Genomic DNA, 66967 nt, shown 5'->3' on the forward strand with positions numbered 1-66967 from the left:
GTGGAGCACCTGAAAAAGAGCGTTAATAAACCTCGGTTTCATGTCTTCACTGTGAAATTTACCCAGGAGGATTTGCAGGACCTCTGCAGCAAACACCAGGGAGTCTTTGTCCTTGAGCCGTGAAAGTTTCAGATCATTGTAAGCACTGAGACTTTGTCTTGTAATGATGAATCCACGACCGAGCTGAGGGTTTCCTGTTTCCATCACCTCCACACCGTGTTGAAAGTAATCAGACACAAAGTCATCCATGGTACCGTACACGATGTCTGCTTCATAGACGTCCCTGTAAGATGCACCAGGTGTCTTCATGTTTGTGTTGACAGAAATTCCAAGGTGCTTGTAGAAGTCAGTCCACTCCTCAGAGTGAACGTCAGAGCTCAGCACGATGTCCAGTTTGTTTCCCATGCAGACTTGTGTTGCAGCAAACATGGCTGTGACACACGGGTCCTCTTCCACACCGACCAGCTGAGGTGCTTCACTCTTCTGAGTCAGCACCAACGCACACCACCTCAGCATCTGCTTCACTGTGGGCCTCCAGCCTTTTGTGTCAAAAACTGCTTTGCAGAGCTGCGACAGAGAGCTCTGTAAGTCGTCTGCATTCAAGGTTTCACATTTAAAAGACTCGTTCATTGATGGTGCACCTTTTGGTGCATTTCCTGAGTATTGCAGGACACCAGTGGTGATGTTGCTGATCATATCAATCACAGAATCATTGAAGTTACAAGACACTTTTAATTCTGCCAGATCTGCAGCCAGACTGCTCTCATCTTTCCTCCTGAGAGTCTTTTGGAGATCCTCATGGAGTCTCTCAGGGTCAGCAGAGTCCACAGCCTGGACGAGAGAGAGTCCGGACTCGTCCGTCCACTCTGGTGATAAGTCATACACTTGTACCAACGTCAGGATTTCAGTTATTGAAACATCCTCTGCATGTTTCTGTGACAGAGCTTTGAGCAGAGTCACTGCCTCCGTTGGGGTCCACTGGTTGGTTTGCACCAGTCTGAGGATCATTTCAGTGGATCCTGAGTGGGTTTCATTGAGATGTTTCAGTGTGGATAAGTGAAGCGTCAAGCACTGGATCTCCATCTTTAAAATGAACACAGTGGCTCTTCCAACTGTACTCTGCAGCGATGATGTGAGGGTGCCCAGGAAGTCCACAAGAAAGAGTTGTTCAACTGAAAACTTGTCTTCTGCCCATTGTTTCGCGGTGAGGACTGCGTCAGTATCACTGCAGCTACAGTCAGTGAAGGAGTGCATCAGGTTCAGGTACAGGGCTTGAGTCAGCAGGAAAGTCTCAAAAACATTACCTGCTGATTGGCTGATGGACTCCACCAGGAACTGCACATGATCAGAGATGTTTTGTAGGGAAACTCCCTGAGATATCTCCACAGACAGAAGACACAGCTCTGTGATGAACACCTGAGTGTGCTGCAGAGTGCTGAGAGATGGACGAGCACTCATCCATTCATCAAACAGAAGTTTGTCCAGGACTGACAGGATGTTCACCAGCTGATCAGCCGTCAGCCGATTCAGACTGAGATCTGCAACAGGGATGCTGCATTTCACAGAGAGGATTTGTAGAAGCTCATCAGGGTCGCTGTCTGGTTCATAGTTCACCTCAAACTGATCCAGATGTGTTACCAGAACATCTCGTCTGGACTCAAGTTCTTCTGAAATGTTGCTGCGCTGTCGTTCCTCCCGCTGCTCTTCAGCTCGCTGCTGCGATTCTGTCAGTCTTTGATTCAGTTGTACTTTTCTTTTCTCCTCCTCATTTCTCCTCCTTCGCTCCTCCACCCCTCTCTTCTCCTCTTCCCTCCTCTGTCTCTCCTCCTCCTCTCTTCTCCGTCTCTCATCTTGTCTTCTCTTCTCCTCCTCCATCCTCCGTGTCTCCTCCAGTTTTCTCTCCTCCTCACCTCTCCTCCGTCTCTCCTCTTGGCTTCTCGTTTCCTCCTCCCCTCTCTTCTGTCTCTCCTCCTCACCTCTCCTCCGTCTCTCCTCTTGGCTTCTCATTTCCTCCTCCCCCCTCCGTCTCTCCTCCTCCCCTCTCCACCATCTCTCCTCTTGGCTTCTCTTCTCCTCCTTCCCTCTCCTCCGTCTCTCCTCTTGGCTTCTCTTCTCCTCCTCCTCCCTCCTCCGTCTCTCCTCCTCCCCTCTCCTCCGTCTCTCCTCTTGGCTTCTCTTCTCCTCCTCCTCCCTCCTCCGTCTCTCCTCTTGGCTTCTCTTCTCCTCCTCCCCTCTCCTCCGTCTCTCCTCTTGGCTTCTCTTCTCCTCCTCCTCCCTCCTCCGTCTCTCCTCTTGGCTTCTCGTTTCCTCCTCCCCTCTCCTCCGTCTCTCCTCTTGGCTTCTCTTCTCCTCTTCCCTCCTCCGTCTCTCCTCCTCCCCTCTCTTCTGTCTCTCCTCCTCACCTCTCCTCCGTCTCTCCTCTTGGCTTCTCTTCTCTTCCTCCCCTCTCTTCTGTCTCTCCTCCTCCCCTCTCCTCCGTCTCTCCTCTTGGCTTCTCGTTTCCTCCTCCCCTCTCCTCCGTCTCTCCTCTTGGCTTCTCTTCTCCTCTTCCCTCCTCCGTCTCTCCTCCTCCCCTCTCTTCTGTCTCTCCTCCTCCCCTCTCCTCCGTCTCTCCTCTTGGCTTCTCTTCTCCTCTTCCCTCCTCCGTCTCTCCTCCTCCCCTCTCTTCTGTCTCTCCTCCTCCCCTCTCCTCCGTCTCTCCTCTTGGCTTCTCTTCTCCTCTTCCCTCCTCCGTCTCTCCTCTTGGCTTCTCTTCTCCTCTTCCCTCCTCCGTCTCTCCTCCTCCCCTCTCTTCTGTCTCTCCTCCTCCCCTCTCCTCCGTCTCTCCTCTTGGCTTCTCTTCTCCTCTTCCCTCCTCCGTCTCTCCTCTTGGCTTCTCTTCTCCTCTTCCCTCCTCCGTCTCTCCTCCTCCCCTCTCTTCTGTCTCTCCTCCTCCCCTCTCCTCCGTCTCTCCTCTTGGCTTCTCTTCTCCTCTTCCCTCCTCCGTCTCTCCTCTTGGCTTCTCTTCTCTTCCTCACCTCTCCTCCGTCTCTCCTCTTGGCTTCTCTTCTCTTCCTCCCCTCTCTTCTGTCTCTCCTCCTCCCCTCTCTTCTGTCTCTCCTCCTCCCCTCTCCTCCGTCTCTCCTCTTGGCTTCTCTTCTCCTCTTCCCTCCTCCGTCTCTCCTCTTGGCTTCTCTTCTCTTCCTCACCTCTCCTCCGTCTCTCCTCTTGGCTTCTCTTCTCCTCCTCCCCTCTCTTCTGTCTCTCCTCCTCACCTCTCCTCCGTCTCTCCTCTTGGCTTCTCTTCTCCTCCTCCATCCTCCATCTCTCCTCCTCCTCCCTCCTTTGGCTCTCCTCCTCTCTTCTCATCTCCTCCATCCTCTGTCTCTCCTCCTCTCTTCTCCATCTCTCCTCCTCCTCCCTCCTCTGTCTCTCCTCCTGTCTTCTCATCTCCTCCCTCCTCTGTCTCTCCTCCTGTCTTCTCATCTCCCCTCTCCTCCGTCTCTCCTCTTGGCTTCTCTTCTCCTCCTCCATCCTCTGTCTCTTCTCCTCTCTTCTCTTCTCCTCCTCCATCCTCCATCTCTCCTCCTCCTCCCTCCTTTGGCTCTCCTCCTCTCTTCTCATCTCCTCCATCCTCTGTCTCTCCTCCTCTCTTCTCCATCTCTCCTCCTCCTCCCTCCTCTGTCTCTCCTCCTGTCTTCTCATCTCCTCCTTCCTCTGTCTCTCCTCCTGTCTTCTCATCTCCCCTCTCCTCCGTCTCTCCTCTTGGCTTCTCTTCTCCTCCTCCATCCTCTGTCTCTTCTCCTCTCTTCTCTTCTCCTCCTCCATCCTCCATCTCTCCTCCTCCTCCCTCCTTTGGCTCTCCTCCTGTCTTCTCATCTCCTCCATCATCTGTCTCTCCTCCTGTCTTCTCATCTCCTCCATCCACTGTCTCTCCTCCTGTCTTCTCATCTCCTCCCTCCTCTGTCTCTCCTCCTGTCTTCTCATCTCCTCCATCATCTGTCTTTCCTCCTGTCTTCTCATCTCCTCCATCATCTGTCTCTCCTCCTGTCTTCTCATCTCCTGTCTTCTCATCTCCTCCATCATCTGTCTTTCCTCCTGTCTTCTCATCTCCATCATCTGTCTCTCCTCCTGTTTTCTCATCTCCTCCATCTTCTGTCTCTCCTCCTGTCTTGTCTTTTTCTCCTCCATCTTCTGTCGCTCCTCTTGTCTTCTTTTTTCTCCTCCATCTTCTGTCGCTCCTCTTGTCTTCTCCTGTTGTCCTCCATCTTCTGTCGCTCCTCTTGTCTTCTCATGTTGTCCTCCATCTTCTGTCGCTCCTCTTGTCTTCTCATCTCCTCCTCCATCTTCTGTCTCTCTGCTCCTCTCCTTTGACGCTCCTCATTTTGTCTCCATTGCTCCTGTCTCCTCATTTGCTCCTGCTCCCTGATTGGTTGATGAAAGCAGTCTTCACACTCGTACATATTATCTTCAACATTACAGTTCACTGGTCTGTAGTATTCACCTCCGTGGAACACATACAAATGCCGCCCATAAATATGAGTTTGGTATAAATGGTCGAAGGAATGACACGGAGGCAGGACTTTATCACACTTGCAGCATCTCAGGCGGTCGCCCATGTTACTCTCTGATGGTACGTTTCCCATTGTTGTTGCTTTATTCAACAGTTAGGTGATGTTTTCATGTGCAACCCGTGTTTCCTGGAAAATAAAAAAAAAGATTCATGATATTACAACCAACTCATAAGAGGTACTCCTCCTGCTTGATTTTTGGTAAAAAAGCAAAGTATTCTGTTAAAAATACCTCTGTAGCTCAGCAGGCCCAGTGTGACCATGTATCAAGGCTGAGTTCCAACATGGGGCTGATGCTGCACATCATCCTCTCTCTGTGTTCTGGACCGGCCCACTATCAATTAAGACAATTGTTAAAACTGTCATTAAAAAATAAATGTATAAACATACTTAAAATTTCAATCAATTCAATACACATGTGTGTGTCTGTGTGTGTGTGTGTGTGTGTCCTGATCCTGCTGTCTTTGCCTGATCCTGCCGTGTTTCCCTGATCCTGTTGTGTTTCCCTGATCCTGCTGTCTTTGCCTGATCCTGTTGTGTTTCCCTGATCCTGCCGTGTTTCCCTGATCCTGCTGTCTTTGCCTGATCCTGTTGTGTTTCCCTGATCCTGCCGTGTTTCCCTGATCCTGCTGTCTTTGCCTGATCCTGTTGTGTTTCCCTGATCCTGCTGTGTTAACAATGCAACATATTTCATTTGACTTCATTGCATATCCATGTACATGCATATATGTACCCATATCCCAATATCCTCAACTCATTCTGAGTAGTATATGTATGTGTGTATATATGTATATGTATACACACATATATATGTATATGTATACATGTATGTATATGTATGTTTGTATATATACTGTATGTACCTGTGTTTATGTATGTGTGTATATGTGTGTATATATGTATATGTTAGTTTGTATATGTATATATTTGTGTATACATGTATATGTGTGTATGTACATGTGTTTATGTTGGTGTATATATGTACTGTATGTAAGTGTATTTATGTGTATGTGTGTATATAGTTTGTATATGTATATATTTGTATATGTATACATGTATGTGTGTGTATCTGTATATGTGTGTGTATGTGTGTATATAGTTTGTATATATATATTTGTATATATGTATATATATTAGAGCCCGACCGATATATCGGCTGGCCGATATTATCGGCCGATATTAGGCATTTTCCAAACTATCGGTATCGGCATTTATAATGGCCGATAAATGAATATTTAAAAAATAAAATAAAAACGGACGAAACACCCTTCAACTATGTTATGAGTGTTGGCGTTCCATGCTTGAATAACAATTAAAAGAACATCCCCATCAGTTCTCTTAACTCAAATAAGCATGACAATATTTGTGACTACCATGTCCAGTTTTGCTGCTGTTAGCCGAGAGTGAAACTGACTTAGCTAGTAATTTTGATGTTCCTCTGTTCTGTTGTGACAATAAAACAAACAAGTTTATTTTTAAACTGCATTATCATATTATTTCAGTGAGGACTCATAAATAACTACAAATAACTAATGTTACGGAAATCTGTTTATGTTTTGTTACGCGTTTCTGGATTTATTTTTTTCTATATATATATATATATATCGGCCGATATATCGGAATATCGGATTTTTAAATCACCAAATATTTGTATCGTATCGGCCCTAAAAATCCTTTATCGGTCGGGCTCTAATATATATACATGTATGTGTGTATGTTAGTGTGTATATGTATATGTGTGTGTATATATACTGTATGTACGTGTGTTTATGTATGTGTGTATATAGTTTGTATATGTATATATTTGTATATATGTATGTCAGTGTATACATGTATGTGTGTGTATGTTAGTGTGTATATGTGTGTGTGTGTATATATACTGTATGTTGGCGTACGTGCTCTCAATTTTTTGCGTGACACCGGAAGTGCTCGTCATATAAGGGGTGTGTACAATAAAACCCAGGTGTCTGTTGATTAACAAGACATGTGTGTGCGGTCACCTTTTGTTCTCTCCAACACAATATGTTTTTCTCTCTGGTATCCTCATCAAAACTGCGGGTGAAGGACAACTCTGCCAACAGGTTATGGGCCCAGTATTTTGAGGTGACCTTCCCCAGAGAGAAATAGAACTTTGTCTATGTTTGTAGCGTGGCAATGTGAGTGTTGGCGTGCTAGGCTAACATGACCACGCGAGCTGAGCCGAGCCGCCGTTGGTCTCGGCTGGTCTTCGATGGGGACGAGAAGAATTATGAACTGTGGGAGGCGAAGTTTTTGGGCCACCTTTTGTTGCAAAACCTAAAAGATACCATCCTCCACGAGCGCGAGTCACCTGCCACCGACGACGCGGAGGAGGAAGATGATGAAAGGAAAAATGCGATGGCTTATGCAGAGCTGATCCAGTTCCTGGATGACAAGAGTTTGTCACTTGTCATGCGGGAAGCAGCTGACGATGGCCGCCGGGCGTTGCAGATTTTGCGGGACTATTATGCAGGCAGCGGTAAGCCTCGTATCATTGGCCTGTACACTGAACTGACTTCATTACAAAAGGCCAGTGGAGAAAGTGTGACTGAATATGTCATTCGTGCAGAAACGACAATCACAGCTTTGAGAAATGCTGGAGAGACACTGAGTGATGGTCTGTTGGTGGCGATGGTTTTAAAAGGACTACCAGAAACATTCAAACCATTCGCAGTTCATATCTCACAGAGAAGGATCCTGTGACTTTTGCGGACTTTAAAACCAAGCTCAGGAGTTTTGAGGACACCGAGAGGATGCGTGGGGCAGCGGCCTCGGAAGACAACGTCATGAGGGCACAGGTGCGGCCGACAGTGAAGCGTGCTCCAGCAGGTGCAGTTGACCGGCGGGGAAATGGGAGCACGGATGTTGTGTGTTACAGATGCAGTGTGAGGGGGCACATAGCCAAAATGTGCCAACGCAAGCAGTGGTGCAACCACTGCAAAAGTTCTTCACACTGTTTTACAACCTGCAGAAGGAGAGCGCAGTGGCGAGACGACGTGCGGAGTGTGTCGGAGGAGCACTGCAGCAATGAGTACACGTTCAGGGTGAGCGACCGCAATGTAGAGGTTAAGCAAAGACCCCATGTCAAACAGACGGGCCTGATGGTCGACACAGGGGCGACTTCTCACATCATCACGGACATTTCAATATTCAAGAGGTTCGACGACGGGTTCCAGCAGTGGCGTCATTAGGCTTATTTTAGGGGGGCTTCAGCCCCCCTAAAATATTCTTAAGCCCCCCTAAATAATTTTATGTTCATTTATTAAATTTTTTTATTTTTTTTATTTATTTTTTTTACAAAAAAGTGCAGACAAATTCAATATAATGTGGCCAGACTATGAGTTTAAATAAATAAACCAGTTATTATTAACTTAAATGTGATCATAAATCTTAGTTTCCCTTCACTTCATAGTGGAAGTGGTAGAGAGTCAGAGTCAGTGCGTCGTTATCCAGTCCATTCCACTTCATATAGAGCACGCCCACATCACTGAAATCCAGTCCACGTTTTCCCTGCAACCTAGGTTGCACTCGGTACCTGGGTACCTGCAGTGTGTGTACCGGGAGCGGAGCACACAGAACCGACTAGAGCAGCATTAGGAGAAGAACGTGAACAAGAATGGATACACGAAATTTTTTCAAGAGAGTAAGTATTCATCACTGCTGATAGTAACAATAAGTTAGCTGCAGCCCCCCAGCTAACAGCACAAAGTCCCACGTAATTGCCAAATGCTCCCTGTTTGACAAATAAAAACCTGGCTTGCACACTCTGTAGCTGAGAGCCCCCTGTACAGGAGGCAGCGTGAGACGCGTGCTGTATATCTCTGTGCACGTCTTACCTTTGTTGTTTTGCGTCCAAAAGTTACATTTCAGCTCAAAAAGAACTCTGCTACAGTAGCTAGCTAGCTAGTCCGAAATGCAATGTGAAGGTCCTGGTTGTTTATAGAGTTAGGTGTGCACTCTTCATATTATCTTTGGGGTGACTTCCTTCTGGAGCATCAGCTTCAGCATCAGATGCACACCGTGAAACAGCTCATTCACGTATGATTATGTGGATAATAATAATAATAATAATAATAATAATGACAATAATAATGATGATGAATGATAATACGGTAATAATAATAATAATAATAATACACTAATAATAATCACTCCACCACCCCTATTGACCTGTAGGAGTCAGGGCAGAGGAGCAGAGAGAGTGAGAGGGGAGAAACCTCTACTGGAAAGGTGAGTCTAGAACACAGTGCTCTTTTTTTTGCATACAGTTTTGGCTAATACATGTAGGCTCTTAATGAATAAGAAGCATTGGTTAAATATGGCACTGTAACTATGTGGATTTTTTTCTTTTTTTGTTGTTGTTAATGCTGTAAACAGACAGTACTTCCTGTGTTTGTTGTTGTACTGTGTTAAAAATGTAATGGTGGCCTAAAACATTTACACAGTAAAGTATCTCTGTTAAATCTGTCCAAAACGTGCAATTTCTCAGTTTTTGTTAGCTGTTTGTGAAATTAAACGTTCGCTGACATTCTGTGCATCTCCTGGGGGCTAAGCCCCCCCTGTCCTTAAAACCTAGTGACGCCCCTGGGTTCCAGCCAGAGACTCACTTCATGGAGCTGGCTGATGGAACGAGATGCAGCGGGGTTGCAGAGCGCAGGGGAGACGCGGAGGTGGTGCTGATTGACAGCAGGGGACAACGCCACAAAACTACCTTGACACAGGCGTTGTACATCCCCACCTATCCACAGGACATCTTTTCAGTGCAAGCTGCGACCACCGGAGGAGCCACCGTCATCTTTAAGAGAGGTAAAAACCTTCTCAAGTGCAGAGACGGTACCAACTTTAACATATATGTGTATAACAGACTTTATTACTTGAACACCGAAAGTGATTATTGTGAGGATATGGACCAGTGTAATGGGTCATATGATATAAAAACATGGCATGAAATCCTCGGCCACTGTAATTATGACGATATTCAAAGGTTACAAAGTGTTGTTGAAGGAATGAAAATCAAAGGGAAAACTAACAAATCTGTCTTGCACTGTGACGTATGCACTGAGGGGAAGTTTGTTCGAACCAGGAACAGGGAGCCAGATGCTAGAGCCAAATCAGTCTTAGAATTGGTTCATACAGATCTAGCAGGGCCAATAGACCCAGAGTCTATAGATGGCCATAAATATGCAGTATCATTCACTGATGATTATAGCAGTGCAGTTTTTGTGTATTTTCTAAAGTACAAAAGTGATGTAGTGCAAGCCACTGAGAAATTCCTTGCGGATACAGCCCATTATGGGAGGGTTAAACGAATCAGGTCTGACAATGCTTTAGAGTTTATGGGTAAAAGCTATCAGACATTGCTCAGCAAAAATGGCATCAAGCATGAAAGATCTGCTCCATATTCCCCACATCAAAATGGTACCGCAGAGCGAAACTGGCGCACTTTATTTGACATGGCAAGGTGTATGGTAATAGAAAGTCAGTTACCAAAAGAGCTATGGACCTATGCAGTGCAGACTGCATTCATAGTGAGAAACCGGTGTTTTAACAACCGCACAAAGCAGACACCTTATTTCATGCTGACAGGAAGACAACCAAACCTGGCGGGGATGCAAAAGTTTGGGTCAGTGTGTTACGCCTACAAACAAGATAAACGAAAACTAGATCCAAGGTGTGACAAAGGGATTTTTGTTGGGTATGACAAAAATAGCCCAGCCTATTTAGTTTACTATCCCAGCAGCGGTAAAGTGCAGAAACACAGGCTAGTTAAGTGTGTGACCCCAACCATTGCAGAGCAAGAGACTCAGACAGAAATGCCTGCTGATGATGATTTTGAGGTACTGAGGCAGGTTGACAGGACCAGACGAAATCACCCCCTCTTACCGACAAGACAGACACAAGAGCAGAAGCCAGTCCCTACAGTTGGGCCTCAGGAGAGCCAGGTACAACCAATTAAACAGGAGACCAGACGTTACCCCTCTAGAGTGAGGGAGAGACCAGCCTACTTTGGTGATTATGTAACTGAGGCAAGTGATGACCAAGTGCAGATGAACATAGATTACTGTTACAGGTTGGTTTCTAATGTACCCCTCACATTTAGTGAAGCTGTGACCTCACCTCACTCAAGAGAATGGTCGAGTGCAATGGATGAGGAAATGGAATCACTTAATGACAACAACACATTTACCTTGACCACACTCCCAGAGGGTAAGAAAGCAGTGGGGGGTAGATGGGTATATGCCCTAAAAACCAATGCAGAAGGATCCAACAAATTCAAGGCACGTTATGTAGCGAAAGGATACAGTCAGAAGCAGGGTGTAGATTATGATAAGACTTTTTCGCCCACTGCTAACCTGACGAGCATACGAGTGTTAATGCAGAAAGCGGCACAAGAGAACCTGATTTTACATCAGATGGATGTCAAAACTGCTTATCTACATGCTCCAATAGATTTTGAGCTCTATATGACACAACCAGAAGGTTATGAAGTCACATCTGACAAAGGTGAAATGTTGGTGTGTAAATTGAAAAAGTCACTGTATGGTTTAAAACAATCGGGTAGAAACTGGAACAGAATGTTGCACGATTACTTGAGTGACAATCTATTTACTCAGAACCCTGCTGACCACTGTGTGTACACCAGAGAAACAGAAGGTCAAAAAGTGATCATTGTGATATGGGTTGATGACCTGGTTATTGCAGCCAGTGATGACAATGCAATGATGAATGTCAAAGAAATGCTCACTACCAAGTTTAAAATGAAAGACTTGGGTAAACTGAATAATTTTCTGGGTATTGATTTTCAGCAAAGTGATCACTGTGTAAAAATGTCACAGGAGAGGTATGTTGAGAAAATACTTAACAGGTTTGACATGCAAGATTGCAAGCCACGAGCAACACCTTGTGAGCCAAAGCTTATCTATACTGACAATGCAGAGGTAATGAGAGATGTCAGGAAGTACAGGGAGGCTGTGGGTAGCTTGATCTACTTATCAACATGTACCAGACCAGATTTGAGTTATGTAGTGAGTAAACTTTCACAGTACCTTTCTGAGCCAACAATAGAGAAATGGGCGACTGTAAAACATGTACTTAGATACTTAAAGGGCACAAAGGAAAAGCTGTTGTGTTACAGAAAGAGTGACAGTGGGCTACTTGGATTGGAAGCATTCAGTGATGCAAATTGGGCTGAACATGAGACTGACAGACGTAGTACAACGGGTTATTGTATCAGCTTAAGCCAAAATGGTCCCTTGATCTCATGGAAAACCAAAAAGCAACCCATGGTAGCTCTTTCAACATGTGAAGCTGAGTACATGGCGTTAGCTGCAACTATACAAGAATGTATGTATTTGGTTCAACTGTTACAAGGTGTTGATGGATCTCATTACATGCAGCCAAAGGTTCATGAAGATAACCAAGGCGCCATAGCCTTAGCTAAAAATCCTGTACAGAGACAACGATGTAAACATGTTGACATAAAATATCATTTTGTAAGGTCAGCTGTTAATGATGGCAAGGTAATGCTGGACTATTGTCCAACAGAACAAATGGTGGCAGATGTTATGACAAAGCCACCAACAAAGTCTAAGTTGAAAAAATTTGTGACATTTATGTTTGGAGAATAATATGCAAAAATGTTTGTGTGAAGATATTTTGGTTCAGTAATATGCAAAGAAATGTTTATGTTTGGGGTACTGTAATATGTAAAGTGACCTTTGAGGGGATCATTGTATTTTTGTTTATTTTATGTTGAACATGCCAATGTGAGAGCAAGTGGGGGTGTTGGCGTACGTGCTCTCAATTTTTTGCGTGACACCGGAAGTGCTCGTCATATAAGGGGTGTGTACAATAAAACCCAGGTGTCTGTTGATTAACAAGACGTGTGTGTGCGGTCGCCTTTTGTTCTCTCCAACACAATATGTTTTTCTCTCTGGTATCCTCATCAAAACTGCGGGTGAAGGACAACTCTGCCAACACTGTATGTACGTGTGTTTATGTGTGGGATCCTTTATGAGGAGAGGTTATTAAAGGGGATGTCAGTGTTTTCACGGTCCTTTAATGTCCTGTGAACTTTCCTCTCTAACAGTAAATCCTGCTGACGTGTTTTTATTTCCCACTTCCCTTTTCTGCAGCTGGATCACTTCCCAATGACGGGTCACACTAAGTACTGTGTCAAACGTTAACTGGACTTGTTTTGGTTTCTTGCAGATGTTTTATCTCTCATCCAAGAGGCTTCTTCAGCTCATGAACTGGACCAGAGGTGAAACTGACGTTACCTCAGAGGGTCTTAGAGGACAAGAGTCTGTCTGTTTTCACTCTGATGGAAACATGCAGGAACATTAGTCTTGTAGTAAATGTCAGTGAGCACTTCTCCTTTGTCACGATAACGCTTCCACCTGACAGGTGTGTCCAGTCAACATGCTGATTAAACAACAGGATGGAAAGGAAGGGAAACACTAACATGTTGTTTGGTTCTGAGGAGTCTGCAGTCGCATGGTGTCCACCGAGCTCATATTACTTTAACAGTCTTTATTTACACATCCATGACTTTGTTCTAACTGTTTGGTTTCAGTAGCTGTGCTGTGAGATGAAACTCTGTTCACTATTCTGTGGATAGTGTTTTAACTGAAAATACGATATTTATAAATAATACTGTCATTTACCAATGTACATTTGCCAGTGATGTAAATTGTAAATTACCCTAGTTATTGTATGATGTGTATGCTGTATTTAGAGGAAATGCTGTACATCCTGTATATTTAGCTGATTTTTCAGGGAACAGTTAATTATGGGCATTAGAAAACAATTTTTACACTACATGTAAAATTACGGAGCCCCTAAAGGGACAAAACCTTAAATGTTTCTTGTGCGCACGGGAAAGTTTCTGGTGTGTACGATCAGTCTGCCCAAGACGAGACGATCAGTGGTGTCCCTCAGCCTGGGAAATCTTCTGAAAATGGGAGTTTGATAGGTGAACACTATTTATTTTTTATTTATTCCAGTGTAGTTACAGTGAACTCCATTTACAGCCAGGCCGAGTTCACCGTAACTACAGACGCCGTTTGAGCTGAAAGATCTGCAGGACAGAGATCCATATGTGGACTTTCATGAGGTCATGTGACCTGATGCTGTGACGTATGAAGGATAAGGTTAGACACTGGATGGACCGATCGGCTTCCTGTTGATTATTTACATTATTTATTTGAGTCGATTAACAGTTTAATTCAGTCTCCTCTGTCCTGACTCATGAGTCCTGGATGAAGACAGAGAACATGTCGACCTCACAGATGCCACTCAACATTCGTAGTTCCTCTTTCATAAATAAAAACAAATGGAAAGTGTCTGTGACGTCCCCACAGTTCATCCGTCGATCAACCTAAAGCAATAATGATGCTGTTAAATCAGCTCATCTGTCAGCTCACCAACACGTCTGTGCTCAACGTGTGAGGAACTGGAGCCAAAACTGAAGTGTTTATGTTGGTTTAGTGTGTCAAGTCTTTGTTTGGAGGGACGGACGGATGGACGGACGGTGGTGGAGGAAGTTCTCAGATTGTTTACACTGTAAACGTGGTGCAGTGAAGATGTTCCTTCAGTAAAGTTTGTGGTTTCTGTTGAATGAAACTCAAAGTGTTCTGGTCTCTTAGTTCTGCTGCTGCAGACTGACTGGGTCACATGACGAGCTGAGCCAATGAGCACAACACTGACGACTGTGAGGTCAGGGACAGGAACTGCTACTGAAACAGCACAGCAGGACAAAACGGAGTATTTCAGATAAAACGTGTTTATAGAGAACCAGGACGTGTTTCCTCACATTGTGCTGAAGCTGCAGCCACACAGGAAACAGATCGAGATCAAAAAGGAACCAGAACTGATGATCAGAACCAGAGTTATCAGAATGTGAGCGCTGCTCAGCAACTTGTTAACAAACTGCTCAGTAAGTCGGTTCACATCATCTCATCTGTTCCATCATCTCCCAGTCTGCTCTCCAGGAACTCACCATAATCCACTACAGGTCCTGAACACTGGAGTCTGTCTGTCTGCGTGTCTCTCTGTGGACATATACGTGTCTGCTGCATTACGGCTCCAGGACGGTTTTGCTCCGTCGCCCCACCAGCTGACCAGCTGTGTTGAGTCGCCGAACAGCTGGAGTTAAAAGACGTGATAATTACAGAATCACGCACGACCGCAGTTATAGGTGTGTGTTATAAACACGAAGTGTTCCCGACCGAAGGATCAGAAGCTTGTATTTGTCTCTTTTTTGAGGTTTTTTGTGCTGGCATCATCACAGAGTGTTTTATTATGTAATTATCGCGGGAACTCCTGGTCTCGTGACTCCAGCTGTTTGGCGACGGAGCCGAAACACAGCGCAGCATCCAGTCGCTCTGGATCAGAACTCTGATGAAGGCTTCCTGATTTGGAATTAAACTAAGTACATTTACTCAAGTTTTGATGTACGTGTACTTGAGTATTTCCATTTTCTGCTACCTTATACTTCAGCTCCACTACAGTATTGTACTTTAAAACTTTCGCTTGTATCAAAGTAATATTTTACCATCATATCTTACTCGAGTATGACTGTCGGTTCTGTGGTTTACAGATGTGTTTACCTGAGGTCACAAGGTGAAAATGAAAATGACATTTAATGTTTTTAATGATTTCCACACAGAAATTCATCTCTTGGAATACCATCAGACAGGAAATCAGATATAATACATGTAACAATGTATATTATATATATAATATATGTAATAATATATATGTTGAGATTATAAACCTACCTCATTAGATGTCTGTCTATAGTTACAGTCTGTTCTCCCTTTTCTCCAGTTCTCCCTGTTCGCCCAGTCCCTCTGCTTTCCTGTCAACTTTCACTTTCAGTCTCTGGTTCCTCGTTCTGGTCACTGGGTCGGGTTAGTTCGACCTTGCCTGTGAATCTTTGTTCTCTTCACTCTGTGTGTCGCCCTGCAACTTCTATAAAGTATAAGGGTCACTCACTGGAAGAGCAACGCCTCCTGTGATTGTTTAAGGTGGTCTCAATGGGGACAGTCTGTTTTATTTAAGGTGGTTTCTTTACTGAGACCTTTTATTTAAGGTGGTCTCAGCAGATGTTTGTGTGCCTTCAGGGAAGGATTGTGGAATAGTTTCAGATCTATTTGAAGTTTGTCTCTCTGCAGCAGTACTCCTGAGAGTATTTACTGATGAGACCATAAATGGACCTGCTGCAGTGTGTCGGGTATTTAAACCGTCTCACTGAGGAATCTCCTCACTTTTCTCTGCTCTTCTTGTCTTTACTCTGTCCTCCTTTATTCACCTTCTGCTGTCTTTATCTTCTGTCCTGCTGTCCATCATGGCCCCAAAGAAACCAGAACAGAAGAAAGAGGCTGTCAAAGTTTCTGCAGAACCAGAAACTGTTAAAGAACTGAGCTTCGACCCACACAGCATCAAGCTCTGCCTGTCTGTCTGCCTGTCTGCCTGCCTGCCTATCTGTCTGTCTGCCTGCCTGCCTGCCTGTCTGCCTGCCTGCCTGTATGCCTGCCTGCCTGTATGCCTGCCTGTCTGCCTGTCTCGTAGAAAAAGTGAATGATTATTGATTGATCAATTGAAGTTTGTCCGATCAAAGTTCAGACAGGATGTAAACATGTTGTTGCCTTTTGTTTTGGCGGTGTGACGTTAATTATGAATTATTGATGATGACTGAATGTGTCTGTATGTTTGATACGTCAGAACCATCTGATCAGTTATTGATTTTATAAAGAGCTCATTGATCAGATTGATCTGATCCCAGTTCAGCATCTCACTGTTCTGTTGTTTTCAGACTGACTTCAGTGCTGATCAGATTGAAGGTAACACACACACACACACACACACACACACACACAGTCTGTTCACAGCTGGTGTGTGCGAAGTTTAAAGAAGTCTTCCAGCTGTTCGACAGAACTCCACAGAACCAGATGAAGATCTTGTTGTCTCAGTGTGGAGACGTGATGAGAGCTCTGGGACAATATCCAACCAACGCTGACGTCCACCAAGTGCTGGGCCGGCCCCAACCTGCAGGTACACACACACACACACACACACGTTGTTCCTGTGTTTGGACATGTTGGGTTCACAGTCTGGTTTATTTCAACAGACAGTCGGTTACACTTTGATCCAGCAGAGGGCGCCTGGTGAACATTCACTCTGACATCCGTCTTAATTCTGATGAAACACAAACATTACTGTGATGTCGTGTCTGTGGCGCTGATCAGAGAAACATCTGTGTTTCCTCTCACATACGACTGTGGAACAACGCCGACCACCGTCCTCGTCTGATCCACCGCTCGCTCTCTGAAACTGTCCCACACAGCGAATTAACGAAAGTGGGCAGGTCTCATCTGAACCGGCTGCAGTGTAGGGTCCATCACTGGAGTCCCTAAAGTTGGTACTTTGGGTGGATGGGCCTGGTTCTGCAGCACGTAGCAGTGCACACTTCAGTGAGCTCTGTGTGCTCCTTGTTGTAGAATTTATTATTATTATTATTATTATTATTATTATTATTATTAACAATATTGACACTTGTCGCTGGAAGTTTGTTTAGAATTAGGCAAAACAAAAGCTTGGTGAGGTTCTGGTCTGGTAGTTCTGGTCTGGAGGTTTGGTCTGGTGGTCTGGATTAGATTCATACGTCAGTGTTCACTTTGTTTCCAGCTGACAGAAGCGTCGGAGGCCGAGCGAAGTGAAAGTCGTGTCTGTTTGTAGTCGACGACACGCCAGCCGGCGAGGTGATGCATCGGGCAGACGACACTGCAGCAGGACGTCAGGCGTCAGTCACAATGTGTTCTTCTGCTTTGATATTCGGTGCAGTTACACTCTCATTTCCTCTGACTGGTCGCTCAGCACCAAGACATCTGTACTGATGGTTCAGTCCAGCTTCTATAACTCTGTGATGTGACACTGAGCTTCTCTCTCTGAGCAGACATGGACAGTCAACTGTTGGACTTTGAGACATTCCTGCCAATGCTGCAACATTTGGCTCAGTCCAAAGACAGAGTAAGTTTTCCTCCCAAAGGTCAGAGGTCAGTTAATGGTGTGTGTGTGTGTGTGTGTGTGTGTGTGTGTGTGTGTGTGTGTGTGTGAGTGTGTGTGTGTGTTGACCTCCAGTGTTTAATAAATCATATTACATGTTGACCCTCCAGTGTTTAATAAATCATATTTCATGTTAACCCTCTGGTGTTCAATAAATCATATTACATGTTGACCCTCAGGTGTTTAATAAATGATATTACATGTTGACCCTCAGGTGTTTAATAAATCATATTACATGTTGACCCTTCAGTGTTTAATAAATCATATTACATGTTGTCCCTACAGTGTTTAATAAATCATATTACATGTTGACCCTTCAGTGTTTCATAAATCATACTACATGTTGTTTAATAAATCATATTACATATTGTTTAATAAATCATATTACATGTTGTCCCTACAGTGTTTAATAAATCATATTACATGTTGACCCTTCAGTGTTTCATAAATCATATTACATGTTGTTTAATAAATCATATTACATATTGTTTAATAAATCATATTACATGTTGTCCCTACAGTGTTTAATAAATCATATTACATGTTGACCCTTCAGTGTTTCACAAATCATATTACATGTTGTTTAATAAATCATATTACATATTGTTTAATAAATCATATTACATGTTGACCCTCCAGTGTTCAATAAATCATATTACATGTTGACCCCCAGTGTTTAATAAATTGTATTACATGTTGACCCTCCAGTGTTCAATAAATCATATTACATGTTGACCCTTCAGTGTTTAATAAATCATATTACATGTTGACCCTCCAGTGTTTAATAAATCATATTTCATGTTAACCCTCTGGTGTTCAATAAATCATATTACATGTTGACCCTCAGGTGTTTAATAAATGATATTACATGTTGACCCTCAGGTGTTTAATAAATCATATTACATGTTGACCCTTCAGTGTTTAATAAATCATATTACATGTTGTCCCTACAGTGTTTAATAAATCATATTACATGTTGACCCTTCAGTGTTTCATAAATCATACTACATGTTTAATAAATCATATTACATATTGTTTAATAAATCATATTACATGTTGTCCCTACAGTGTTTAATAAATCATATTACATGTTGACCCTTCAGTGTTTCATAAATCATATTACATGTTGTTTAATAAATCATATTACATATTGTTTAATAAATCATATTACATGTTGTCCCTCCAGTGTTTAATAAATCATATTACATGTTGACCCTTCAGTGTTTCACAAATCATATTACATGTTGTTTAATAAATCATATTACATATTGTTTAATAAATCATATTACATGTTGACCCTCCAGTGTTCAATAAATCATATTACATGTTGACCCCCAGTGTTTAATAAATTGTATTACATGTTGACCCTCCAGTGTTCAATAAATCATACTACATGTTGACCCTTCAGTGTTTCACAAATCATATTACATGTTGACCCTCCAGTGTTCAATAAATCATATTACATGTTGACCCTCAGGTTTTTAATAAATCATATTACATGTTGACCCTTCAGTGTTTCATAAATCATATTACATGTTGTTGAATAAATCATATTACATATTGTTTAATAAATCATATTACATGTTCTCCCTACAGTGTTTAATAAATCATATTACATGTTGACCCTTCAGTGTTTAATAAATCATATTACATGTTGTTTAATAAATCATATTACATATTGTTTAATAAATCATATTACATGTTCTCCCTACAGTGTTTAATAAATCATATTACATGTTGTCCCTACAGTGTTTAATAAATCATATTACATGTTGACCCTCCAGTGTTCAATAAATCATATTACATGTTGACCCTTCAGTGTTTAATAAATCATATTACATGTTGACCCTCCAGTGTTCAATAAATCATATTACATGTTAACCCTCAGGTGTTTAATAAATCATATTACATCTTGACCCTTCAGTGTTTCATAAATCACATTACATGTTGTTTAATAAATCATATTACATGTTGTTTAATAAATCATATTACATGTTGTCCTTACAGTGTTTAATAAATCATATTACATGTTGACCCTTCAGTGTTTCATAAATCATATTACATGTTGTTTAATAAATCATATTACATATTGTTTAATAAATCATATTACATGTTGTCCCTACAGTGTTTAATAAATCATATTACATGTTGACCCTCCAGTGTTCAATAAATCATATTACATGTTGACCCCCAGTGTTTAATAAATTATATTACATGTTGACCCTCCAGTGTTCAATAAATCATATTACATGTTGACCCTTCAGTGTTTCATAAATCATATTACATGTTGTTTAATAAATCATATTACATATTGTTTAATAAATCATATTGCATGTTGTCCCTACAGTGTTTAATAAATCATATTACATGTTGACCCTTCAGTGTTTAATAAATCATATTACATGTTGTTTAATAAATCATATTACATATTGTTTAATAAATCATATTACATGTTCTCCCTACAGTGTTTAATAAATCATATTACATGTTGTCCCTACAGTGTTTAATAAATCATATTACATGTTGACCCTCCAGTGTTCAATAAATCATATTACATGTTGACCCTTCAGTGTTTAATAAATCATATTACATGTTGACCCTCCAGTGTTCAATAAATCATATTACATGTTAACCCTCAGGTGTTTAATAAATCATATTACATCTTGACCCTTCAGTGTTTCATAAATCATATTACATGTTGTTTAATAAATCATATTACATGTTGTTTAATAAATCATATTACATGTTGTCCTTACAGTGTTTAATAAATCATATTACATGTTGACCCTTCAGTGTTTCATAAATCATATTACATGTTGTTTAATAAATCATATTACATATTGTTTAATAAATCATATTACATGTTGTCCCTACAGTGTTTAATAAATCATATTACATGTTGACCCTCCAGTGTTCAATAAATCATATTACATGTTGACCCCCAGTGTTTAATAAATTATATTACATGTTGACCCTCCAGTGTTCAATAAATCATATTACATGTTGACCCTTCAGTGTTTAATAAATCATATTACATGTTGACCCTCCAGTGTTCAATAAATCATATTACATGTTAACCCTCAGGTGTTTAATAAATCATATTACATGTTGACCCTTCAGTGTTTAATAAATCATATTACATGTTGTTTAATAAATCATATAACATATTGTTTAATAAATCATATTACATGTTGTCCCTACAGTGTTTAATAAATCATATTACATGTTGACCCTTCAGTGTTTAATAAATCATATTACATGTTGTTTAATAAATCATATTACATGTTGTCCCTACAGTGTTTAATAAATCATATTACATGTTGTCCCTACAGTGTTTAATAAATCATATTACATGTTGACCCTCCAGTGTTCAATAAATCATATTACATGTTGACCCCCAGTGTTTAATAAATTATATTACATGTTGACCCTCCAGTGTTCAATAAATCATATTACATGTTGACCCTTCAGTGTTTAATAAATCATATTACATGTTGACCCTCCAGTGTTCAATAAATCATATTACATGTTAACCCTCAGGTGTTTAATAAATCATATTAAATGTTGACCCTTCAGTGTTTAATAAATCATATTACATGTTGTTTAATAAATCATATTACATATTGTTTAATAAATCATATTACATGTTATCCCTACAGTGTTTAATAAATCATATTACATGTTGACCCTTCAGTGTTTCATAAATCATATTACATGTTGACCCTCCAGTGTTCAATAAATCATATTACATGTTGACCCCCAGTGTTTAATAAATTATATTACATGTTGACCCCCAGTGTTTAATAAATCATATTACATGTTGACCCTTCAGTGTTTAATAAATCATATTACATGTTGACCTCCAGTGTTTAATAATCATATTACATGTTGTTTAATAAATCATATTACATGTTGTTAAATAAATCATATTACATGTTGTTTAATAAATCATATTACATGTTGACCTCCAGTGTTTAATAAATCATATTACATGTTGTTTAATAAATCATGTTACATGTTGACCCTCCAGTGTTTAATAAATCATATCACATGTTGACCCTCCATTATTTAATAAATCATATTACATGTTGACCCTTCAGTGTTTCAGCTGTGATTCTTCCTCACAGTTGTTTACTTACCACTTGTAGGCCTGTTAGCATGTTAGCATGTATACGTTGTTGTAAAAGTATAACATTTTAGAGCTAAATGAATTATGCTGCTCACCCTGATTAACGTATTTCCCTGTAATGTACCATTATTTACTTTTCATGGACTTTAGAAGCGCTTAAATTCTAATTTACAGCAGCTCACTGTGATATTCCAAATAATTACCCATCATGCATTTCAGGAGCACAATGACTATTCTGCTGTCTGCAGAGTGTGAGCTGAGACGTAGTTTGTATGTTTACATCGACGTGTCACTTAACAAGTTCACTTTTCTGGACTCACTTCTGTCATTGCAGCTCAGACGGGTCCACAGTGTCACCTCATCGTCTTTAATACACGAGGCTCTAGATGTTCAATCATCTGCTCATCCGTCGGTTTTTCTGGTTTCTCTTCACTGACTTCCTCCCTCAGAATCCAGAGTGCTGCTGTAGGCCCACCTTGACAAGAAGAGGTCAGTCAGTCACACCTGTGAGCTGAGAGACAGACGCAGCCTGGAGGAGGACGACAGAGAGAGAAGATGACAGCTGGACATGTTCGCTCGTTCAGATAAGTTTAAGTTGATCGGATCATATTACATGTTGTCCCTACAGTGTTTAATAAATCATATTACATGTTGACCCTCCAGTGTTCAATAAATCATATTACATGTTGACCCCCAGTGTTTAATAAATTATATTACATGTTGACCCTCCAGTGTTCAATAAATCATATTACATGTTGACCCTTCAGTGTTTCATAAATCATATTACATGTTGTTTAATAAATCATATTACATATTGTTTAATAAATCATATTGCATGTTGTCCCTACAGTGTTTAATAAATCATATTACATGTTGACCCTTCAGTGTTTAATAAATCATATTACATGTTGTTTAATAAATCATATTACATATTGTTTAATAAATCATATTACATGTTCTCCCTACAGTGTTTAATAAATCATATTACATGTTGTCCCTACAGTGTTTAATAAATCATATTACATGTTGACCCTCCAGTGTTCAATAAATCATATTACATGTTGACCCTTCAGTGTTTAATAAATCATATTACATGTTGACCCTCCAGTGTTCAATAAATCATATTACATGTTAACCCTCAGGTGTTTAATAAATCATATTACATCTTGACCCTTCAGTGTTTCATAAATCATATTACATGTTGTTTAATAAATCATATTACATGTTGTTTAATAAATCATATTACATGTTGTCCTTACAGTGTTTAATAAATCATATTACATGTTGACCCTTCAGTGTTTCATAAATCATATTACATGTTGTTTAATAAATCATATTACATATTGTTTAATAAATCATATTACATGTTGTCCCTACAGTGTTTAATAAATCATATTACATGTTGACCCTCCAGTGTTCAATAAATCATATTACATGTTGACCCCCAGTGTTTAATAAATTATATTACATGTTGACCCTCCAGTGTTCAATAAATCATATTACATGTTGACCCTTCAGTGTTTAATAAATCATATTACATGTTGACCCTCCAGTGTTCAATAAATCATATTACATGTTAACCCTCAGGTGTTTAATAAATCATATTACATGTTGACCCTTCAGTGTTTAATAAATCATATTACATGTTGTTTAATAAATCATATAACATATTGTTTAATAAATCATATTACATGTTGTCCCTACAGTGTTTAATAAATCATATTACATGTTGACCCTTCAGTGTTTAATAAATCATATTACATGTTGTTTAATAAATCATATTACATGTTGTCCCTACAGTGTTTAATAAATCATATTACATGTTGTCCCTACAGTGTTTAATAAATCATATTACATGTTGACCCTCCAGTGTTCAATAAATCATATTACATGTTGACCCCCAGTGTTTAATAAATTATATTACATGTTGACCCTCCAGTGTTCAATAAATCATATTACATGTTGACCCTTCAGTGTTTAATAAATCATATTACATGTTGACCCTCCAGTGTTCAATAAATCATATTACATGTTAACCCTCAGGTGTTTAATAAATCATATTAAATGTTGACCCTTCAGTGTTTAATAAATCATATTACATGTTGTTTAATAAATCATATTACATATTGTTTAATAAATCATATTACATGTTATCCCTACAGTGTTTAATAAATCATATTACATGTTGACCCTTCAGTGTTTCATAAATCATATTACATGTTGACCCTCCAGTGTTCAATAAATCATATTACATGTTGACCCCCAGTGTTTAATAAATTATATTACATGTTGACCCCCAGTGTTTAATAAATCATATTACATGTTGACCCTTCAGTGTTTAATAAATCATATTACATGTTGACCTCCAGTGTTTAATAATCATATTACATGTTGTTTAATAAATCATATTACATGTTGTTAAATAAATCATATTACATGTTGTTTAATAAATCATATTACATGTTGACCTCCAGTGTTTAATAAATCATATTACATGTTGTTTAATAAATCATGTTACATGTTGACCCTCCAGTGTTTAATAAATCATATCACATGTTGACCCTCCATTATTTAATAAATCATATTACATGTTGACCCTTCAGTGTTTCAGCTGTGATTCTTCCTCACAGTTGTTTACTTACCACTTGTAGGCCTGTTAGCATGTTAGCATGTATACGTTGTTGTAAAAGTATAACATTTTAGAGCTAAATGAATTATGCTGCTCACCCTGATTAACGTATTTCCCTGTAATGTACCATTATTTACTTTTCATGGACTTTAGAAGCGCTTAAATTCTAATTTACAGCAGCTCACTGTGATATTCCAAATAATTACCCATCATGCATTTCAGGAGCACAATGACTATTCTGCTGTCTGCAGAGTGTGAGCTGAGACGTAGTTTGTATGTTTACATCGACGTGTCACTTAACAAGTTCACTTTTCTGGACTCACTTCTGTCATTGCAGCTCAGACGGGTCCACAGTGTCACCTCATCGTCTTTAATACACGAGGCTCTAGATGTTCAATCATCTGCTCATCCGTCGGTTTTTCTGGTTTCTCTTCACTGACTTCCTCCCTCAGAATCCAGAGTGCTGCTGTAGGCCCACCTTGACAAGAAGAGGTCAGTCAGTCACACCTGTGAGCTGAGAGACAGACGCAGCCTGGAGGAGGACGACAGAGAGAGAAGATGACAGCTGGACATGTTCGCTCGTTCAGATAAGTTTAAGTTGATCGGATCATTTAGATCGATCGATCTTTACACCCTGCTATCTGTTACCATGGATACTGACGGGGATAAAGTGCGTAACAATTACGCTTCAACTTTTTGATTTAATAAAAGTAAATAAAAGTGTTTTCATGAATTGAATAATTAATTTCATTTAGAGTTTGAATTCATTTCTAAAATTAACAAATGATTTGAAAAAGTTCAGATGGGAAGTAATGAACATGTGACTTGTGAAAAGTATGTGTGTGTGTGTGTGTGTGTGTGTGATGACACACTACCTGACCTCTCAGGTTTCACTCAGAGAAGTGAAGTGAGAGAGTCACACAGAGAGACACACAGACAGACAGACAGACAGGCTGTGGAGACGCTGATGTTTACTGGAATAATTTTGGAATAAACGACAGAAGCAGGTAAGACTCAACCATCATCATCTGTTTACTGACGGAGAGGACAGTAAGTGTGTGTGTGTGTGTGTGGGTGTGTGTGTGTGGGTGTGTGTGTGTGTGTGTGTGATCTGTAGTACACCTGCTGTGTTGCTGTTAAAGTGATCCTCTCTCTCTATCGTGATATCAGCTGTTCACAGTCCTGAACTAATTCAAACTCTCTGAAACTGTTCTGATCCAAGCTGAAAACTGTCAGACGGACAGACAGACGGACGGACAGACAGATGGATGAGTGTTCACTCATTCACCAGTCAGAGTCACTGCAGGTTAACTGGAAACTGTGGGCAGAAACTGGTCTGGGGTCAGGGGGTTAGGTAATCATCTTTTTTCACAATATGAAACAGCTGTCATGGCGTCTTTGGGCTTTTACTTTGAAAGGAGCTGCCGTGGCAGCGGAGCAACATGCGTGGATATTTGACGAGGTGGTAATGAGAGCAGGCAGGCGAAGGTGACTGCAGGTTAACTGGTCTGATGCAATATTTAATAAACAATATTTAGGGTTCAATGTGCAACTGAATGGCGCGCTGAGGGAGCTAATGAGGCTACATGTCCTCTTTGATTCAGAATGATAATATCATGTATCACATATGGGTGGGACAATATCCTGATGTAAGCCAAGAAGAACCTGCACGCACAGCCAGTGATGATTGCAACACACATAACATCTGCAAACAGAGACCAGTCTGTGTAACTGCCAGCTGCTCAGGGGAAGTGAAGAGGACACACTGGAGCAGTCAGGACACACTGGAGCAGTGAGGACACTGGAGCAGTGAAGACACACTGGAGCAGTGAGGACACACTGGAGCAGTGAAGAGGACACACTGGTGTAGTGAAGAAGAGACACTGGAGCAGTGAGGACACACTGGAGCAGTGAAGAGGACACACTGGAGCAGTGAGGACACACTGGTGCAGTGAAGAGGACACACTGGAGCAGTGAGGACACACTGGTGTCTTCAGCCTGCAGCAGCAGCAGGTTCGCCTCACTGTGCCTCAGACTGTTAATAGTTCTTCGTAGCGTCTCGTTGGCTCACCGCGAAGCTTCAGGTTCAGTTTTATGCGACAGAACGCTGACACGAGGTGACATGTCGGGGTTAGAGTTTAAGATAAGCCAACAGTCTCAGTATTTATAGGTCAGCTGACTGATCAGGGATCAGATATTAACTGCTGCCACCAACAACTGCTGCGGTCTAATTTAGCTCAGTGTGGCTGTGGCCAGGCTAACGCTAACTGAGCAGGGTCAAACTGAAAGGTTAAAAGCGTGCCTCAGGAAATAGCATTTAGCTAGTCAGATTAGCACTGCTAGCTTATGTTCAGGATTGCACATGTGCTATAAGAGGAGGCTGAACTCAGGAAAGCTTCAATATATTCAGGGATTATCACATACACACACACATGCATGCGCACGCACACACACACACACACACACACATGCGCGCGCACACACACACACACACACACACACACACACACACCTGTTAAAGATATCTGAGTTCACACAGCACCTAATGGCTAGCTAGCTTAAATATCTGTGCTACTAGCTGCTAACAGCAGATTCATCAAACTGCTCTGATGTGACTGAGCTGTGAGTCGACCTCCGAACCAGATCTTCATTAAAACTGTTGACGTACAAACATGAAACATAAGACGTGTGTGTGTGTGTGTGTGTGTGTGTGTGTGTGTGTGCGTGTGTGTGTGTATTCATATGTTAAACCGAACATTAAAACGTCAACATGATTTATTAGAAACATAATGTTATTAAGTCTGTTTGTTTCCAGATGAGACGATGCAGACGAACATGTTTCATGTTTGTTGTTGTTTTTCAGGAGAAAAAAGACACACACACACACACACACACACTGCAGCACATTTAGGGGTTTTAGTGTTACAAAATACTTGGCATCTGAATCGCAATGTGATCCTCACAAAACACACACTCAGCAAACGTGTGTGTGTGTGTGTGTGTGTGTGTCTACTGTAGCTGGTTTGTGTCCTCAGAGATTTCCTCTAATGATACCATCAGGAAATGACACACAGCAGAAACACCAACATTTAACACCGACAGGTCATCTGACATACACACACACGCACGCACGCACGCACGCACGCGCGCACACACACACACACACACACACATCATCACTTCAGCTGGAGACAAACATCAGTCACCAGATCACAAATGAAACCAGTTTAAAGTTTGTTTGTTGATCGTCATCTGGAGTTATTTTATTCGTGACACGTTTCCATGGTAACTGTCATTCAACATGGTTCCTGCCGGTAGATTTAATCAATCATCATTTATCAATGATCAGTTATTAGATATAATAACTAAACAAATAAAGAGGTGAAGCGATGACGTACAGAAAATAATCAAGTTTCTGATCCGTCCAGGTTCTGTTCAGCAGATAATCTCCACAGATGAACTCCACTCTGATGTTTGAAGCGTAAATTAAATGTGTAGCAGTAAAAAGCTAATGCTAGGCTACAAACAGACGACATCACGGTCACATGACTCAAACGTCTCCACCACTGAGCGTCTTACTGCACAATTACTATCCAGGTTTCTATAAACTGATCAATGTACAAGTTGTAAAGTCAGAGTGAGAACAGTGTGTAACTAAAGTGGGCCTGTAAAGACGGACTAGTGAGGAGACGAGTCTCCGTGTTCGCTGTGAGGACGTTTAATGTCCCCGACAACCTCTGTAGTCTCATTCAGACACTTGTTAGCACATTATTTTGACTATTCCCACGTTTGTGCTGTTCTGACCGGACGAACGAACAGAAGCTGTCCTGGCTGTTTGTTCAGCTCCAGGATAATGTCCACCGCCTGAAGACCGTCGCCCCGTGCTCTTCACTCAGAGCAGAGTTTGGCTCTGAGTCGTCCGTCTCCACTGTCCCAGCAGACCGATCGTCTGCTTCAATGCACGCCGGTCCACCGGCAGCTGAGGCCGACAGTTACCGTCAGTTTGTCACAACAAAGGCGGCTCCACTGCTAGTCTGGACCTGGACTCCACAACACCACAGAAGGTCATCCTGATGCCTCCTCATGATCTGAGGGTTCATAGGAACCAAATCCACGGGCCGGTCCACAGCTCCACTCAGACCTCACACTCAGCTCCAGTCCGCCCACAGGTCTCACAACATGGCTTCACTTGTTCTGGCTCTCTCTGCAGAAGAGGCAGGATCCATCCCAACAGACAGAGTCAGATGATGTTCTACTAACAGACCCACATGTGACCGACCGTGTCCGTCTCCTACGTACATTGATATATTTTCAAGCGAGATATCATTTCAGATACGACAGTTTATATTGATTTAGGGTGAAGTTGGGACGGGACGTCTTTGTTCTATATGGCGCCTGGAAACTCAGAGCTCATACTGAGACAGACAGGAAGTCAGACAGCAGACTACATTGTGCATCCCGTCAATTTTCAAAATAAAACGCCTGGTGCAGACTCAGCTGATTTAACTACGTGACTCCTCAAACACGATGTGAGCAGGTCGACATCAGACGTGACACAAAACACTTTGACTGGTTATTAGAGTGATTCTTGAAGGTGACATCGATAATCAATGATTAATATTCTATTCATTATTATTGATAGAACATTAATTAAGTTTCAGATATGAACTTAATGGACAGACACAGTGAGCTGCCTCAATATTTACTGAAATCATCTGAACTGGAGTCGGTCAGCTGTAGTCTGTCATTCACTTCCTGCAACACACACACACACACACACACACACACACACACACACACACACCTCACACACACACATATACACACACACACCTCACACACACACATTTTATTTTAGCGTGGAGAGCTGACAGAGAGAGAGGAAATGCCGGGCGTCTCTGACTGCGTCCAACAACATTCTGCGGTCTACAGTTGCACACACACACACACACACACACACACACACACACACACACACACACACACAGCTGTTATCAGTGTTGTTGTTCCAGTAGAGTGTGATGTTGTGTCACACTGATAGAGAAAAGTCCTTCTGCTTTTAACAGTGTGTGTGTGTGTGTGTGTGTGTCTGTGTGTGTGTGTGTGTCACCTGTCTGTCTCTCTGAGAGAAAGACGACCTCACTCACATGATCAGTTTCCAGAAGAAATGACAGGTTTAGCTTAGCTTAGCATTGATGCTGGAAGCAGGGGGAAACTGTTAGCTTAGCTTAGGACAGGTGCTGGGAGCAGAGGGAACCGAGCAGCAGCTCTAAATGTGTACTCATGTACTTTCACAGTACTTGTGTATATCTTCACAGTACCTTGTGTACTTTTACAGTACTGAGTGTACTTTTACAGTATGTGTGTATACCTTTACAGTACTTTGTGTACTTTTACAGTATTTGAGTGTACCGTTACAGTACTTTGTGTACTTTTACAGTACTTGAATGTACTTTTACAGCGCTGGTGTACAGTGGTGTACAGTACTTGTTTATACTGTCATAATCATTATGTGACTTGTTAGATCAGAGTTGCTCCATCTTGTGGTGAAGAATGAGACTATGACTAACGTCAGTTTGTCTGTGTGAGTCTGTGTGGCGCCTGTTATCACAAAGACAAGAGGCTGAACGACATGTTAGTGATGGACACACACACACACACACACACACACACACACACACACACACTTACATACACTCACCTTCAGTTTAAAGCGGTGAACAAACCAACAGCAGCTGAACACAGTAAGACTGTTTCTAATGTTTCTGTCACATGTTGGATCTGTCACACATGTTGTGTGTGACTGTGTGTGACTGTGTGTGTGACTGTGTGTGACTGTGTGTGTGACTGTGTGTGACTGTATATGTGTGATTATATTGTATCAGTTGTTGTGTTCACATGTTTATGCTGGTATGTGTTGGGCTGATTCATTTAAACTGCTGACTGTGTTTGGCTAACGAGTGTTAACGAGTGTTATTGAGCGTTTACCTCCAGCTAACATGCAACATGAAGGGAACGTTCAGTTCATGTCTGTAAAGCGTCCATCAGTCCAGACCCGGTCCAGACTCAGTTTTGCAGGTCTGGCTGAGACTCTCTGTGGACGTCTGTGTCGGGTCAGGATCGGGCTCCTGGCTGGACGTCGGTGGAGGTTTTCAGACATCTGACAGAAGTTCAAGATCTCAACCAACCTAAATGTCATCACTGTAAAATACAACATGTTTGTTTCTACAAATAGTCGTGTGAAATATAATCAGACTACAATGAAACTGCAGATTAAAATAAAATCTGAAAGTTAGTAATGATTTAAAATGATTCAGATTCTGACAGTTGACTATTTGATGGACAGACAGGAAGTACGGCGGTCAGGTGACAGCAGGAGGACCAGTCAGACGTGTGGAGGACTTTTCTGCAGCATCACTGATGTTCCTGATGGTCCACGTCTGCTGGTGACAGCTGTCTCAGACACCAGCTACGTGCTATTTGAGGCTCATGTCACAGCTGGTGAGATTCCAGGCTGAATGTCAGTGATCGAGCTGGAGCTGCGGCAGCTGGTGGGAGACCCGTCACGGCGTCACGTTCAGAGCAGCCGCCTCTTCATCCTCCTCTGATACCAACACATACTGAGATGGCTCAAAAACTACGGCTGCTGTTAAGATTCACTGTAACGTCCTGCAACAGCTGGCAGGAGACAACAGTGACGGCTGTGAGACGCCGTGTGTGGACCATTTTGTAAACCTTAATGAATCATGCCGGTCAAACTGTTCTCAGATCAGCTCTGGAAGCAGAAACACAAACATGTCTGAACGATCTGTGTTCATGTTTCAGACCCAGAGCAGTGACAGCAGCTCTCAGGTCCTTCTGATGATCTTTGATGAAGGACAGCTGGTCTGAAGGGTTCTGCAGTGAGACATGAGAGGACAGCAGCTCTGTGAGGCTCAGTACTGTTCCTCTGTCAGAACCTTCAGCTGGCACCAGGTCAGTTCATGGTCCAGTTATCAGACCGTGTACTGACCCAGCAGACTGAAGAGTGATTGACAGTTACTGTTTCTGCTCTGTGTGTGTGTGTGTGTGTGTGTGTGTGTGTGTGTGTGTGTGTGTGTGTGTGTTGCTGTATTTAGCTGCCTGTAGCCTAATATTTGTGGGAACCAACAGAGTCACTGAGCTGATAGATGATCTGAGAGAGACAGACAGACAGAGAGACAGACAGACAGACGGACAGAGAGACAGACAGACAGAGAGACAGAGAGACAGACAGACTGTTTCAATGTGCAAATACAAACACGTAAAACTGACTGACAGCTGATCTGGCTGTGGTCTGGTTCTGATATGGTTCTGATCTGTTTCTGGTCTGGCTGTGATCTGGTTCTGATATGGTTCTGATCTGGCTGTGATCTGGTTCTGATCTGTTTCTGGTCTGGCTGTGATCTGGTTCTGATATGGTTCTGATCTGGCTGTGACCTGGTCCTGTGGCCACAGAACTGTTCAGAATCATCAGGGGTGCTGCTGGGTTTCACCCCTGCAAGTCTGAGTGGGGCAGCACAGACTGGGTCGGTCCTCCGCAGATAGGATGTAAAGTCTAATGTGTAGCTTCTCACAGCTGATTGGGGCAAACAGAACTCTGAGTTCATGTGCTGAACATGATCCTGCTGTTCGGACCGCTCATGAGATCTGACGGGTATTTTGCTTCTGGATCAGAAACTCTTCATATATTTCAAAGGACACATTGAGTGTGTTCACCGCCCGTCTCCAGTGTCCAGAGGGTGAACAGAGTGAGGGACAGACAGCAGGACATGTGGACGTCTTCTCCTTCGTCTCTCTGCTCATCAGAGGACGAGGAGCGGCGGAGGTCAGTGGACCATAAGAGGAGGTGAAGAGGAGCTGAAAGGAAACATGTCGGAGCAGCGGGAGGAATGATGTGTGTGTGTGTGTGTGTGTGTGTGTGTGTGTGTGTGTGTGTGAGTGTGTGTGAGTGTGTGTGAGTGTGTGTGTGAGTGTGTGTGTGTGTGTGTGTGTGTGTGGAATGAGCTGGGTCATCGTAGTGACTGTAACTTTACACCAGAACCAGAGAGTCAAACTGATGAGTCCAAACAGCTGCTGCTGCCATGACAACGCAAGGGTGGGGTCAACCCTGGCAACGCTGGAGACACCAGAGACCAGTGTGTGTGTGTGTTTGTGTGTGTGTGTGTGTGTGTGTTGGACTTTTCATTGAACAGAAATCAGATAAAAGGCTCTAAAACTTGAACACATGAGCTGTGATCAATCAGTGTGATCAATCAGTGTGATCAATCATTTGTTCCAGTAAACAAGAAATAAAAAATCTAATATTTTCCTCCGTCGACGTTGAAGTAGATCATCAGGAGCTTTAAAATAAATTCATACTGTCACCTGGGCTCACCTGGGCTCACCTGGGCTCACCTGGGCTCACCTGGGCTCAGCTGAACTAAGCATCTATATTTGAACTGAAGCCTGTTCAGTGTTAAAGTAAGGTGATGTCACAGGTGATGTCACAGGTGATGTCACAGGTGATGTCAGCAGCAGGATGGGTGGATTCTAGATGCAGCTGTTTGAACATGTTTGACCCCCCCCCCCGCCGACAGGAGGTGGTTGCTTAGCGACAGTGGGAGGAGTCTGCAGGATGCGAGCATGGCGCCTCCGCTGCCCCCTGTTGGTACAGAGGTGTTCAGACGCTTCACGCCGGCCTCACTGGAGGAGATCCAACGACGTCACAACGCTGAGGAGAAGGAGCAGCAGAGGAGGAAGGAGAAGAACATTGAGGTATTGATCGCTCATCAACATATTGATCACCTATCAGCTGTCAATAACGGGAAGTCATAGATTGGCTGTCTCTCTGATAAGTTGTCTCTGATTGGCAGATAGCGGAGGAGAATCTTCCTAAACCAGCCAGTGACCTGGAGGCTGGGAAGCCCCTCCCATTCATCTATGGAGACCCGCCCCCTGAGCTTCTCAACACCCCATTGGAGGAGCTGGATCCCTTCTACCAATCACATAAGGTTTGTCTGTTTGATAAAAGGTCTTCCCTGTGTGGCACGACGACTGATAGACGATCAATAATATGATCACTAATATCACCCATAATGTATTGTGATGGCTCTCTGAGTGAGGACAGACCTGTCTGACCTGTCTCTCTCTGACCTGTCTCTCTGACCTGTCTCTCTGACCTGTCTCGCTCTGACCTGTCTCTCTGACCTGTCTCTCTCTGACCTGTCTGTCTGATCTGTCTCTCTGACCTGTCTCTCTGATCTGTCTCTCTCTGACCTGTCTGTCTGACCTGTCTCTCTGACCTGTCTCTCTCTGACCTGTCTCTCTGACCTGTCTCTCTCTGACCTGTCTGTCTGACCTGTCTCGCTCTGACCTGTCTCTCTGACCTGTCTCTCTCTGACCTGTCTGTCTGATCTGTCTCTCTGACCTGTCTCTCTGATCTGTCTCTCTCTGACCTGTCTGTCTGACCTGTCTCTCTCTGACCTGTCTCCCTGATCTGTCACTCTCTGACCTGTCTGTCTGATCTGTCTCTCTGACCTGTCTCTCTGATCTGTCTCTCTCTGACCTGTCTCTCTGACCTGTCTCTCTCTGACCTGTCTGTCTGACCTGTCTCTCTCTGACCTGTCTCCCTGATCTGTCTCTCTCTGACCTGTCTGTCTGACCTGTCTCTCTGATCTGTCTCTCTCTGACCTGTCTCTCTGACCTGTCTCTCTCTGACCTGTCTGTCTGACCTGTCTCTCTCTGACCTGTCTCTCTCTGATCTGTCTCTCTCTGACCTGTCTCTCTGACCTGTCTCTCTCTGACCTGTCTGTCTGACCTGTCTCTCTCTGACCTGTCTCCCTGATCTGTCTCTCTCTGACCTGTCTGTCTGACCTGTCTCTCTGACCTGTCTCTCTCTGACCTGTCTGTCTGACCTGTCTCTCTCTGACCTGTCTCCCTGATCTGTCTCTCTCTGACCTGTCTCCCTGATCTGTCTCTCTCTGACCTGTCTGTCTGACCTGTCTCTCTGACCTGTCTCTCTCTGACCTGTCTCTCTGACCTGTCTCTCTGATCTGTCTCTCTCTGACCTGTCTGTCTGATCTGTCTCTCTGACCTGTCTCTCTGATCTGTCTCTCTCTGACCTGTCTGTCTGACCTGTCTCTCTGACCGGTCTCTCTCTGACCTGTCTCCCTGATCTGTCTGTCTCTGACCTGTCTCTCTGATCTGTCTCTCTCTGACCTGTCTCTCTGACCTGTCTCACTCTGACCTGTCTCTCTGATCTGTCTCTCTCTGACCTGTCTATCTGATCTGTCTCTCTGACCTGTCTCTCTGACCTGTCTCACTCTGACCTGTCTCTCTGATCTGTCTGTCTCTGACCTGTCTCTCTGATCTGTCTCTCTGACCTGTCTCTCTGATCTGTCTGTCTCTGACCTGTCTCTCTGACCTGTCTCTCTGATCTGTCTCTCTGACCTGTCTGTCTCTGACCTGTCTCTCTGACCTGTCTTTCTGATCTGTTTCTCTCTGACCTGTCTCTCTGACCTGTCTCTCTGATCTGTTTCTCTCTGACCTGTCTCTCTGATCTGTCTCTCCGATCTGTCTGTCTCTGACCTGTCTCTCTGATCTGTTTCTCTCTGACCTGTCTCTCTGATCTGTCTATCTGATCTGTCTCTCTGACCTGTCTCTCTGATCTGTCTCTCTGACCTGTCTCTCTGACCTGTCTCTCTCTGACCTGTCTGTCTGATCTGTCTCTCTGACCTGTCTCTCTGATCTGTCTCTCTCTGACCTGTCTGTCTGACCTGTCTCTCTCTGACCTGTCTGTCTGACCTGTCTCTCTGACCTGTCTGTCTGATCTGTCTCTCTGACCTGTCTCTCTGATCTGTCTCTCTCTGACCTGTCTGTCTGACCTGTCTCTCTGACCTGTCTCTCTGTGACCTGTCTCTCTGACCTGTCTCTCTGATCTGTCTCTCTCTGACCTGTCTGTCTGATCTGTCTCTCTGACCTGTCTCTCTGATCTGTCTCTTTCTGACCTGTCTGTCTGACCTGTCTCTCTGACCTGTCTCTCTCTGACCTGTCTCTCTCTGACCTGTCTCTCTGACCTGTCTCTCTGATCCGTCTCTCTCTGACCTGTCTGTCTGACCTGTCTCTCTCTGACCTGTCTCCCTGATCTGTCTCTCTCTGAACTGTCTGTCTGATCTGTCTCTCTGACCTGTCTCTCTGATCTGTCTCTCTCTGACCTGTCTGTCTGACCTGTCTCTCTGACCTGTCTCTCTCTGACCTGTCTCTCTGACCTGTCTCTCTGATCTGTCTCTCTCTGACCTGTCTGTCTGATCTGTCTCTCTGACCTGTCTCTCTGATCTGTCTCTCTCTGACCTGTCTGTCTGACCTGTCTCTCTGACCGGTCTCTCTCTGACCTGTCTCCCTGATCTGTCTGTCTCTGACCTGTCTCTCTGATCTGTCTCTCTCTGACCTGTCTCTCTGACCTGTCTCACTCTGACCTGTCTCTCTGATCTGTCTCTCTCTGACCTGTCTATCTGATCTGTCTCTCTGACCTGTCTCTCTGACCTGTCTCACTCTGACCTGTCTCTCTGATCTGTCTCTCTCTGACCTGTCTCTCTGATCTGTCTGTCTCTGACCTGTCTCTCTGATCTGTCTCTCTGACCTGTCTCTCTGATCTGTCTCTCTCTGACCTGTCTCTCTGATCTGTCTGTCTCTGACCTGTCTCTCTGACCTGTCTCTCTGATCTGTCTCTCTGACCTGTCTGTCTCTGACCTGTCTCTCTGACCTGTCTCTCTGATCTGTCTCTCTGACCTGTCTCTCTGACCTGTCTCTCTCTGACCTGTCTGTCTGATCTGTCTCTCTGACCTGTCTCTCTGATCTGTCTCTCTCTGACCTGTCTGTCTGACCTGTCTCTCTCTGACCTGTCTGTCTGACCTGTCTCTCTGACCTGTCTGTCTGATCTGTCTCTCTGACCTGTCTCTCTGATCTGTCTCTCTCTGACCTGTCTGTCTGACCTGTCTCTCTGACCTGTCTCTCTGTGACCTGTCTCTCTGACCTGTCTCTCTGATCTGTCTCTCTCTGACCTGTCTGTCTGATCTGTCTCTCTGACCTGTCTCTCTGATCTGTCTCTTTCTGACCTGTCTGTCTGACCTGTCTCTCTGACCTGTCTCTCTCTGACCTGTCTCTCTCTGACCTGTCTCTCTGACCTGTCTCTCTGATCCGTCTCTCTCTGACCTGTCTGTCTGACCTGTCTCTCTCTGACCTGTCTCCCTGATCTGTCTCTCTCTGAACTGTCTGTCTGATCTGTCTCTCTGACCTGTCTCTCTGATCTGTCTCTCTCTGACCTGTCTGTCTGACCTGTCTCTCTGACCTGTCTCTCTCTGACCTGTCTCTCTGACCTGTCTCTCTGATCTGTCTCTCTCTGACCTGTCTGTCTGATCTGTCTCTCTGACCTGTCTCTCTGATCTGTCTCTCTCTGACCTGTCTGTCTGACCTGTCTCTCTGACCGGTCTCTCTCTGACCTGTCTCCCTGATCTGTCTGTCTCTGACCTGTCTCTCTGATCTGTCTCTCTCTGACCTGTCTCTCTGACCTGTCTCACTCTGACCTGTCTCTCTGATCTGTCTCTCTCTGACCTGTCTATCTGATCTGTCTCTCTGACCTGTCTCTCTGACCTGTCTCACTCTGACCTGTCTCTCTGATCTGTCTCTCTCTGACCTGTCTCTCTGATCTGTCTGTCTCTGACCTGTCTCTCTGATCTGTCTCTCTGACCTGTCTCTCTGATCTGTCTCTCTCTGACCTGTCTCTCTGATCTGTCTGTCTCTGACCTGTCTCTCTGACCTGTCTCTCTGATCTGTCTCTCTGACCTGTCTGTCTCTGACCTGTCTCTCTGACCTGTCTCTCTGACCTGTCTCTCTGATCTGTTTCTCTCTGACCTGTCTCTCTGATCTGTCTCTCCGATCTGTCTGTCTCTGACCTGTCTCTCTGACCTGTCTCTCTGATCTGTTTCTCTCTGACCTGTCTCTCTGATCTGTCTCTCTGACCTGTCTTTCTGACCTGTCTCTCTGACCTGTCTCTCTGACCTGTCTGTCTGACCTGTCTCTCTGACCTGTCTCTCTGATCTGTCTCTCTCTGACCTGTCTCTCTGACCTGTCTTTCTGACCTGTCTCTCTGACCTGTCTCTCTCTAACCTGTCTGTCTGACCTGTCTCTCTGATCTGTCTCTCTCTGACCTGTCTCTCTGACCTGTCTGTCTCTGACCTGTCTGTCTCTGACCTGTCTGCCTGACCTGTCTGTCTGACCTGTCTGTCTCTCTGCAGACCTTCATCGTGCTCAGTAAAGGAAACGTCATCTACAGGTTTAATGCTGAGTCGGCCTGTTACCTGCTGACGCCGTTCAACCCACTGAGGACCGTCGCCATCAAGATCCTCATTCACTCATATCCTTCATGATGTCACACTGTTCCCCTCCCTGATTGGTCAGTGATGAGAAACTCTTTAGATGCAGAATGACTGATTTTTAACTAATTGCTCATTGAACTCTCAGCAGAAGACGTTTTTTGTTCCTTAAAATCAAAACTTTATTCAGTTTGTTCATCATGGTAACGATTCTGACCAACTGTGCCTTAATGACGATGAGTGATCCTCCACCGTGGAGCAAGACTGTGGAGTGAGTCAGCACACACACACACACACACACACACTTTCTGATTTTTTTCTGTTTTATTGAGTGTGTGTGTTCTTTTGTGTCGTTGAACAGATACGTGTTTACGTTCATCTACACGTTTGAGGCGACCATCAAGGTTCTGTCCAGAGGATTCTGTGTTGGAGAGTTCACCTTCCTCAAAGACCCCTGGAACTGGCTCGACTTCATGGTCATCAGCATGGCGTAAGACTCAAAAACACACCTGAAATCAACCTATTCATAAACAATAATACACAAACATTATTATAAGGGCTGTCAATCGATTTAAATATTTAATCGTGATTAACTCCTTGATTGTCCATAGTTAATCAACTGCACTTCGAAATGAACATTAAAGACATTTTTTTCAAGTTTTTCATACTCCTATCAACATGGGAGTGGACAAACATGCTTCATGCAAATGTATGTTTATTTAATATCGCAACAATCCAAAAACAATGAAAAATGCTGTTATATATCCTGAATAACCTCAAAGGTACTGCATACTCAAAAAATATGCTGAAAGCACATGGCTCAAACCCAAGCCCAACTTTGACAGCCCTAATAATTATTTCTTTTCTGCTTTGTCTTCTCCATGTTAATAGTGATGATGATGATGATGATGATGATGGTGGTGATGGTGGTGATGATGATGATGATGATGGTGGTGATGGTGGTGGTGATGATGATGGTGATGATGATGATGATGATGATGATGGTGGTGATGATGATGATGATGATGGTGGTGATGGTGGTGATGGTGATGATGATGATGATGATGATGGTGATGATGATGATGATGATGATGATGATGGTGATGATGATGATGATGATCATGGTGATGATGATGGTGATGATGATGATGATGATGATGATGGTGATGATGATGATGATGATGGTGATGATGATGACGATGATGATGATGACGGTGATGATGATGATGGTGATGATGATGATGATGATGATGATGGTGATGATGATGATGATGATGGTGATGATGATGACGATGATGATGATGATGATGATGATGATGATGATGATGGTGGTGATGATGATGGTGATGATGATGATGATGATGATGGTGGTGATGGTGGTGATGGTGATGATGATGATGATGATGATGATGATGATGATGATGGTGGTGATGGTGGTGATGGTGATGATGATGATGATGATGATGGTGATGATGATGATGATGATGATGATCATGGTGATGATGATGATGGTGATGATGATGATGATGATGATGGTGATGATGATGATGGTGATGATGATGATGATGATGATGATGGTGATGATGATGACGATGATGATGATGATGGTGATGATGATGATGATGATGATGATGATGATGATGGTGATGATGATGATCTGTGTTTCAGATACCTGACAGAGTTCGTAGATTTGGGGAATGTTTCTGTGTTGAGGACGTTCAGAGTTCTTCGAGCTCTTAAGACCATCACAGTCATCCCTGGTCAGTGTGTTGTGTGTGTGTGTGTGTGTGTGTGTGTGTGTGTGTGTGTGTGTGTGTGTGTGTGCATGTGTGTGTTCCATGTTAAGGTGGATATAAACCCTTTAATCCACCTTAACGTTGTCTGGAGGCTTTGTTCTGTGGAGAATCAGCTGAGGATTTGTTTGGAAGTCGATGACTTGATGTTTAATATTCTGATTGGTTGCTCAGTTTTACACCCCGCCCTTCTCCTTAGGTCTGAAGACGATTGTCGGCGCTCTCATCCAATCAGTGAAGAAGCTGGCTGATGTCATGATCCTGACAGTGTTTTGCCTCAGTGTCTTCGCTCTGATTGGTCTGCAGCTCTTCATGGGTAACCTGCGGCAAAAATGTGTCCTGATACCGCCGATGTTGCTTAGCAACCACACATCCGATACTGGTTACCATGGAAACTACACTTACGCAAACAATACCAACAGCAACAACACCTATGGCAACAACACCGATGGCAACAATACAGGAAGCAGTGACTTTGATTACTACGAGCACATCAACAACCCAGGTATGATGAAGGTGGTGATGTAGTTGAAGTATGCGAGTGTAATCAAAGATCTTCAAACGTATAAAATGGGAGTCGTAGTTGATTCTCTTTTAACCTTTGAAGTTTTATAAGATCGTTTCTGACGTTCATCTTTTGTTGAACATGAAGAGGAAATAAAACATTGCTACACTGTAACTCTATTATACAACTGTCTGTCTGTCACCTGTCTCACCTCTCTGATAGAGAACTACTACTACCTGCCTGATCAGCTCGATGCTCTGCTGTGTGGGAACAGCTCTGATGCCGGGTACGTTCACATGACTGCCTCGAACGAATACATTATCTTAATCATGATGTCATCAATAATAACACTGATAATGATGATGGTGTGTTCAGGGTCTGTCCAGAAGGTTACGTCTGTCTGAAGGCTGGAAGAAACCCAAACTATGGCTACACCAGCTACGACTCATTTGGTTGGGCGTTCCTGGCTCTGTTCAGACTGATGACTCAGGACTTCTGGGAAAACCTCTTCCAGCTGGTCAGTAACGACTGGTCCCAGTGCTCTGACTGGTCCTGGTACACTGGTCCCAGTGCTCTGACTGGTCATGGTACACTGGTTCCAGTGCACTGACTGGTCCCGGTACACTGGTCCCAGTGCTCTGACTGGTCATGGTACACTGGTCCCAGTGCACTGACTGGTCCCGGAACACTGGTCCCAGCGCTCTGACTGGTCCCGGTACACTGGTCCGAGTGCACTGACTGGTCATGGTACACTGGTCCCAGTGCACTGACTGGTCCCGGTACACTGGTCCCAGTGCACTGACTGGTCCTGGTACACTGGTCCCAGCTCTCTGACTGGTCCCGGTACACTGGTCCCAGTGCTCTGACTGGTCCCGGTACACTGGTCCCAGCTCTCTGACTGGTCATGGTACACTGGTCCCAGTGCACTGACTGGTCCCGGTACACTGGTCCGAGTGCACTGACTGGTCTTGACTTTGATTCATGACAGTTTCAGCAGGTTCAACATTGCCTGTTAGAGTTGGAGTGATTGACAGGGTGACAGCCAATTAGAGTGGATCACATGAGCAGCTTAATGTAAAAAACAGATAAAAAGGTATAAAAAAAAAATAAAGACATACAATCATATTTTTCTGAAAAGTAACTATTGACCATTTGTCTGTTTGTCCTCTGTATCACTCTTCTGTCTCTGTCTCTCCTGTCTGTCACTCACCTGTCTGTCTCTCACCTGTCTGTGTGCAGACGCTGCGAGCAGCAGGTAAAACCTACATGATCTTCTTCGTGGTCGTCATCTTCCTCGGCTCGTTCTACCTCATTAACCTCATCCTGGCTGTGGTTGCCATGGCGTACGCCGAGCAGAACGAGGCCACCATCGCTGAGGCCAAACAGAAGGAGGAGGAGTACGCTCAGATCCTGGAGACGCTGAAGAAGAGAGAGGAGGAGGTCCGCTCTTACAAACCACACGCAAACAATATTTAATCAGTTAAAAACACACAGCTGAACATTTATTCTTGTTGTTAGTGCAGCAGGCAGCCTGCAGGGCGGCGCTCTTAGAGAAACAAGATCCAGAACTACAGAGCCACGAGCAAGAGCACACCACCATGGAAGGTACACACACACACACACACACACACACACACACACTTGTCTCATGTTCTCATGTGGGGGCTGCAGAGCTGAGGTGGACACAAAGACACTACTGACACTTCATCTTCTCACTGACCTGCTGTGTGTTTCAGGTTTTGAGGACGAGCAGAGGCCGTGTCCTCCATGTTGGTACGCCTTTGCCAACATCTTCCTGAAGTGGGACTGTTGTGGCTGTTGGCGATGGCTCAAACAGTGTCTCTACACCATCGTCATGGATCCAATCGTCGACCTCGGCATCACCATCTGCATTGTCCTCAACACCGTCTTCATGGCCATGGAGCATTATCCAATGACAGAGGAGTTCGAGGAACTTCTGAGTGTTGGAAATCTGGTGAGTGAAGAAGAAAAATCAGTGGTCAGTTTCTATTTGACACAGTAGAACCAGTGGACTCTCTGCTCAGGGTCAGAGGTCAGCTGACAGAAGTTCAACTGTCACTGAGTTCAAGTCCAAAAGTATCAACTGAAGAAATGACTTGAGCAGCGAATAACTTAAGAAGTAAAAGAGAAGAAAAAATACACTCTTCTTATATATCTGACCTCTGACCTTTGACCTCTGACCTCTGACCCCTGATCTTTGACCCCTCAGGTCTTCACAGGGATCTTCACAGCTGAGATGGTCCTCAAACTTCTGGCCATGGACCCGTACTTCTACTTCCAGGTCAGACTTCCTGTTTCTTTGTTCCCAGCTCATTGATGATGTTCCCATGGTAACACATGTCTGTGATTGCTCTGTTGCCATGGTTACAGGTGGGTTGGAACATCTTTGATAGCATCATCGTCACCATGAGTCTGGTGGAGCTGGGACTGGCTAACGTTCAGGGCCTGTCTGTGCTGCGCTCCTTCCGATTGGTCAGTTCAAAATCATCATCATCAACATCGACATGTTTGTCTCCTCACCTGTCTCTGTCTCTCCACCTGTCTCTGTCTCTCTACCTATCTCTGTCTCTCCACCTGTCTCTGTCTCTCTACCTGTCTCTGTCTCCTCACCTGTCTCTATCTCTCCACCTGTCTCTATCTCCTCACCTGTCTCTGTCTCCTCACCTGTCTCTGTCTCTCCACCTGTCTCCATCTCCTCACCTGTCTCTGTCTCCTCACCTGTCTCTGTCTCTCCACCTGTCTCTATCTCCTCACCTGTCTCTGTCTCCTCACCTGTCTCCTGTCTAGATGCGAGTGTTTAAGCTGGCCAAGTCATGGCCGACCCTCAACATGTTGATAAAGATCATCGGGAACTCTGTGGGCGCTCTGGGGAACCTGACTCTGGTCCTCGCAATCATTGTCTTCATCTTTGCCGTTGTCGGCATGCAGCTGTTTGGAAAGAACTACAAAGACTGCGTCTGTCGCATCACGCTCGACTGCGAGCTTCCACGCTGGCACATGTACGACTTCTTCCACGCGTTCCTCATTATCTTCAGGATCCTGTGCGGAGAGTGGATTGAGACCATGTGGGACTGCATGGAGGTCTCAGGACAGACCATGTGTCTGATCATTTTCATGATGGTTCTCGTCATTGGAAATCTGGTGGTGAGTTTCTCTCTGATCCTGTTACACATGTTAGTGATCCTCCAGAGTCCAGCAATGACGGAAGTTCCTCAATCTGTTCCTGGTCTTGTTTCAGGTCCTGAATCTGTTCCTAGTTTTGTTTCAGGTCCCGAATCTGTTCTTGGTCCCTAATTCAGGTCCTGAATTTCACCCCCCTCTTTTGACCCTTCCACACCCGTCACTTGCTCAACTGTCTTAAATCGGTTTGAGCCTGTGTCGCTTTCAACTCTCACAAAAATTGTCACTCAACTTAAACCCTCCTCCTGTCCAACAGACATTGTTCCTCCTCGCCTCTTTAAAGATGTCTGGGAGACTATTGGACTTAATGTCCAAAAAATCATAAATAGCAGTCTTGCTTCAGGTGTGGTCCCAGCCTATTTTAAAGAAGCAGCTGTGGAACCCCTGTTAAAGAAACCAAATCTAGACACTTCAGTCCTTTCTAATTATAGACCCATCTCAAAGCTTCCATTTATCTCTAAAATCTTACGGTACTTGTACAACTGCAGTCCTTTTTAGAAGTACATGGCATTCTTGAGATTTTTCAGTCTGGTTTTAAAGCCTTACATAGCACTGAGTCTGCACTTTTAAAGGTTTTTAATGATCTTTAATTAACTACCGACTCTGGTGATTCTGCCATTCTTATGCTTTTAGACCTTACTGCGGCTTTTGACACAGCTGACCACACAATTCTCATTTCCCGTCTCGAGCACTGTGTGGGTATCAGGGATGCTGCCTTGGAGTGGTTCCGATCATATCTGTCTGAGAGATGCTTTTCAGTAAGGCTTTTTCAGTGGTAGCTCCTAAGCTATGGAATGAGCTACCCACCCATGTCAAAATGGCCCCCACCCTGGATACTTTTAAATCTCGCCTAAAAACTCATTTATACTCCTTGGCTTTTAATACAGCGTGAGAGTTGTGTGGTCTCTGTCTGTCTTTTACTGTGTTTTTATATCTCTCAGTGTTTTATCTCATCTTATGGTTTTATTGCCTTTTATATGCTTTTAATTTATTGTATTTTCACTTTAACTTTCTTTATTTTATTGTTTTGTATTTGTTGAGCAGCACTTTGGTAACCTTGTTGTTTTTAAAATGTGCTATACAAATAAAGTGGATTGGATTGGACTGAATCTGTTCCTGGTCTTGTTTCAGCTCCTGAATTTGTTCCTGGTCTTGTTGTAGGTCCTGAATCTGTTCCTGGTCTTGTTTCAGGACCTGAATCTGTTCTTGGTCTTGTTTCAGGTCCTGAATCTGTTCCTGGCCTTGTTGTTGAGCTCGTTCAGTGGTGACAATCTTGCAGCTCCAGAAGAAGAAGGAGAAAACAACTTGCAGATCGCCATAAACCGGATCAACAGGGCTGTGGCCTGGATTAAGACCTGGATCTTGGGCCATATCTGGACTTTAGTTGGAAAGAAGAACCATGTTAACCCAGAACAGACCGGTAGAACCAGTCCTTTGTCTTATCTGGTTTGTGTTGCTGTTTTTAGTCCAGGTGTTTTTTTGGTGTTCAGGTGTTTTATTATTTAAATTAAATATTTATTCTGTTATTTATAATTAAATAAGATATTTTTATTAATCATATTTATTCTGATGCCAGGCAGATTTGAAGTTTCTATAAATGAAACATTTATGATTGGATGTATTTTGTTTGTTTGATTGATTTTTCATGGATTTTTTGATCAGTGGTTGACGGAGAGGAAAATGACGGGACGATGAAGGAGGTTTTGCCGTTGACCTCTGTGACCTCTGTGACCTCAGACCAGTCGGTGTCTGAGTCCCTCAGCTGTAACCATGACAACCTGATGACCAGCAACTACCACAACATTGCCTCCCTGAGGGTCCCCATCGCAGAGGCCGAGTCAGACTTTGAGACACCGGACAATGATGATGATAATGATGATGATGATGATGATGATGATGATGAAAAGGATGAAGAAGAAGAGGAGGAAGAGAAACACTCCCAAGTAAACATGTTTTCTTCTCCTGTTTGTTGTTGCAGCATTTCACTGAAACTGAACTGTGTGTGATGGAGTGTTCATAAAGATTTAAACAGCAGAGAGACAGAAAACAAACCAGTCATCACAGTCGATTACAGACATCATGAAGTGATGATGATGATGATGATGATGGTGATGATGATGATGGTGGTGATGGTGGTGATGGTGGTGATGTGATGATGATGATGATAATGATGGTGATGATGATGATGATGATGATGATGATGATGATGGTGATGGTGCTGATGGTGGTGATGGTGGTGATGGTGGTGATGTGATGATGATGATGATGGTGGTGATGGTGGTGATGATGGTGATGACGATGATGATGGTGATGATGATGATGGTGGTGATGGTGGTGATGGTGGTGATGTGATGATGATGATGATAATGATGGTGATGATGATGATGATGATGATGATGATGATGATGATGGTGATGGTGCTGATGGTGGTGATGGTGGTGGTGATGTGGTGATGATGATGATGATGGTGGTGATGGTGGTGATGGTGGTGATGTGATGATGATGATGATGGTGGTGATGGTGGTGATGATGGTGATGACGATGATGATGGTGATGATGATGATGGTGGTGATGGTGGTGATGTGATGATGGTGATGATGGTGGTGATGGTGGTGATGATGGTGATGATGATGATGATGATGGTGATGATGGTGATGATGATGATGGTGATGTTGGTGATGATGATGATGATGATGATGGTGATGATGATGATGGTGATGATGATAATGATGGTGATGATGATGATGGTGATGATGATGATGATGATGATGATGGTGATGATGATGATGGTGATGATAGTGATGATGGTGATGACGATGATGGTGATGATGATGATGGTGATGATGGTGATGACGATGATGGTGATGATGATGATGATGGTGATGATGATGATGGTGCTGATGATGATGGTGATGATGATAATGATGGTGATGATGATGATGGTGATGATGGTGATGACGATGATGGTGATGATGATGATGGTGATGATGATGATGGTGATGATGGTGATGATGATGATGATGGTGATGATGATGATGGTGCTGATGATGATGGTGATGATGATAATGATGGTGATGATGATGATGGTGATGATGGTGATGATGATGGTGATGATGATGATGATGGTGATGATGATGATGATGATGATGATGATGGTGATGATGATGATAATGATGGTGATGATGATGATGACGATGATGGTGATGGTGATGATGATGATGGTGATGATGGTGATGCTGATGATGGTGATGATGGTGATGCTGATGATGGCGTTGATGATGATGATGATGATGAAGATGGTGATGATAATGATCCAAAGGCTGTTTGATGTGTCTGTTCAGGGTGACGAGTCGTCGATCTGCAGCACTGTGCAGAAACTTCCTGAAGTTCAGGAGGACGAAGAACAAGAAGATCGTGATGCAAACACACCTGAAGACTGCTGGAGTGACAGTATGCACACACACACACACACACACACACACACATACACACACACATGTATTCATCAGCAGCAGCCTCTTCTTGATCCCGCCTCCATCTAATAGAAGTGTTTTATTGGCTGGGGATGAAAACATATCATATCTCCTCCTGAATCAGCTGTCATGTTTGTGACACACGCGGTTCTGCAGAATATACCTGTCAAACAATATGAACCATCTCCAATCCAGCAGGTGGATCAATACGACGACTGTCAGTTGTTCATCATCACTGAATCACCAGGACAACATTTTTTATGTTTCTGCAAATAAATTAAATGTACATGAAGTTCTGCTGTTTGATGAAATGTTTGGTCAGTTTGAATTGTGATCAGTGATTGTGACATCAGACACAAAGTGTGTTCTGATTGGCCGGTTTACAGCACGTGAATGTGTCAGCTGGTGATGAAGACCTGTGTATACGTTGTGATGTAAACATTTGTGATTGTGTTTCAGAGTGTTACCAGCGCTGTCCGTTCTTGGACATAGACACGTCCCAGGGCCGAGGGAAGGTCTGGTCTAACTTTAGGAGAACCTGTTTCTCCATTGTAGAACACAACTACTTTGAGACCTTCATCATTTTCATGATCCTGATGAGCAGTGGAGCTCTGGTAAATATTATGGCACGTAATTATAGATCATTTATTGATCCACGATCAGTTTTTAACTCAAAGTGTTGAAATATTGTGATTGGCTTTCCTTTTTTGTTCTTTTTGCTGTGGAGCATGTTTTAATATTATTTAAAATACTCCATAAGTCTGACTGCTGATCAGTGCTCCTGGATGCTGGTTGGTTTGTTTGATCTGAACATGTGACTGAAGAGCTCAGACCTGATTGGTTCTCAGGAATGTGTACTGTGTGTGTGTACTAACCAGTGAAGACACCATGGCCGACAGCAGCGCTGACACTCTCTACTACTAACATGGCCACCGCACATTACACAGGTGAGATTATCTTGAACACTGCATCGTAACGTTTACTAACACAAAACCTCAACATGACATAATATTATCACATAACATAAAAACATAACAGGATGAAGAAACACATTGTCACCTGAATAACATAGACGTGAACCAATGTCAGATGTTGTTTTGCTCTGTCTGCATGTGAAATGCCTTCATGCTGAGATCCTGTGATGTGTGACACACCTGTCCAGGTTTTGACATTAGTGTGTATGTGAACAGGCATTTGAGGACATCTACCTGGAGCAGCGTCGCACCATAAAGACGATTCTGGAGTATGCAGACCAGGTGTTCACCTACGTGTTTGTGGTGGAGATGGCTCTCAAGTGGGTCGCCTACGGATTCAAGACGTACTTCAGCAACGCCTGGTGCTGGCTCGACTTCCTCATCGTAGACGTAAGACCAATCATACCTGCAGGAGCACGTATCCACAGCAACAGCAGTGATGCTGGGAGGATGAAACAGATTACAGCCTGTCTCTTCAGGGGTGTGATGTCATCAGCAGGTGTGCTGTGTCTTACAGGTGTCTCTGGTGTCTCTGACAGCAAACATCCTGGGATACTCTGAGCTGGGAGCCATCAAGTCTCTGAGGACTCTGAGAGCTCTGAGGCCCCTGAGGGCCCTGTCTCGCTTCGAGGGCATGAGGGTGAGACATGCAGCTTCATCCGTAGGTTAACTGTCTACCTGTTTGTCACTGATGGTCCTGAGGTGGTAGGTTCAGTGTTTCTACCTGTCTCTCTGTCCCCAGATGGTTCTGTCCGTCTGTCTTATCATCACGTCAGACTCTCTGTCCTCCTGCATTAAGACCCTGTTTAGAAACCTTGTCTCTTTGACAGAAACTTTAAAATAAATATCATATCCTGGTTCACTTTAAACCTACCAACACACTGAGGCAGAAACTTGTCCATCCTAATTACAAAACACCCAGGAGGCATAAACAGAGTAATGTAGTTTATGCTGTTCAATGCAGGCAGGACTGCACAGATTTGTACACTGGGGAGACAAAACAACCTCTCCATAAACAAATGGCACAACACAGGAGGACCAACTCCTCAGTGTTACGGCTTATGGGGGGTTGGACCCGGAAGCACAGACCGACAGGCAAAACGAAAACCTCCACAAACAAAATCGACAGGCGCCCGGCAAGGCAGGCGGGGAAATTCCAGGGGAAAGACTCGGGCAAAAAACTCAGGAGACGAGGCAGCAAGGTACATGGAACTGAAAAAACACGAGAGAAAATTGTCACAGAGAAATGGTCAGCTCTACTGACAAGACGTAATTATCTGGCAGGGGAGTAGGGTGAAGACCAGAGGCTTCATGGAGGTGGTGATGAATGAATGGCTGCAGATGTGCCTCGTCAGCCCCGCCTGCCAAGCCCTGCAGAGGGGGGAAGAACAAAGAGGCCGGGGAAGCAGAGACAGGGCAAAAAACACACCAGACACAGAAACCTCACACTCAGGTCAACACTCTGCTGTCCACTTACATCTGAAGGAGACAAATCATTCCTTTGAGGACAATAATGTAAACATCTTGTCCAGTGGAGGCAGATGGTTTGAAAGAGGAGTAAAATAATCCATCAATGTCAAACTGGAACAACCATCTTTGAAAAGAGGAGGAGGCCTAAGACATCATCACCCACCTACAATGTTGTACTGAGTTCTCTCCCCAGACAGCTTAACAACCATTCACACCTGGACTCACCTGGGCTCACCTGGCCTTAGCAACCCACATGAAGGCCGATTGGGCCGTTAGGGCAACTTGTGGGTCACAAGTTGCCCTAACGACTCTGAAACTCAGGGCTCACACGTGTCCTTAACGACTCTGTAAGGACACCCCCACACTCTGTAAGGACACTCCCATACAGAGTTTAAAAGCCTGCCAACTCCCCTCCAGTTAGTTTGAACTGATGAAGCCTCTTGGATGAGAGGTGAAACGTCTTCAACAAACTGAAACACGTCCAGTTGCCTACGATACAGCACTTATTTCTCTATATTTTTTAATCTCATTTAATTATTAATTCCATTTATTTTCCTGGTATTTCTTGGTTTTATATCTCGTCAAAGCACTTGTAATTTTAAAAAGCGTTTGTGTGTTTACGTGTCAACCTGTCTCTCTCTCTGAACCTGTCTGTCTGCCTGCAGGTGGTGGTAAATGCCCTGGTCGGCGCAATCCCCTCCATCTTTAATGTGCTGCTCGTGTGTCTGATCTTCTGGCTGATCTTCAGCATCATGGGCGTGAATCTGTTCGCAGGAAAGTTTTATTACTGTTTTAACGAGACGTCTGAGGAGGCGATTGACGCTGCAGTCGTCAACAACAAGACTGAATGTTTGGCTCTGATTGAGTCAGACTTCACTGAGGTCCGCTGGAAGAACATTAAGGTCAACTATGACAACGTGGGGATGGGCTACTTATCACTGCTGCAAGTGGTGAGTCTCAACACTCAACATGTCTTTAATAAATCTGATGAGTAGCTCTCCTGGTAGAGCGCACACCTCATGCAGCTCCTGAGGTCGAGGTTTAGGGTTTGAGTCCTCCCTGTAGATTTTTCTGCATAGTGTAAAATTTGGCCATCATGAAAACTTTACTTTTGAACCACAAGAAGTCCTTCAGACTTCTGTGACTGAAGTTGAAAAGTTGAACATTACATTGTAAAAACTTTCATGTTGAACACTGTAAGGATGTTGATAGTGAACGCTAATAATAAACTTTCATTCTGGCTCTGACTGGACGTCTTGCTCAGTGGTTGAAAATTTAATTCTGACGTCAGATTGTGTTTGTGTCCGTTTTTCTGGTTCCTGTCCTGTTCACTCTCACTGTATGCAGACGACTCGTCTGTTTATTCAGAATACTGCTGTTAATGAGTTTCGTCTCTTTCAGGCCACATTTAAAGGCTGGATGGACATCATGTATGCAGCAGTGGATTCCAGAGATGTCAGTACAGTCATCAATATTTTTATCATGACTGGCACTAATACTGATACTGGTTATAATACTGGTACTGGTAATACTAACATTACAAATACTGATAGTGGTGCACACCAGATGCTAGTATGACTGTAATGGTACAATCATACCATCGTTCAGCCATTTTATCATGAAAAGTTGAGACATGCTGTTAAACTAGTCAAATCAAATCAAATCAAATCAAATTTTATTTGTATAGCCCAAATTCACAAATCACAGTTTGCCTCAGAGGGCTTTACAATCTGTACAGAGACGACACCCTCTGTCCTTCGACCCTCGATTCGAGTGAGGAAAAACTTGCCCCAAAAAAAAGCCCTTTTAACAGGGAAAAAAATGCGGAAGAAACCTCAGGAAGAGCCACAGAGGAGGGATCCCTCTCCCAGGACGGACAGACGTGCAATAGATGTCGCATGTACAGAGCAGATCAACGAGATCACAATGTATTCAATTATAAGCGATGGTTGACAGGAGTGAAAGTACATAAAGATGTATTACAGCAATAATAATGAAATGCACATGGAAATGTGATTACTAGTGATAACAGTAGTAGTGATTAATGGTAAGGATGGTATGTAGTAATGCATTACAATAATAGTAGTGGAACGTATGTAACAGAGATGTGACTAATATTAGCGACAGTAGTGGTGGGTGTCAGGCAGGGTCATGGCAGTAGGCGCATCCACGATCCGGCAGGGCCATAGCAGTAGGCGCATCCACGATCAGGCAGGGCCATAGCAGTGGGCGCATCCACGATCAGGCAGGGCCATAGCAGTGGGCGCATCCACGATCCACGACCCGGGCGCGGCCAGGATCCATGGGAGCCTGTAGGACTAGAAAGCACAAGGACTCCGGGGAAGAAGTAAGTCAGTGACATGCAGAGATGGGGCATGTATACAGGCATAATGTATACAGATGGAGAGGAGAGGAGAGGGGAGGAGAGAGAAGCTCAGTGTGTCATTGTCCCCCGGACTAGGCCTATAGCAGCATAACTAAGAGCTGGTCCCAGCCCTAACTATAAGCTCTATCGAAGAGGAAGGTCTTAAGTCTACTCTTAAAGGTAGAGAGGGTGTCCGCCTCCCGGACTAAACAGGAAGATGGTTCCACAGAAGAGGAGCTTGATAGCTGAAGGCTCTGGCTCCCATTCTACTTTTGGAGACTTTAGGAACTACAAGTAATCCTGCGTTCTGGGAGCGTAATGCTCTAGTTGGGTGATAGGGTAGTATGAGCTCCTGGAGATATGATGGTGCCTGACCATTAACAGCTTTGTAAGTGAGGAGAAGGATTTTAAACTCTATTCTTGATTTTACAGGGAGCCAGTGCAGAGAGGCCAATACAGGAGTAATATGATCTCTTTTCTTAGTTCCTGTCAGTACACGTGCTGCAGCATTCTGGACCAGCTGGAGACTCTTTAGAGACTTGTTAGGGCAGCCTGATAGTAGAGAATTACAATAGTCCAGCCTGGAAGTAACAAATGCATGGACTAGATTTTCTGCGTCTTTTTGAGACAGGATGGGCCTGATTTTTGCAATGTTACGTAGATGAAAAAATGCAGACCTTGAAATTTGTTTTATGTGGGAGTTGAAGGACATATCTTGATCAAAGATAACTCCCAGATTCCTGACGGTGGTGCTGGAGGCCAAGTTAATGCCATCCAAACTCGCTATATCATTAGATAATGCATCTCTAAGGTGTTTAGGACCAAGTACTATAACTTCGGTTTTATCTGAGTTTAACAGCAGAAAATTGCAGGTCATCCAGGTCTTAATGTCCTTGAGACATGCATGGAGTTTAGTAAGCTGATTAGTTTCATTTGGCTTTATTGATAGGTATAACTGTGTATCATCTGCATAACAATGAAAGTTTATGGAGCGTTTCCGAATTATATTTCCTAGAGGGAACATATATAAGCTGAATAGTATGGGTCCAAGCACGGAGCCTTGAGGAACACCATGACTAACCTTGGTATACAGGGATGACTCATCATTAACATGTACAAACTGAAATCGATCCGATAAATAGGACTTAAACCAGTTTAATGCGGGTCCTTTAATGCCAATTAAGTGTTCCAGTCTCTGTAGTAGAATGTGATGATCAATGGTATCAAATGCAGCACTAAGATCTAGTAAGACCAGGACAGAGACAAGTCCTTTGTCAGAAGCGATTAGAAGGTCATTTGTAACTTTCACCAGTGCCGTCTCTGTGCTATGATGTGCTCTAAAACCTGATTGAAAATCCTCATATAAACTATTTTTATGAAGAAAGTCACATAGCTGGTTGGCGACTGCTTTCTCAAGGATCTTGGAGAGGAAAGGGAGGTTGGATATAGGTCTATAGTTGGCTAAAGCTTCTGGATCAAGATTAGGCTTTTTAAGAAGCGGTCTAATTACAGCTAGTTTAAAGGATTGTGGTACGTATCCTGTTAATAGAGACAGGTTGATCATTTCTAGTAGAGATGTTCTAATTTAAAGGTAAAGTTTCTTTCAGCAACCTAGTTGGGATGGGGTCTAGGAGACAAGTTGTTGGTCTAGATGAAGAAACCATCGAAGTTAGTTGGTGGAGGTCGATGGGAGAGAAGCAGTCTAAATATAAGTCAGAATTTACAACTGTTTCTGAGGTTCCTGTGTTTAAAGATACAATAGTGCCAGTTGAGGGCAAGCGATGATGGATTTTGTCTCTAATAGTTAAAATTTTATCATTAAAGAAGCTCATGAAGTCATTACTACTGAGCATTGTAGGAATACATGGTTCAGTAGAGCTGTGACTTTCTGTCAGCCTGGCTACAGTGCTGAAAAGAAACCTGGTGTTGTTTTTGTTTTCCTCTATTAATGACGAGTAATAGCTTGCTCTGGCATTGCGGTGACACTAGTGACACTGACACAAAGCCAACAAGTCAAACACGTTTTATTTCAAAAATACGTGCGAGGAAACTGAAGAGGGGCAAGTTTGTAATTTTGGTCCCAAATAAAATGGACTTGACTCTGGTTACCATGGTTACTGTGTGTGCATTTTTTTTTGTGTGTGTGTGTGTGTGTGTAGGTGGAGTCCCAGCCGATGTATGAAGCCAATCTGTACATGTACCTTTACTTTGTCTGCTTCATCATATTCGGCTCCTTCTTCACTCTCAACCTCTTCATCGGAGTCATCATCGACAACTTCAACCAGCAGAAAGCAAAGATATGTTTCTACTCAGTGACAGACAGGAGGACGCCTCTGTTCAGACTTTATCAGATGAAACTGAGATAATGAGAATGATTCTGTCTATCAGTGAGTTAATGGTGTTTTGTCTTTACATGGGAGGAACAGACATTTTCATGACGGAGGAGCAGAAGAAATATTACAATGCCATGAAGAAACTGGGCTCCAAGAAACCTCAGAAACCTGTTCCACGACCTGAGGTCAGCTCACTTCCTGTCTGCCGTTATTAAAACCTGTGAACCAGACGGCAGGACATTAGGTTTGAAGAGTTTAAATCGTTTCTTTTCTCTGTCTGACCAGAACAAGTTCCAGGGTCTGGTCTTTGACCTGGTTACACAGCAGTTCTTTGATATCTTCATCATGGTGCTGATCTGCCTCAACATGGTGACCATGATGGTGGAGACAGACGAGCAGAGCGCAGAGAAAGAAATGATCCTGTACTGGGTCAACCTCACCTTTATCGTCGTCTTCACCACAGAGTGCTCTCTGAAGGTCATTGCACTGCGGCAGCATTATTTCGCCGTCGGCTGGAACATCTTCGACTTTGTGGTCGTCATTCTGTCTATTGTAGGTGAGTCTGCAAAGTGTCAGGTTATGTCATTGTTTCATCTGTGATTTTTCGTTATGATAACTTTGTTTATCGCAGGAGAAGAAACGTGTTTCTGTGTCTCATCCCTGCAGGCCTCCTCCTTGCTGACATCATAGAGAAGTATTTTGTCTCGCCCACGCTCTTCCGTGTGATCCGATTGGCTCGTATAGGCCGAGTACTCCGCCTTATTCGTGGAGCCAAAGGGATCCGGACGTTGCTATTTGCCCTGATGATGTCACTTCCTGCCCTCTTCAACATCGGCCTGCTCCTCTTCCTCATCATGTTCATCTTCTCCATCTTCGGCATGTCGAATTTTGCCTACGTGAAGAAGGAGGCCATGATCGATGACATGTTTAACTTCGAGACGTTCGGGAACAGCATGATCTGTCTGTTTATGATCACCACGTCAGCCGGCTGGGACGGTCTGCTGAGCCCCATCATGAACACGCCACCAGACTGCGAACCCAACGTGGAGAACCCGGGGACAATGGTCAGAGGGAACTGCGGAAGCCCGGGGCTCGGCATCGTCTTCTTCACCACCTACATCATCATGTGCTTCCTGGTGGTGGTCAACATGTACATCGCCATCATCCTGGAGAACTTCAATGTGGCCACGGAGGAGAGCGCCGACCCGCTGTGTGAGGACGATTTCGAGATGTTTTATGAAACCTGGGAGAAGTTCGACCCCGACGCATCACAGTTTATACAGTACAGGTGAGTCTGACCTGAAGAACATGATCACATTTCACTGTGTTATTGATCCTAATCTGACTCTAATGTGTTTCACAGTAAACTGTCAGATTTCTGCGACACTCTGAAGGATCCTCTGAGGATCTCCAAACCAAACACCATCAAACTGATCCACATGGATCTGCCTCTGGTCCCTGGAGACAAGATCCACTGTCTGGACATCCTGCTGGCCCTCACTGCACAGGTAACACCACCTGCTGTCAGCTTGTCTGTTCTCATGTGTTTATGTCAGGTGATGTTCACATGTATGACTGCAGGTAATATCCAGATATAAGGAATCCTTCATCATAATGAATCAAACTTTGACCTCACCAACACGTCAACAAAGAAAACTTTGTGCTACGTTTCACCAACATGACATTCAGCAGGCTCACATATCGTGTCCAGACTTACAGCTGAGCCTCTTGGACCTCATTTATAAACCCAACAGGAAGTCGGCCATTTGGAATTTCTTTAGCTCCGGTGTATTTCTTGCCTTTCACAGGTCATACTTCACAGAAGCCCTCCTCAAAGGTTCATCTGATCCATCTCAAACTTGGTCAGCTTGTAAAAGATCTTAACGACAAACGATTGTCAAAGTGTTTAACGTCAAACAGTGTGGCCGCAGCGAGGAGGTTAATTTAAACGTTTGGCCAGAAAACACGAGGTGGTTTATAACTCAAACATACATTATCCAATCTGAGTCTCAGCCCAAAGACTACAGGCTAATAACAGCGCCACCTACTGAAAACTGGATGTAAGGCTTGTGTGACCATCATCATTTGATTTACATGATACATTACATGTGTGCAGGTGTTGGGTGATTCAGGAGAGATGGACGCTCTCAAAGCCAGCATGGAGGAGAAGTTCATGGCAAACAACCCATCGAAGGTTTTTCTCCATTCTTTACTTTTCTGTAGAATACAAAAATAAAGTTTCTACTCCGACCTGTCTGTCACAGGTGGAGGTCATTCATTGAGCCTGATGTTGTTTATCATCCATCAACACATCCATCATTGTTCCCTGCAGGTGTCGTATGAACCAATCAGCAGCACCCTGCGGAGGAAACAGGAAGAGGTGGCGGCGACAGTGATCCAGAGAGCGTACAGGAAGCACCTCCTGCAGCGGACAGTCAAACTGGCGTCTTACAAATACAGAGAGAAGATGGATGGACGGCGAGACAAGGCGCCGCCGCCGGAGACAGAAGGACTGCTCTGTAAACGGATTAGTCAGCTGTATGGACATGACGGGGACACAGACCAACCTGTCTCAGGTGTCTCAGGTGAGGATGGCCCTGCCCGGGTGGAGCTGCAGACTGAGTTTCTCCTCCACGCTGCTCCACCCTTCAACGCCTGCGACTTCCTGCGAGATGAGAACCTGAGGGAGTCTTTCGTGTGATGACAGCTGATGTTGAACTCACCTGTGGCATTACCTGTCGGAGGATCAGTGACTTCTGTAAAGACTCAGCAGAGCGACAGATCGCAGCAGAGACAACTTCCAGTTCGTCAGACTGACGACCTGAACGCTGCAGAAACTCTTGAACTGCTCTTCTTCTTCTTCTTCTTCTGGCTTTTTATTACTGCGTGTCTTCTGGGAGTTTTAATCTTGGAACAGTGTTTGCAGGTGAACCAGGTGATTTAAATACTCACGCTGTCTGTAAATCCACCACTACAGCTGTTGTTGACAGAAATAGAATAGCACAGAAAAGACGTTTTTAATTATACAGGTACTCACTCATCATCCAGGTGATTCCTACCTGTCCACAGGTGTGTATGAGTCACACTGACTGTGTTCTTTAACATGTTCAGGAGTCACCTGCTCCAAGATGACCAATCACGTGGCATTATTCACCTGCTCAAACCATCATTAAACTCTTTAATCAAAGCTCGGGTTTGTTATTGACTTGTTTTAGAAGCATTTTCTGACAGAAGATGATTTTTACATCATGACAGAAGTCAATAAATCAAATTAAGACAAAAACAATAAAATAAATCCAGTAACTGGCTGCTGCAGGAATCTGACGAGCGTCCAATCGTCTTATTCAGCTGATATGAAATGATTAGACAGTCTACCTGTCTGTCTACCTGCGTACCTGTCTGTCTACCTGCGATGTGTTGCTACAGCTGTTAGCAAGGTAGCTGCACAAGAACAGCAGAGAAAGTGCACATGCTAGCATGCTAGCTTGACTGCAGTGAGTGCTAACTACAGCCATGTTGGTAATTTAAGTTGGTTATGATAACGTTAGCGTGTGAGGGAGACATGAGGTAGTTGGATACAGTTAGCGATGATGCAAACAATGTACTGCGCTCCCACACACAGCCTCTGAGCCTGTCATTAGGTAGCTTACTCAGTTAGGACAAAGCACACAGCCCCTGAACCCCACAAAATGAGGGTGGAGGTAGAGATGGAGGCCCCGCCCACAGCTCTAAATGTTAATGGATGTTTCATGAATTGTCTCATCTGCTCTGTAATACCTCTCGTGTCGTTTCAGATCCTGTGCTGCAGTAACCTCCCATCATTCCCATCAGCTGACCTCCCTCGCCTGCCTGCACACCTGTTCCTTTCCTCCATCACCTCCACCTGCAGCATACCGTCTCATTCCCCCTTCGCTCTCTGTCTAAACTCTCCCTCAGCCTGCTTCGTTCTGTCGCCTGCGTCTGGCTTCTAGGACCACAAACAAACAAACAAACAAACAAACATAAAAAACAAACTAACTTGATTTTTAACTTCTCGTCTCTGAGGCCTCGATCTGTTCAAACCTGTCAGCACAGACACGAACGAGCAGACAGCCAATGAGAGAGCAGCATTTGAACAGATGAGACGTGATTAGAGATCTGATGTTCAGACTGAATTGAACATGTCCTGTGTTTATGAGCAGATATGATGTCACTATGATGTCACTATGATGTCACTTGAAATGTCATCATCAGTCAGCTGCTGAGGTGAGCCAGCCAATAGCAGCTTAGAATGGAGCGGTTAACAGCCAATCAGAACTGAAGCTGAAACCCATCAGTCCTGAACCGTCTTGTCGAAGCTTCAACAGCCGACCAATCAGAACGAGCCGTTAGCAGAGTGGAGGTGAGGTCATCTGTTCTTTAATCTTCTGGTTCTCTTTAGAACCAATCAGATGATTGTTTACAGAATGTGAAGAACCCCCCCATCACATCACACACACTATTTCATTTTTGTTATTCATGATGTCTTTTCAGTCACAGTCACAATTAATTAATTCTTTAATTGATGGAGGCCAGTGAAACGCTCATATATTAGTGTGAACGAGCAGTGACACTGTTTCCCTGGCAACACCTGAGGGTCTGACTAACAGCTGGAACAGTCATACAGTCAGGTTCTCATGTAATGGAAACGTTCTCTGCTCCAGGAAATAGGATGGACCTTCAACAGGAGCTAAACTAGTCCGCTCAGCTGTTAGCCAGAAAGCTAACATTAAGCTAACAAGACTCAGAGTCAGTAACAGTGTGTACGGTTGATCAACAGGAAATGTAATCTGACATGTGACCATCCTCTGATCAATATGATGATCAGAACAGGTGATCGTACAGGTGTCCTGTCAGCTCAGCCTCTCAGGTGTGTCAGCAGCTAATTGACACTTTGCAGCCAATCAGAATCGAGTATTCACCCAGATCACACCTCTGTCATCTATAAGTTTGATGCTTTCTGTCAGGTGGAGGTGTGGTTGCACCAATCATCATTCAGCTGTAGGGGGAATGTATTTGTTTGAACCAATCACAGTCCTCTGGGGCAGGGCTACACCCAGCACACAGTGATGGTGCTTGTGTCACGAGAAGAAGTGCTTAATTAATAAAACTGATCATTATTGATTGAATTGATGAGCAGCTCTTCTTCCCGGAGTAGATCTCTGATCAGTCTCTCTCTTTCATGTCATGTTGTCATGATGTATTGATCCTGACATGATGTATTGATTCTGTCATGATGTATTGATTCTGTCATGATGTATTGATCCTGACATGATGTATTGATCATGTTATTTTGGTATATCAGTGCTGTTGATGATTTTGTTGATCTGTGTTTTCATCTTGTTGCTGTTGTTTTTTCACTCAGAGAGATTCAGTTTGTCAAAACTCAGTTGGAGGGTGATGATTGTTGGAGGATGATGATTGGCAGATGTGACCTGCAGTGAACACAAAATGATTAAAGTTTCAAACTCTCCTGAAAATGTATCTGCTGTTGTTCTTTAGGCTCACCTGACCTGCACACCTGTAGACCTGTTCACCTTTAGTTCCACTTCCTGCCTGGCTCACAGGTGATAGTTCCACTTCCTGGCTCTGAGGCAACGCTGCAGCGGCTGTTGTCAGATCTTAACGGCCAAAGTTCAAAGAGAAAGACAAGAAGAGCAACAGCTGCCAGCAGAGCTGACATTACTGAGGATTACAGCATGCACATGCACGCACGCACACACACAAACACACACACACACACACACACACACACACACACACAGTGAGTTTCTTGTTTCAAACAGCTCGACTGTGAATCAGTTTTCAGCTGCAGACGTCTTGTTTCTGTTTAACACAAAGTGAAAGCTGGACTCATTGTGAGATTCTACGGATCATCAGAACAAACTCCACCGAAACCTTCTGTTGTGTGAAGAGTTTCTGAACCATCTACAGCAGAACGAGGTGGAAACATTAATCCTCATTAAACACTGCAGAGCTGACACCGAACCTCTGAGAGAAGAAAACATCTCATCATATCTTTTAAACCTCTGAGGAATAAATCTGCTGAAAACAACCTTCATTTGATTCTATTCTCCACATTTAACATCAGGTGAAGATGATCTGAAACGTCTGAGAAGAATTTGGATGGTGATCAGATCCAATAATCAATGACAACAATTATTGATTTATACGGATACTTCAGCTGCTTGTAGTTCATATCAGTGGAGTTTTATTTTGATGTTTCTTCGTCAGCAGAGAAACATGTTGACTACAAACTGATGTGCAGCTGTCGCCCCCTGCTGGACCTCTGCTGACGTTACATCCACACAGGAACATTATAAAGTGTTTGACACAGCTGAGTGACCTTCAGCTTCAAACAGATCAATGAGACAACATGTCAAATGAAACAGATTAACTGTACCAAGGATTTTTTAATATCATTTTCAGCAAAAAGACTGTTTTTTGTAGAGTCAGGTGAAGTTAATTTTTATTTATATGGTCTAAAATCAGTTTTCTCAACGGAAGACTCATCAACAAAAGAAAGAATCCTGCGGGGATTCAACAGAGGACGGACAGACAGGACGTAGAAGTGGACAGAGTAGATCAACAACAAAAATCTCAAAATCTACACTTTCTGCTGTCCTGATCTGTGTGGACACATTTCATCCACTGACGTGTCATCAGACAGCAAGAAGAAGCATTTCAGCATCATGCAGGAATCATCAGAAATCATCAGGAATCATCAGTTTGTCCAAGACGAGAAAATAAAGACATGAAAACTGAATGTTTCAGATTCTGACATCTGATTGGTTCTTACTGCTGGAGGCAGTGTCACCTTCACAGTGTGTCATTATCACCATGGCAACCAGATGATGGAGGTCTGTTGAAATGAATGAGTTTGTTTCTGCTTTAAACACACACACACACACACACACACACACACACAGTCATCTTATACAGGTCATATAATCCTGCAGCACTGACAGTGTATCTCATTAATAAACTGGAATGGGACTCAGTAGAGTGCATACCTCCACTCAGGCCCAACAGTCCACTTTAATTCAATCAGCTCTGCTCCATATTAAACTCTGAAGTCATGAAACACAACCAACAACAAACCAACACACCATCAAAACAGCCAACAACTGGGCGTCCATTAGCTCAGCTGCGAGAGCGGGTGTCAGCTGTCCTCGCTGCAGCGGAGTTCAAGTCCTGCCTGGGCCCTTTGCTGTGTGTCACCTGTTGAACCTGTTGTTTGTGTTGACAATCAATCAATCAAAATTTATTTATAAAGCACATTTAAAAACAACAACAGTTGACCAAAGTGCTGTACAATAAAACTGAAATGGCTAACATAGTAAAAAACAAAACAAAACAAAACAAAACAAAACAAAACAAAACAAAACACAAAGACCAGTTAAGACAGACACAAGGACAGACAGGGGCCACTCTCATACTAAATTAAAAGCCAAAGAATAAAAATGTGTTTTTAGGCGAGTTTTAAAAACAGGCAGTGTGGGGGTCCACCGAACATCTAGAGGCAGCTCGTTCCAGAGTTTTGGGGCCACAGATGCAAAAGTACGATCACCCCTGTGCTTTAGCTTTGACCTTGGGATAACCAAGGGCAGCTGGTCGGCAGACCTGAGTGACCTTGATGGGATATAGGGTTTTAAAAGGTCAGTAATGTAGGCTGGAGCTAGCCTGTTCAGTACTTTATAGGCAAACAATAAAATCTTAAAATCAATCCTAAAACATACAGGGAGCCAGTGAAGGGAGGCCAATATGGTTGAGATGCGTTCACGCTTGCGTGTTCCAGTTAAAAATCGAGCTGCAGCATTTTGCACCAACTGCAAGCGAGAGAGGGAGGCCTGGCTAACACCAACATAAAGGGCATTACAATAGTCGAGCCGGGACGAGATAAAAGCATGTATAACCCTTTCCAAGTCTTTAAATGATAAAAATGGCTTGAGCTTAGATAAAAGCCTCAACTGGAAAAAGCTAGATTTTACTACTTAGTTTATCTGTTTGTCCAGCTTAAAATCACTGTCCATTATCACTAGGGATGGGTACCTTTCACATTTGAACCGATACGGATCAGTACCGGTATATATCAGTACCTGTTTTCGGTACTTTTTTGCGTATATGTGTGGTAATTAAAGTTATTTTGTATATAAAAAAATTGTCAAAACTTCTGAATTTTGAATATTTATTTCTCAATAACATCAAGGAACTCCAACATAAAACTTGAGAAAAATGTGTGCGGGGGAAAGTAAATAACTTAAAAATAAATAGTGAAAATAAATGACTATAACATTTTTCAAATCAGAAACTAAAACAAACCACCCATTCAAGAACCATACCACACATCTTTAACAGTTCTTTTTAAGGAACACGAGCCGAGCCCGTTCCATGCGGACTGTGTCCCCAGCTGTGGAGAATACTCTCCACAGCGAGGCAAAGCGGTCTCCTTAGCCTTTGTGAATGGAGTCACCGTTGCAGCTCTCACTGTAACTGAGGGGCGCTACGTGGAACCGAGCTGATTATAACAACAAATGCTAATCAAATTGCAAAGTCACTTTAGCTCATTATTTAGCCTACCTGGAGCCGATGAACTTCATGATGATGCCTCGCTAATTGAGTCGTGATCGTAGGCGTCGTCATCGATTTTTGACGGCGGATCTTCTCCCGCGATGCTGGCTGCAGGTGATGAGCCGCCAGCTGCTACGGTGCCTGCTGTGGGAGTCGTAGTGGCCTGCGTTTTAAAGCTCTCGAACACGGTGCTCTTCTGCGTCCACTGCCGTTGCCGTAACTGATGGCCGTGAAGGTGCGTTCAGGTACCGAAATGTGGTACCGATTGACTTCACGTGAATCAATACTCGGTACTTTGGGGGGAATTCGGTCGGTACCAATAAAAGTACCGAATTCGGTACCCATCCCTAAGTATCACACCCAGATTTTTTACAGCAGGTCTGACATATGGTTCCAGGGAACACAAGTGCATATGAGGGGCATCACGGGCACCACTAGGTCCTAAAATCAGAACTTCAGTTTTGCTTTCATTGAAGTTCAGAAAATTTAAGGCCATCCATGCTTTGATGTCTGTAAGACAATCAAACAATGATTTAATAGTGTTTACATCCTTCTGTTTCAAGGGCAGGTAGATCTGAGTATCATCCGCATAACAGTGAAACGAAATTCCAAATTATCTGAAGATGGACCCAATGGGAAGAAGGTAGAGGGAAAACAAAATAGGTCCGAGAATAGACCCCTGAGGGACTCCACAAGGAAGAGGTGCTGAGGAAGAGACAGATCGACCAAAGTTGACAGAAAAGCTTCTGTCAGACAGGTAAGACCTGAACCGGTCCAGAGCGGTGCCTTTAATGCCAACACATTACTCCAGGCGAGAGATGAGGATGTTATGGTTAACTTTATCAAAAGCGGCTGTGAGATCTAAAAGTACAAGAATGGCAGAATCGCGAGTCAGCGGTTAATAAAAGATCATTAAAAACCTTTAAAAGTACAGATTCAGTGCTGTGCAGGGGTTTAAAACCAGACTGAAACACTTCAAGGATGCCATGTATGTCTAAATAAGACTGCAATTGCAAAAGTACAACTTTTTCCAAGATTTTTCAAAGAAAGGGGAGCTTGGAAATTGGTCGAAAATTGGAGAGGACTGATGTGTCCAGATTGGGTTTTTTGATCAGAGGCTGTACTATTGCATGCTGGAAGGTTGCTGGCACAACACCTGCAGATAGACTGGTATTTATAATCATTTGGATATTTGGTCCTATAGTCTCACAAGTATCTTTTACAAAATGAGAGGGACGACAAGCTGAAGGTTTCATATTTCCTTTAAAAGAGACACAGGCTCAAACTGGTTAAAAACAGCAGCAGAGCAGGTGATAGATGTTGACGATGGTGTGATGAACCTGTTGTTTGTGTTGACGATGGTAAATGGTCTGCATTTATATAGCGCTTTTCCAGTCCTCTCAGACAGCTCAAAGCGCTTTACAACACATGCCACATTCACCCATTCACACACTGATGCCGGAGGCTGCCATGCAAGGCGCCAGCTGCTCATCAGGAGCAATTTGGGATTCAGTATCTTGCTCAAGGATACTTCGACATGTAACTAGGGGGAGCCGGGATTCGAACCAGTGACCTTCCGATTACTAGACGACCCTCTCTACCTCCTGAGCTACAGCCGCCCCTGATGGTGTGATGAACCTGTTGTTTGTGTTGACGATGGTGTGATGAACCTGTTGTTTGTGTTGACGATGGTGTGATGAACCTGTTGTTTGTGTTGACAATGGTGTGATGAACCTGTTGTTGTTTGTGTTGACGATGGTGTGATGAACCTGTTGTTGTTTGTGTTGACAATGTTGTGATAAACCTGTTGTTTGTGTTGAAGATGGTGTGATGAACCTGTTGTTTGTGTTGACGATGGTGTGATGAACCTGTTGTTGTTTGTGTTGACGATAGTGTGATGAACCTGTTGTTGTTTGTGTTGACGATGTTGTGATAAACCTGTTGTTTGTGTTGACGATGGTGTGATGAACCTGTTGTTGTTTGTGTTGACGATGTTGTGATAAACCTGTTGTTTGTGTTGACGATGGTGTGATGAACCTGTTGTTGTTTGTGTTGACGATGGTGTGATGAACCTGTTGTTTGTGTTGACGATGGTGTGATGAACCTGTTGTTGTTTGTGTTGACAATGTTGTGATAAACCTGTTGTTTGTGTTGACGATGGTGTGATGAACCTGTTGTTGTTTGTGTTGACGATGGTGTGATGAACCAGGGGTCCGTTTCACAAAGCAGGTTCAACAAACTCTGAGTCTAACCTTGAACTCTGAGTTGATCTACTCTGAGATAGGAAACTCTGAGTTTTCGGTTCCAGAACAGCTGATTTGAGTTAGTTTGATCAACTCGGAGTAGTTTCACCTGGAGTTAAGCGCGTGCGCCACAAGTCTAAAAAGACAGCGTCAATGGAGCCCCGATTCGACGAGTCACCATGGCAACGGGGAAGAGGACGGCTACGTTTTTTTTTATTAATGCGCTCATACGGTGAGTTTGAGCACGTTTTTAGAAGGAAGTGTAAGCAGCTTAAGATGAAACATAAAAACATTGTTCAAACAGGTAAGACCTCAGCATAATCTCACGGGGGTACCTCATTTTGATCATGTTTTACATTGTAAAGTAAATATTAAGTGGCTGTTTGACTGTACAGTTGTTTTATCCCCAACATAATGCTGTTTTCACACACATAATTGTCTTCTCATCTATATCATGTTCTGTTAAAGAATTAAGCCTATTTAAACTAACACAGACTTCTACTCAGCCAACAGAAAGAAAGCAGATGCCCGTAAAACGGGTGGTGGCCCAGCACCGCCACCTCTAACAGAGGCAGAGGAGCTGGCCCTAAGCCAGAATTTAGGAAGGCCAGTGGCTGAGCTCATCCTCTGAGCTCACCCCCAAGACACAAGTGCTTTAATAAAATGTAATATGCCTAGAACTATCTATATATTTTAAGCCTATTCATAAAAATATTTATTTCCCTTTCATGACTTTTTTTTACTTTTGTAAAGTGCTCTGCATCTCCGACGTTGTATAAAAAACTCCCATTTGCAAAAAAGCGCAGCGCAACACACAACATCTGCTGGGATGTGAGAGCATGACTTCAGTTGGTAATGTTGGAAATGTAAGGGCGGATTAGGTTGTGTATGTAAATGATGGACTGTGACGTGAAACGGTACCGCTCAAAAAGACAATTGTCTGGAAATGCAAGAACATCTATGCGGTCTCATAATCATCTCCAGACGAATATTTAATTCTCTGCGCAGTAATGCTGCACCTTCATCCACGGGATCATTATCAAAAGGACATGCCATGGTAGTGAAAATAGTCGCCACCTATAACTTATAATGTCGCCTACTGACTGATTTTTGCAATGATTTTCTCAAAAAACAGACGGCAGAACTATATTACGCCAAAACTCGCCTGCTGACTGAATGAATGAGGAAATCAAATCCCGTGTGGCTGAAAGAGGGCGGAGACGGAGAGAAACTCGAGGTTTGTTGCGAAAAACCTGGTCCTGACCAGGTTAGGTTCATAGAGTATGTTACCATGGTAACTGACCGAGAGCTTAAGTTACCTCTCTCTGTGAAACAGGCTAGAGTTACCCCTCTTTCTCTGGTTTGAGTTACCTCCCTTTGTGAAACGGAAAACTCAGAGTTTCCCTCATTTCAGGGTTAACAGACTCAGAGTTTTCACTAAACCTGCTTTGTGAAACGGACCCCTGTTGTTTGTGTTGACGATGGTGTGATGAACCTGTTGTTGTTTGTGTTGACGATGGTGTGATGAACCTGTTGTTTGTGTTGACGATGGTGTGATGAACCTGTTGTTTGTGTTGACGATGGTGTGATGAACCTGTTGTTTGTGTTGACGATGGTGTGATGAACCTGTTGTTGTCTCCGTCATGTATCTGGTGTCTCTGTGCTCGTCTCTCTGTCCTGCAGCGTTGAATAAAGTCAGTTTCCTGTGATGTCACGGCTGCAGTCTGACCTGAGATCAGTGACAGCTGTGAATAAATTCATCAAACACCTGTTCTCACAGCAGCAGCAGCAGCAGCTTTCCTGTGAATCACCTGTAAATATTCAGTCACACGTCGTCACATCGTTTCACCTGATGGATTCTGTTCCATTGAACTTTATTCATATTTGTACTCAAATCTCAACATGTTTTTTTATTTATTTAGTTAGTTAGTTAGTGATGTAGTTAGCTAGTTAGTTAGTTAGTTAGGAAGTTAGTTAGCTAGCTAGCTAGCTAGCTAGTGAGGTAGTTAGTTAGTAAGTCAGTTTGGTAGTTTTTTTAGGTAGTTATAAAAACAAAGGTTTTAGTTTTTGATCAAAACAAAAATTGGTTTTATTTTTAGTCTTCACCTCAAAAATTAGTTCAGCCGTCAACATGCAGCGATTTGATGATGTATAAACATTATTATGGAGGTATTAATGTTAAACACACACACACGCACAACTTGTTTGTTGGTTTCATGTTCTTGGTTTCATGATGAATTAATTCATCAAGTTTTCT

General features: G+C 43.4%; 3 protein-coding genes across 3 annotated transcripts in view; 2 read left to right on the forward strand and 1 right to left on the reverse strand.

The window, feature by feature from the left end:
* The window catches only part of LOC311268526 (uncharacterized protein), a 7861-nt gene extending 3029 nt beyond the window's left edge, over positions 1 to 4832 (reverse strand). The window contains 3 exon segments of the mRNA XM_084372204.1: positions 1 to 1538; positions 2622 to 4679; positions 4783 to 4832. The exon segment at positions 1 to 1538 is cut by the window's left edge and continues 126 nt beyond it. Coding sequence (XP_084228330.1) covers positions 1 to 1538; positions 2622 to 4170 — 3087 coding nt within the window. The 5' untranslated portion in view covers positions 4171 to 4679; positions 4783 to 4832.
* Positions 4833 to 15918: 11086 nt separating this feature from the next.
* On the forward strand, positions 15919 to 17832 carry myl4 (myosin, light chain 4, alkali; atrial, embryonic; the record flags this gene model as incomplete). The annotated part of the gene is made up of 4 exons (XM_084372205.1): positions 15919 to 16147; positions 16296 to 16308; positions 16357 to 16625; positions 17527 to 17832. 4 exons carry the CDS (start codon positions 15919 to 15921, stop codon positions 17685 to 17687), a joined length of 672 nt encoding a protein of 223 aa, XP_084228331.1. The 3' UTR covers positions 17688 to 17832.
* A 7470-nt stretch (positions 17833 to 25302) lies between these two features.
* On the forward strand, positions 25303 to 59370 carry scn4ab (sodium channel, voltage-gated, type IV, alpha, b). Its single transcript, XM_084372525.1, is given in 31 exon segments — positions 25303 to 25401; positions 32992 to 33169; positions 33268 to 33405; positions 37687 to 37804; positions 37945 to 38035; positions 38126 to 38254; positions 39433 to 39524; positions 39757 to 40062; positions 40285 to 40348; positions 40438 to 40579; positions 41302 to 41502; positions 41586 to 41667; positions 41799 to 42037; positions 42293 to 42364; positions 42454 to 42555; positions 42871 to 43227; positions 44485 to 44683; positions 44926 to 45206; positions 46605 to 46713; positions 47196 to 47350; positions 47927 to 48220; positions 48222 to 48350; positions 49846 to 50130; positions 50582 to 50635; positions 53705 to 53842; positions 53959 to 54063; positions 54164 to 54434; positions 54545 to 55166; positions 55242 to 55386; positions 55995 to 56072; positions 56211 to 59370. Coding segments are annotated over 30 exon segments (5499 nt in total). The 5' UTR covers positions 25303 to 25401; positions 32992 to 33037; the 3' UTR covers positions 56580 to 59370.
* The last annotated feature ends 7597 nt before the right edge of the window (positions 59371 to 66967 follow it).

Source organism: Pagrus pagrus, assembly GCF_965226575.1.
Source record: "Pagrus pagrus genome assembly, chromosome: 13".
NCBI classification, from domain to species: domain Eukaryota; kingdom Metazoa; phylum Chordata; class Actinopteri; order Spariformes; family Sparidae; genus Pagrus; species Pagrus pagrus.